Below are 72,089 nucleotides of genomic sequence, written 5' to 3'. Positions count from 1 at the left end.
TAAAGTATCTGTTTGGTCAAAAGCTTCACCCTGGCCAGTAACTAATGGACAACTTTAGCAAATGATGATGTTAAGACATTAAGCCAAAAGCATATACAAACACACAGAAGATAAATAGACAGAATGAAGGAAAAGCCTGTGATGAGTACTGAGATCATACACACATAATGTTCACAGCAAACTCTTATCATGATAGCACTCTAATCTGTTTATCTAGTTCATGTCCTCATCATCAATTCGGTTTCAGTTTTAGTCCCAGACCTTTATCCAGTTCCAATCTGTCTCAGTCCCAGACTTTGATCTAGTTCCAATTTGTATTTCGGTGCCAGAGTTTGATCCTGTTCCAAACTGTTTCAGTCCCAGCCTTTGTCTCAGCATCAGACCCATTCCCAGTCTCAGACCCTTTCAAATCTCTGTTTTAGTCCTAAACCTAGTTCCTGTCTCAATGTCTCTATCTGCCCCAGAACCTCAACCAAGCATATTTCCAATCCAATGTATTAGACCCAAGTACTCACCCTGTCCCAATCCTTGTCTCAGTTCTTGTCCTTGACCCAGTCCCAATCACTGTGCAAGATGAAAAAATCCAGATACAGCCCAGAAACCTGGCTCAGTTCCAAACACAATAAAAAATACTGTGCAAAAGTCTTGACCCCTTTCATTGCTTCATATTAAATAAAATGGTGTAGATTAAATGAAGGAAATGGAAACAAATGTTTCACCGTGACAAGCTGCTGAATGATTCATAGGTCACATTCCACTGAAACTGCTCAGGTACAGGGACTGGACTGAAAATAAGAGACAAATAGTCTTTTAGGAAGCCAGGAGAACTATTCCTCAACACTACAACAAAAATACAAGAACGTCTGGAGCTTTGGAAGAACAATATTAAGAAATAAGGGTAGGGTGCTCGAGACTTTACACAGTACTGTTTATCTTAGTCCCAGGCCCTGATCCAGTCCTAATCCCAAAGCCTGTCCCAGTAGTATGTCCAAATCTGGTCCCTGTTCCGGATTCAGTCTCAGGATCTCACCTACTGAGACACCAGTATAGCACACACTATATCTACAGTCCCTGTGTCAGGCTCGTGTCTTAATCCTTCCACACTGTCTTGTGATTTGTAAAGTTTTGTACATGTGCACAATTCTAAACTGTATTTGGTTCCAGTCCTATATCTTTAGTCCTTGGTTCATGTTAATGTTCCTTCCCTAGTAATCCTGTCAGAAGCAATTTCTGGTGTTTGGTCTGCATGTTTCATTAAAGAATCTTCTGATTCATTCTTTTTGACTCAGTCATCTCTAAAATGCTAGAATTCATTCAGGAGAAATGTCAGCTCCCTGGCTGCATGTGTTACTGACAGCTGTATATAATCACACAGGAACACTCTAATACGCACACGCTTTTTTCCTTCTGCGAAAAAATGACTTTTATTTCTCTAACGTCTCCTCTAATGTTTCCTCCCACCTACACTCCTCCGATCTCGTCATTTTCGGGATTTCGGGATTCCTCAGATTTCGAGTTTCTCAATGGTCATCATTCACATGTTCCTCCAACTCACAATGGTTGATGATGTCATGGGCAAAACTGACCTAAAACAACCCACATGGAACCTTCAGATCCTCTCTGCTTAGCTAATGGGATTAATCGCATTCAGGCTAAAGATGCTGGATTTCAACCTCTGTGGCTGTGCTGGGTTTCATGGGTGTATGACTTCATAAATGTTGTATAACGGGACTCAAGGGTTATAACAAATCAAATTATAAATCAAATTGGACTGGGCAACAGATTTATGGAATATGTTTTAAATCCAGGAAAATAATGTTATGCTCATTACCGTTCCTGGTGCAAACAAAACAGCAAGCAGGAGTGACTCAGTGGGTAAAACTCTGGGTTACTGATCAGGCCCAAGCATTACCATGTTCTCACAGTTGGACCTGTGATCAAGTCCCATAAGACTTTTTACTCCAGAGATACTGTACCATGCCTGACCTCGTGCTCTGTCCCAAACTTCAAAAAATAAACATAAAAAATGGGGGAAAAAAGAAATTAAAAACAGTGGTGACTCAACAGTAAGGGCTCTGGGTTACTGCTCAGAAGGTTGATGGACGAAGCCCCAAGCTGATGCTCTTGGGCCCTTGAGCAAGGGCCTAAAACCTTTAGGAACACCTTTTCATGGGTAACCTGTCATCTTAACTTCCTGAAAAGCTGGAATGTATATCTGGTCCAAAAATGTACATGTGACTAATAAATGTCTTCTTTTAAAAATAAAAAACACAAGAATTCCCCTTTTTGTCATCTAAACCAGGCCTGAACAAAGGCATGCTTTGCAAAATAAATGGAACCCCTGCAGTTGCTAATGAATAGGCAGCTGTAACAAACATTGTTAGATGGAAGGCCAAAGTTGTTTTAGACCAAAACCACCCACATGAATGATAAAGCAATATAGAAAATCACTCCGGAATGCATTGCAATATTTTGGTGGTTGGTAAATAATATAGAGTAGGTTTTAGTGTTGGACCGAGCAGATTGAAAGTAGACACAGTCATTGGAGAGGCCTCGTAAGCAATACTGTGAAGTGTTGCAACGTCCACATCTGGAAATTTGGGGCTGTGAGATGTACACACACCCTGGTGGGCATGTCTGATGCAGCTCCAAAAAGTCACAATGATGCTGCCAGATCTTGAGCAAACAAAACATGTGCAGAAGATCATAGATAAGTAGAAAGCGTAGAGTAAAAAATTTACACATTTATCGATAGTAGTCTATTGTAGAACTAATATGTATTATTATATAATATGTATATTACACCCAGAGCTAGAGTTATAATTAAGTATAAGAGAAAGTATAAGAGTGTCTTGCCATGTAGTGTTTGCTAACAGGATGGGTTCGAATGTGCCTTTAGCAAGATATTAATATTTATTAATTTATAATATTATGACTCTCAGACATTTCTACAGGAACAAAAACAAGTATTGTTGCATATTTGATGGCATTATTATTATTATTAATAGTAGTAATAGTCACTTCATTTTGATTTCTAATATTAAAAAAAAACATTTCTATAAAACAGAAGGTAATCCATCATCAGTTGTAAAACTGTTGATTATGGAACATGTTTTGACCTAAACAGTTGTAATGACTATGACGACACTGCCAATTAAAGCAACATTTTACATTTCGTGACTCATACAATCCTTAGTTTAATCCTAAGCCCGAGGAATGGATTTATGAAAAGCAGACTAAGCCAATAAATCACCTTCTCATAGTTGGACTGCAGATTTAGGACCGGTTTCTGGATTTAATGATGTGATGACTATGATGGCATCTGTGAATAAGAAGTGATTTGACTTTGAGTGAGGTGCAGAGGTTTTGGTATGATCATGAGAAGGACAGGAAAGAGATTATAAAAAACAGACCTGGTCGTATTTGTGTTGTTGCTGATTTGGTGAATATTTTGATGATTGTCTGTGTTTAGATGATGGTACAGTGTGGTGAGTCTCTGTTCAGTGCTGGTGTTTTTCTCCTCAATAAGACTCTTTTATTTTCCACTCTTTTATTACAAAGCAAGACCATCTGTCCTTCCAGAAACCCACTTAAGAAGAAAAAACCTCTATGTCTTGTAAAGGCAGGTCTTTTCAATCGTTTCTCTCGTTCATGGGCTTCTCTCTCTCTCTCTCTCTCTCTCTCTCTCTGAGGAGTGATAGCCCACATTTCTTGATGTTCTTCCAGTCCTCGTTTTGCCTCATGAAAATGGACAAACCAGAGTCTTTCTTCTATTTCACTACCGTGTGCCCTGATCATAAGGACGACCGTAGCAGATATTCTGCTCTAAGAACCTCAGACAATAGATTCATGAAATATTATAATATTTGATGTGAACGTGATATTGATGTTGCATATGTTTTATAAAAAGTGTCTTTTCTTGTCTCTAACAGAATTTGAGACCTGAGATATGGGACAAACTGGAACGGAAGTTCATACCAGTCTCTGAAGGCAGCATCATACCAGTCTTTGTAAAGACTATTGGGATTGCTATCCAATTTCCTATGGGGCTCCTTTTGTTTTTGTCCAGGTTATCTTTTGGATTATGATCAGATTATATGATCACATATAATCGCATTTACATATGGTTCCTACAGAGTGAAATGTCTGTGAGCTTCCTATTATATTTTTATTGAGAACACAATGGAATATAATGAGATTTCTATAGTGTTTGCAAATTAATATATTTATATTTTGTTCCATTTTTTGGTTGAAATCCAATAAAACCTGAATTCTGTAATGCCCATAAAGAATAAGAACTCTATGGGGATCCTAGTGGAATTGGGATTTATGGGTTGCCTTTTGGAACATAATTATGTGCATCTCAATAAATTAGAATATCATTTAAATGTTGTTTTAATTCAGTAATTCAATATGAAAACTAACACTATACTGAATCTATATTATATAAATTCAATACACACAGACTGATATATTAGTATATATTATATAAGTGTTCATTTTTTTTACTTTTATGATTATAGCTTACAGCTAAAAAAACAAATTTCAGTATCTCAGAAAATTTGAATATTACTTAAAACAAATAATAATTATAAAAAAAAAAAAAATTTTTACCACCTAAATGTTAAACTCTTGAAAAGTATGGACATGTACAGCACTCAGTACTTGGTCAGGGCTCCCTTTGCATAAATTTTTTGCAGCAATGTGGCGTGGCATAGAGGCGATCAATCTGTGGCACTGCTAAGGTGTTATGGAAGACCAGGTTGCTCTAATAGTGGCCTTCAGCTCCTCTGTGTTGTTAGGTCTGGTGTCTTCCATCTTCCTCTTCACAATACCACATAGATTTTTAATGGGGTTTAAGGTGGAGAGTTTGCCAGCCAATCAAACCTGGTATTAGTACTTTTGGCATTGTGGGCAGGTGCCAAGTGCTGCTGGAAAATGAAATCATCATCTTCATAAATCTGGCTCCCCAAACCACCACTGATTGTGCAAACTTTACACTGGACCTCAAGCAGCTTGGGTTTTGAGGCTCTTCTTTGCGTCAGGAAGGGCATCCAGATAAAACCTGTGCCAAGTTTTGTGCAGATTGAATGGTCTGCTGTGGCGACCCCTCAACAGGAGCAGCCAAAAGACTAACAACAAATTCATGGTTCTCGTATAATTAGGTTATAATTGAGGTTCCTATATAAAGAGGTTACTTTATGCTTCCCATATAATTAGATTTTATATGGTTATTTTTTTAGTCATCCAGTCATGAGGTTATCTGGAAGTTGAGTTGTGTCAACTGGACTTTCTCGGAAGGTCAAAAAGTTTTAATACTCATGAAAGTAGCTTCGGTCAGAGGAAAGTTGGTAGGATTCCACATATTTGTATCACCCAGGGTCAAGAAACCACCCCTGCCTGTCATGTCAACCCTCATTAGATGAACAATGGTGAGTGTAGGAGGGAGTCTTTAGAGATTGATGGGAGAGTTGTTTAGAAGAACCACTAATAGTTCTGGTTCTAATAGAGATTAGACAGAGTCATTGAGGGCATTTTCAGATTAGACATGATTGATTTGTACCGTGCCATGATTTCTCTCCCCTCCCCACTCCCCTGCTGGCCAGTGTTCACATTGTCTTTTACTGTTTGTTCTTGAATACACTTGCGTATTTACACTCCCCAATGCAGCAGGTAGCAGTTTTAAAAAATTTGGGTTATGAGCCAGCAAGAGAAAAAGTGTGACACCCTTGCATGCCTTCCTACTGTATCAGCTATTACCACGTATGTAGGTCAATTCAATTCAATTTTATTAGTATAGCGCGTTTAACAATTGTCATTGTCGCAAAGCACAATCAAAATAATTATTTAGGTTTGTTTGGAATGTGAATGTGTATGAATCAAAATGGTCAGATAGTCCCTGATGAGCAAGCCGAGGGTGACAGTGGCAAGGAAAAACTCCCTGACATGGTAATGGGAAGAAACCCTGAGAGGAACCAGACTCAACAGGGAACCCATCCTCTTTTGAGTGAAACAGATAAGCAGGAATTGATCTGCATTCATACTGTGTGTTAGGTGGCAGGCAGGTCAGCTATAACACTTGGTGTTAATTGATGTTAATATGAAGTCCAGGTAGTTATTGGAGGCTCAGGTAGACTTGTAGGAAATTCCAGTCCTAAACTATCAATCAACAGCATCCGAAACAGCTGTCAACATACGTCAAGGCCAGAACTGTCTTCACGGTAGAGTGAAACAGTCCCCAGACACTAGACGCATCCCAAAGAGACACATCCATGTGACGAGATCTCCAACCAGACGCGGGGCACCAGGATGGGTCAGACAGGTTCGGAGGGCAGAGGGAGTCTGGATCACTGGCAGCTCAGGAACGAGTTTAGTGTAGAGTGCAACAATAGTGACAATATATTTCTTAACTTGGCAATATTTTTGAGGTGAAAGAATGCTATCTTGGTGATATTGTCTACATGAGCTTCAAATGAAAGGCTGGAATCTATAATCACACCAATGTCTCTTACTGTTGCACTTGATGGAACAGAAAGGCCATTTATAATTATAGTGTGATCTAAAATCTTGCTTCTAGCTGCATGCGGTCCTATGACTAGAACTTCGGTCTTATCATGATTGAGCAGAAGAAAGTTAATTAGCACCCAGTCTCTTACAGTATATCCTTTACGCATTGCTCTACTTTAGCAGTCTGGATTTTCTCATTTGGTTTTGCTGAGACAGATAACTGTGTCCATGCTTATGGATTATGTTATGCCCAGTGGAAGCATGTAAAGAGAAAAAAGCAGTGGGCCTAAAACTGAACCATGTGGAACACCAAACTCCGCTAAAGAACATGCAAAATAATTACCATTTAAATCTACATACTGATAGCAATCAGTCAAATAGGATTTGAGCCAGAAGAGGGCTGTTCCCTTAATTCCTATTACATTTTCTAATCTCTGAAGAAGAATACTATGATCAATGGTGTTAAAAGCTGCACTGAGGTCGAGTAATACAAGCATGGTTACACAACCCTGGTCAGAGGCCAATAGGATGTCATTTACTACATTAACGAGTGCTGTCTCTGTGCTGTGATGAGGCCTAAATCCTGACTGATACAGATCATGTATGCTATTCCTATGTAGATACTATATTTTCCAGAATCTTAGAGATAAAGGAAAGGTTTAATATCAGCCTGTAACTGGACATCTGACAGAGGTCAAGGTCAGGTTTCTTAATTATGGGTATAATAACTGCTAATTTAAAAGTATTTAAAAGTAATTTTAAAAGTATTTAATTGAAGAATTAATTATTCTTAACAGGGTGTTCTGTTATTTCTGGCACTTTCTGTTTGAGAAAATGTGTCGGTACAGGATCTAATATACAGGTTTATGAATTTGCAGAAGAGATGAGTGAAATTAGTTCATTCTCTTTAAGGGGAATAAATTCTTTTTCTAGGTATGTGTATTCTAGGTTCCAATCTGACATGGTTAGTTTAACATCTGCATCAATTACATTGTCCGGTTTCAATGCCTCATAATTTATGCCTAATATTTACAATTTTATTATTTAAAAAGTTCATGAAGTCCTCACTATTGCATGATGTTGTTGTGGAGATTTCTGCAGTGGTGTTATTTCTGGTTAATTTGGCTACAGCATTAAATAAGAATCTAGGATTATTTTTGTTATTTTCTATAAGAGTGGAGAGATATGTTGATCTAGCTACACTAAAAGCTTTTCTATAGTTCAGGATGCTCTTCTTCCATGCTATTTGAAATACTAACAATTTGGCTTGACGCCATCTACATTCTAATTTCCGAGTGGTCTGTTTTAAAGTGCTCATGTGATCGGTATACCAGCGAGCGAGTTTCTTATGTCTAATATTCTCTAAGGTCAGAGGATGAGATTGGTGCAAGCTACACCACATGAAGATTTCAGGGGAAACAGATGGCACTTGTAGATCATTCTTGTAACATGCTCAGTTACAATTAGCTTCCATACCTGAGTATGCTATAATGTGCCAGAGACCACCTCTTAAAGCAGACTCGGGCATGGTTATGGAGCCTGGAATGATTATGTTTTTACTGATCAAAATTAACCAGAATTTGAGGTCAAGTGGTTTCCGAAACCGATCCTGGGCCCTAATGAAAAAAGTTACTTGTGTAAGTGTAGGTCTTAAGATGCAGCTTCAGAAGAGAACTTATCAGGCCTAGGTTGATGCTTCTTCTAGTGTTGAGGCTGCTGTCCTCTTCCAAACCTCTCTAACAGCTGTATGGCATTTCCTCATCTTTGAAAAAAACTTAGAATTTTAGATATGATCAGAGTGTCCTATAGGCTTCCAATACTATTATATTTAATTTGGAATACTATAAACTCAGAAGCCCTAAGTTAATTATTTTATGATTTCTATGGAAACTTTATGTATTGGATTTTATTTTTTAACTATATTATATAATATGCTTTTAATATGGTTCCTTTATAATCAGATGTTGATGATGGGAGAGTTGGCGCACTCCGTAAGACCATTCTATTATAATATCGGGTGGTGTATATTCGATATTGTTTTCATATTATAAATGGATTCTATAGAGTCAGATTTCTACAGGGTTCCCCTATAATAACATTTCTATAGACGGCCAACACATTTAAAGTGATGTGTGTTATCTAGGAGTTTTAAATGTTATGCTTTTCTATAGATACATTATTACCCCTTTTTTAAAAACTTGCTAGAGGAGTGAGTTGCTAAATTGAATGTAGCTTTTAATAGAAGAAGATTTATGCTGTTTTCATGTAGACTGAAAAACCGGTACATTTCGTAACTTAACTGCTACAGCGGTTAGCAACATTACCAAACCAAACACAACAGCAGCCAAAAGAAAACACAGCAGATGGTCGTTGCATTGAAAACGTCCCTGTCGAGTGTTTTGCCCATTTCCTCAGGAAAAGACCAAAGCTGTAAGTGTAGGCATTTATAGAGAGTGTGAGTTACTGACATCCATAACACAAGAGGTGCTCAGGGAACATGATGTAACACACTTTACTATCACTGCTTATACCCTCAGGAATGACGTCATTACATGGACTGCGTCGTGAGGCTTCAGAAACCTGAACACACTTTAATAGGCTTCGGTTTTGGGATATCTAATGTTAATGAGGCTAATAATTGGGCTTATCATGATCCAGAATCCTTTATGATGATATCATTTGGGCTTTAGCTTTTATTGTGTTAGCATGTGTTCAACTGCTTAATTGCTAATGCGTTAAAGCTAGTAAGGGAGCACAAATAGATTTCAATGAGCAAAGCTTAACATAGCATTTTAATACTAAAGACTGGTGGAGTATGGTAATACTTACTTTCAGTATAACGACTTACTGTTTAAATGCAGCTGGTACATGGTGGAGTGAGTGAGTATTGTAAGGGGGTGACATATAGCCACCAGTCACTAGCAATACCGTACTCTTTCTCTCCTAGCCTCCCAACCACAGAAAAACAACAACTTTCATTTTCTTCATCTTTTTTGTCATTTGGTGGAACATTTAGTAGTAAATAATAAAAAATTTAATTATTTGAAGCATAAAAAAAACAAACAGCTGATACATTTAGATGTGAAAAATTAAACCAAGATAAATAATATTTCCAACATTTATTAAGATAATAAACTCTGGATAAAGCAAACAACAACATTCAGGTGAAAAACTTTTCAGGAACATTTCAGGGGATAAAAGAAAAACCTTTCAATCAGGGGAGGGGTATAAAGGAATTTGCCCCAAATAATTAGTACCATGGGGCCATGGACTATGAAGGCCATTATCTAAAATGAAAAAATGTTAAAAAAAGAAAAACAAATCGCAAGCACATGCAATGACATAAACAAAAATAGGATGTCCCTCCAAAACACAACAAAGAACAAGAGAAAAGCTTTCCAGGAACGATTCTAAAGATCTGCAGAAACATCTGGGGTGTTTTCTTTTGAAGTTCCTTACTCATTCAAGTCATCTGGTCTTATGACAAATTGGTAGAGATTTTTGGGCATCATTCTGAAAAACTCCTTTATGACTCATTTATGATGCAAATCATAATGAAGCATGGTGGCGGTAGCATCACACAATGGAGTGATATTTTTGTTCAGTTTATGCTGGAGATCTAATCCTGGAGTAGAGGAAATCACGAGCAGCTTAAGAGAGAGAAAAAATTGGGTCACCTTCCAGCACAGTAACAACCAAAAACACAAATCCAAGTCAACAAAGAAATAACTACCGAAGAAAAAGAAGAAGATGAAGAAATTTTGGAATTGGACCTTAAAATACACTTGCCAAAAAAAAACAAAAAAAAAAAAACCTGTAGGCCAGAGCTATTGAATGACTTGAGGAGAGCTGTGCACAGGAAACAGGTCCATTTTGTGAGACCCCTAAAAACACTGAGTGATATATTACTTAAAAAGGTGCTTATAAAGGGGTGTTCAAGCTTATCCAGGTTGTTGTTGTTGTTGTTTTTTATGAATTTTTAACATGTTTTTCACTTGAATGATTTTCTTTTGTTATCTCACATTAAAAGTTGATAAAGATCTGAAATTATTTATCTTGTTTTTATTTTAAGCACATTGTTTTCATTTTTTATGTAAGATTAATAAGGAATAAAAAGGTCAATAAAGGCCGGTCTATATTTTTTTTTGTTTCAATTTTTATGAAAACTTTTCAAGCTTGATCAAGTGCAGTTAAAATTATATTATAGCAATATAAATTGCACAACACACACACACATACACACACACACAGTGACCAAAATTCTCCTCTTCCCCATAAACAGCATGAAGTCACTCTGTGGGGGTTTAACTGGGGAAATGCCACAAACACACACTGCTGAGCTCCAACACTGCACACTCTGATAACTGTGTGTATAGAGAATACCAAAAGTATATATCATGATCTATAGGATTAAACAGGAATCCATAGACAGACAAGTTTTCTTCTGCATAAACACCAACAGCGTTTATTTATTTATTTATTTATTTATTTATTTAATGATGTAAATACAAAATCGGCCAAAAAAAAATGCATATAAAAATTAACACACACTTCAGGAAAAGAAAAACTAAATAACGCATAAATATTTTAATATTAAATGTACTGCCATATGTTTTATATTGATATATGAGATGATATTATTAATATAATATACATCATACTATTTGTCTTTTTCTGATGTGTGTATAAACTTTTTGGCTGACTCTATATATATCCTACCACTCGAAAGTTTGTACACCCTTTCTAACTCCATGGTCGTTCCTGATGCTTAATTCTTTCTACACTATAAAACAATACTGAAGGCGTTTATTATCCAAAACACACAATAATCTCCTCTGAACAGTTGATATTGAGATGTTTATCTGCTCCTTCTGCTCTGTAAAGCTTCATAACGGCTCTAATCTGAGCTGCTGGTTGTTAAGTGGTGATTTCTGAGGCTGGTGACTCTAAATGAACTTCTCCTCTGCAGCAGAGCTCAGTTTTGGTCTTCATGAGAGACAGTTTCATCATCATGGAGCTTGATGGGTTTTACAAACACACTCGACACGATACTGTTCTTATAGGAACTGATCCAGATCAGACGACCTTCATGTCTTAAACTGACTGCTGCTGTTGTTACATACAGTAATTACCTCGTTCCCTAGGTGTTATTTTATGGTTTTGAAATCCCCAGTACATATGTATACACACATTTTGTAGCTAGCTTGCATGGATATTACACTATCCTGATGACATCACCAGGCAAAGAAATGAAATGCGTCTCCAGTCAGAAAAGTTAGATCTTTATTTTATCATACAGTACAATACCGCACACACACTCATTATCTATACTGCTTTATCCTGTATACAGGGTCACAGGGGCTGGCCTTGGACCTGGAGGCACCCCCCCTTACACACTACCAGCAATATGGAATATCTGCTTATCTTTGGACTGTGGGAGGAAACACACAGTACCCAGAGTCAAATTCAAATTCAAATTCTAATTTTATTTGTCACATACACAAACATACACAGTACGAAATGTAGTGAAATGCATTATACGACTGCCATTGACCCTAAAAGAGAATTAAAGTTTACAAAACCCACCAAGCACAGAGAGGAGATGCACTCAGATCCCGAGATGGGAATCAAACCCAGACCCTGAAGGTGCAAGGTGACAGTGCTAACCTCCGCGCCACTAAGTCCTTCTTATCACTGCACAGCAAAAATTTTTATTCTCCACATATCCCAGTGTATTAGTAGGCTAGGATCAGAACGCAGGGTCAGCCATGTTACAGCGCCCCCTGTTTTAATATATTTAGTGTAACTAGAAATAAATAATAAATTGTGAAAATTAGCTGTAACACCATCAAAATAACACCATCCTGCCCTCCCCCAATAATAAAAGAAACCTGTGCAGTCTGAAGTTTCAGTTTATTTCTTTTGAGCAAACTCCCAGTCTGGAGTTTTGTACACTTTATATTCATTACACTTAACAGTAAAATCTCTCAGACCTTCCAAGGAAAGCAGCCGGCTTTAATTACGTCACATTTCTAGATCAAAATCCATCAGAAACCTATTAAAAAAAAAATAATAATCTAAACATGGTGATACCTGGACCCCACAGACTCTGATATGCTGTAGCACACACCCACACACACACACACACACACACACACACACACAGCCGGACTCTGGCCCTTGACAGCTTGTAGACTAGCACACTCGGCGTCCTGTTTGGCTGGAGGTCATGTGGAAGGATGTTGGATGTTAAAGATGATTGACAGCTCCTCGTGTGAGAGAGAAACTAAACACCTGCACAGGTTTAAGAAATCAGGAATAAATCCATGACACAGCTGGATTACCATGACAACCAGAAAATCAATAGGAATTATGGGATATGTTTTGTATTATGTTCTGCTAAACAATCAGATGATGCTTAATGATCTTGCATATTTATTCACTAAGTTAAACCTGCAGCTTTGGACAGCTTTGGATTCGCTCAGGAGAGAATACTGACTTGCTGCTTAACACATCTGGTGTTACAAAAACACAGTGTGAACGCAGTTATGCATATATAGTACTTTTTATTACTACTTATCAGGACTAGACTGTGTCTGGCTCTAAAGTTATACAAACAGTGAACATGTGTGACTGGAGTAGGCATCCATGGTGGACTAATGTTTGTAGTCCATACTGCATTCTGGGTAAAAGAATACCCTGGGTAATTCAATCGCACAATTATTTAAATGTACATTTGCAACTCCTTATACATCTGAGCAGTTGGGGGTTAAGGGCCTTGCTCAAGGGCCCAAAATAGGGAACTTGGAGGTGGGGTTTGAACCTGGTACCTTCTGATCAGTTGCCAACCACTAAGCTATCTCCTCCGCTGTGTTCCTGTTATACATTCAGTATAATTACGCAGTCTAAAAGAGCTAGACATTCTCTAGACATTGCAAACGTCAAAAAACAGATAGGTGACCTACGCCACAACTACTCGTTATGAAAATCTGAAGCTCATCCAGAAATAATTTGAGCATGTTAAAAAAAAAAACACAGTATTTAAGGCTGTTAGATGGGGCGCCATTCCAGGGGGCACAGAGTGACAAGGGGACCTTAAAAGTGCTGTGGCATTGTATTGGGGCAGTGATGGCTCAAACAGTTAAGGATCTAAGTTTCTAATCAGAAGGTTGGGGGTTCAAGAGCCTTGAGCATGGCTGTTAACCCTATCTGCTCCACAGGTTGCTGTAACAAAAAAAAGTGTTTAGCACTGTAGTGTTAGGGCAATTGGAAAGGTTTATTATTGTAGATGAATGTGGGGTATAGTACAATATCAGACTTTCAATTGGTCCAGTGGATGCTTTTGGACCATAGCATGCTTGGCTCAGTGGTGAGTATCATAGTATAGCAGCCTTGGGCCAGTGGTAAGTATAGTAATTCAATTCGAATAAAATTTTATTTGTATAGCGCTTTTAATAATTGACATTGCCGCAAAGCAGCTTAACACAATCAAACGAACTATTTAAGTTTGTATGAAATATAAATGGGTATGAAATAAAATGATGTGCTCATACCTTCTGGTTCAATGAGTTGTATAGTATGCTTGGTGACTATATACAGTGGTGAGTATAGTAGTATAGAGTATCAGGGTTGGTTCAGTGGTGAGTATAGTAGTATAGCAGGCTTGGTCCAGTGTTGAGTATAGTAGTATACAGTAGCAGGCTTGGCCCAGTGGTGAGTATAGTAGTATAGCAGGCTTGGCCCAGTGGTGAGTATAGTAGTATACAGTATCAGGGTTGGTCCAGTGGTGAGTAAAGTAGTATAGCAGGCTTGGCCCAGTGGTGAGTATAGTAGTATACAGTAGCAGGCTTGGTCCAGTGGTGAGTATAGAAGAATAGCAGGCTTGGTCTAGTGGTGAGTATAGAAGTATAGCAGGCTTGGCCCAGTGGTGAGTATAGTAGTATAGCAGGCTTAGCCCAGTGGTGAGTATAGTAGTATAGCAGGCTTGGTCCAGTGTTGAGTATAGTAGTATACAGTAGCAGGCTTGGCCGAGTGGTGAGTATAGTAGTATAGCAGGCTTGGCCCAGTGGTGAGTATAGTAGTATACAGTAGCAGGCTTGGTCCAGTGGTGAGTAAAGTAGTTTAGCAGGCTTGGCCCAGTGGTGAGTATAGTAGTATACAGTAGCAGGCTTGGTCCAGTGGTGAGTATAGAAATATAGCAGGCTTGGCCCAGTGGTGAGTATAGTAGTATAGCAGGCTTAGCCCAGTGGTGAGTATAGTAGTATACAGTAGCAGGCTTGGTCCAGTGGTGAGTATAGTAGTATAACAAGCTAGGTCCAGTGGTATGTATAGTACTATACAGTAGTAGGCTTTGTCCAGTTGCGAGTATAGTAGTATAACAAGCTAGGTCCAGTGGTATGTATAGTACTATACAGTAGTAGGCTTTGTCCAGTTGCGAGTATAGTAGTATAACAGGCTAGGTCCAGTGGTGAGTATAGTAGTATAACAGGCTAGGTCCAGTGGTGAGTCTAGTGGTATAGCAGGCTTGGCCCAGTGGTGAGTATAGTATATCAGATTTGATCAGTGGTGAGTATACTAGTAGGGTAGCGTTTAAATTGATTTAATTTAAACCACTGCAGTTATACTTCTGTATATTTTCACCATCACATCTCTCTCACTGGTCATCCTGTACTGGGACTTTGTTGGATTGTGGGAATTCCTCAGGTTACTGACTGTGCATTTTGCAGTAAGTAATAGGCTGAGTATGAATTTGGACCTCTAATGACAGTGTGTTATAATTATCATCCCATCACAGAAAGAGTGTAAAAGAGAGGGTTCATGTAGATGACAATGATGAGCAGAAAAGATTTATTTTACTCAGTCACTCAAATGCTTTGAGTCAGAATCAAACGCCCAATGGGGACCTGCGAAACCTCACAGAGTTACATCACAGAGAGAGAGAGAGAAAGAGAGAGAGAGAGAGAGAAGGAAGCTGTAAAGTTTTCTCATACTTGAAGAATTTGTCCTCCCCCTGTCTCTCTCTCCCTCTCTCCCTCTCTCTTTGTCCCTTCTTCCCTCCTCTCAATCTTCTCAGTCAGTCCATCAGTACTCTCTGAGATTGGACAGAGGAAAAGAGAGAGAAAGTGAGAAAGAGAGAGAAGACCGAGTGAAAGACTGAGAGCATCCCTCTCTTTTCAGGTAAGTCTGAGAATCTCAGAATAATCAAAAAGCTGTATGTTGTTACCATAGTGACCTGCATGCTGTGATATATGAATGAATAAAGGAGTGATGTAAAGACAGGACAGAGAGAGAGAGAGAGAGAGAGAGAGAGAGGTTTTGGTGTGTCCTGCACCTGAAAACTTGATCAGGATCTTTACTCTCACTGCTTCAGGGTTCCTTCATTCCTTTATTCATTTATTATTTTTTTTTTCATAACTGAATTCTCTACGCTAAATGAAAGCACAGCTCCTGCAGCACTGTGATCTCCACATGGAGCTGATCACTGAACTTATGTCTGTTGATCTTCACTTCATCACTCACTCGGCTCAGCACTGAGACTAACAGCCTCATACACACTACAGGTCATTAATACAAACCGGAAAAATAAAAAGACGAAATAAATACATGAGAATTTTAGGCAATAAATGAAATCAATAAATGCCCCAAAAATCCCTGAAATAATTAGATTATATAAGATAATTGTGCAGATTTCATATATGTACATATGAACATGTATACGGTATGTTTATACATCATAACAGTCTAATGATCCATTTACGTAATTAATAGGGAAATTTTATAATATCCATTTATTTATTTACCTATTTGTTGTTTATTTGTTTGTTTAGTTAGGTATATAGTTATGTGTGTAGGTAGTGAATTCAGTTAATAAAGTTATATTGATGTGTGCCGAATATAATATAATATATATATATATATATATATATATATATATATATATATATATATATATATATATATATATATATATATAAATTGTAAAAAAAAAAAAAAAAATCCTGAAAAAAAATAAATTAAATCTTGTGAAGATTCTATATGTTAAATGTTTATAAATCATCACAGCCAATTATCTATTTATGTAGTTAGTTGATTCATTAACTAAATTTTATTTATTTATTTATTTATTTATTTATTTATTTATTTGTCTGTTTACATTATCATTTTATCCTAACAATCTATTCATGTAAGTTATTAATTCATTCAACATCCCCTATTTATTCTTTTAACTATTTGTTTGTTTTCTTTATTTAGTTAGTTGATTGCTTAGCTATTTAGCTAGATAGTTAGTATCAGTTCTACCACTTTAATAATGTTTAAAAATTGTTTTTAAATTGTATTTTTAAACATTCTGTTACATACAAAAACAAATAAGTGAACAAATAAATTAATAAATAATATGTTTACACAAACTTCCTGAGCATCAGGGAGCAATTAACAATTGTCCTTTTTTAATAAAAAATAAAAAATATAAACTGAATTTGATGTTTTGATGTTTAAAATATTTGCTTTTCATATAGTTACTCAATATCTTTAAAAAAAAGTATTATAAAAAATTAAGTTAAATCTTACTTATTAATTTATTTTTTATTTGTTTGTTTGTTTGTTTTGCTGTACATAGCTGAATGCTTTTTAAACAATGTTTCAATATTTTTAGAAATATTAAGAAAAGTAATTATTTAGAAAAATATTAATTGGTGATGCATCATGGTAATACCCTAAAATAAATTAAAAAATAAATAAAAATAAATAAAAATAAATAAATGTATTTAAATTATAATTTAAATAACTTATTTAAATTAAAATAAATAAGTTTTATATGTCACATATGTAGACATATTTATTGTATGCTATGTGTATTGTTACTACTTTTATTTATTTACATAGAATGCAAAATTAATTAATGAATTAATGAATTATCTGTTATTTTTGCATACTCATGGTTTAATAGTGAAGTCTGAAAAAAAGAGAACTAAACCACCGTGTATGCCTGAGACCAGACACAAACAAACAAACAAATACATAAATAAATAAATTGATGGCCCAGACCCTGAGAATTAGTCATATGGTGTCCTGAAGGAGGCGCTACAACACTATTACGGCTTTGTATTAACATCAACATGTTCCACAGTGTGAAAGACCTTATTAATCACACGCGCGCCCACACACACACACACACACACATGCACACACACCTGTACACACCTATACACACACACACACACGCATACACACATATACACACACACATACACACACACACACACACACCTGTATAGAGTCTGGAATTGATCATGTGACCAATGTGTGTGTGTCACTGTGTGAGTGCATGATATGATCGTGTGAGTTTGATTGTACAATTCATTGTGTGTGTGTGTGTGTGTGTGTACAGCTGTGTGGTTTTTGTAAGGTTTGTTTTTTAACCAGGGTTCCAGTATTGTAACCAAATATACACATACCAGTGGTCTCTTCCTCTATCCATCTATCTATCTATCTATCTATCTATCTATCTATCTATCTATCTATCTATCTATCTATCTATCTATCTATCTATCTATCTGTCTGTCTGTCTGTCTGTCTGTCTCTCTGTCTGTCTGTCTGTCTCTATGCCCATCAGTCTCTCTCCATCTGTCTTTTTTCCTCTGTACATTTCCCTCTTTATTTATCTAACTTTAACTATCACTTTCATCACAATCAATTTTTTTATCCATTCTAGCTGTCTTCATCTCCATCTGTGTGTACCAATGTGTGTGCACGTGTGTTTGCATACGTGTGTGTGTACAGTATGTGTTTGAGCACTACGACTCTTTTTGACCCTGCAGAGAACACAGCTCCTTTCAGAGTGCCAAAATTTAAGAAGCAGTTTCTGAAATTGAATTCCCTTGAATCGTTCCACTCCTCCTCTCTCTCTCTCTCTCTCTCTCTCTCTCTCTGTCTGTCTCTCTCCCCTCCCTCTCTCTTTACTCTTTCATTAACAGTGAATGAGTTGGCTGTAGAACTTCCTCTCCCTGATGGACTGATTAATAGAGGAGCACGCACAGGGTTTATTCTGATTGGTCGGCTGTTGAGATGTTTCTCTGATAGTTCTGAGGTTGATGTTTGTTGAATGAGAAAGTTACACCGACTGTAAGTGAAAGTGTAGAATGAGGCTGCGTCCACAGTCGTGCCCTGGTCCTGGTGGTGCAGTGTGAACCCACTCAGTGCAGAGCCCTGAAAGCCAACCGTACCATAAACACAGACCTGGACTACAAACCAACCGGGTGCCACCTGCCGTATCGGAGACTGTAGATACATAAGTGTACTCAGGTACAGAACAATAGTACTCATGTGAATCCTGGCCGGAGGGGAAGAGCGGAGGTGGAGGCTTTCATAAAACCCACTGGTGTACAATATAAGGGAACTTTTGTCTCGTGGACCTCGGCCCAGATCTGAGTACACTGAACCCCAAAGTCCAGCTCATTACATTAAGGGGGGATTTTTAAGAAGGTTAGGTTCAGTTCACTCGCACTCAGGTGTCCTTTAAATAACTCACTGAATTAGAATGTGACATCACTGATGAAGCAATTGTGCCTAATGGGAAAAAAGCGTAATACTGGAATAGAGGGAGTGAGAGTGAGAGAGAGAGAGAGAGAGAGAGAGAGAGAGAGAGAGACAGTAATGATGTCCTCAGAGAGCCTTTAAAGGACCACAGAGACATTTTTACTGTGTTTAAAAAGTCTGCTATTTAGGAATAACTGTAATCTGTCCAAAGTCTTTTGCGTGGGAAAACAAAAAGATTTAGAGAATTAGAAAAAGTGAAAGAAGTGGAAGGAGAAGCAGAAGAAGGAGTGCGGGGAGAACCAGTGCTGCACTCAGTCACACTAACGACGACGCTTCATATTACAGTTTTGAAGAGCAGTAGCAGAAAGTAAAAGTGTGTGTTTGTGTTGCTGAATGAGTCGACTGTTAGCAAAGAACGCGTTTAATCGAGAAGTAATCCAGGCTGTATATCGACTCCGAGTTCAGAGCCAGGATGCAATAAAATCTCTACAAAATACATTAACTTGTGTAAATACTAAATATTTATCCATCAGGGTTCAGTGAGTTAAAGTCATGAAAGCAGCTGTGTGAAATCTGTGTGTGTGTGTGTGTGTGTGATGTGGCTAATGAAAAGCGCTTTATGTCACACTATAATGGCTGTCTATGTGTCTCTGCTTTTCGTCTCTCCACACAGACTCGATGACAGTAAATAATCCAGAGGTGAGTGTTATCACAAAAATGTACCATAAATTCAAAAGGATTTCGCAATACACACTTTTTTTCATTTCCTTTCATCATTTCAGGTTCTGCAGTGGAGTTAAGAAATGAAAATCAATCTCTTTTAGAAATCTCTTTAAGCAGAACCCCTACGCGAAATAAAAACTTTCTAGGATTTGGAGAAAAAAAGCGAACAGGACAGACCCGGGCGTAAAGTTCACCCGCCTGGCGCTTTATGTGTTAAAGCAACCATGCCCTTCCTCCTGCGCCTCATCCTCTTCCTCATTCCAAGCCCTGCCCTGCTTTCCCGTAGTGCATCTCTTCCCTCTGAACCACAGCCAGTCAAGATGGTGATATCAGAGAGGTGTGTTTCTGACCCCAACACAGTGGAGGGTCAGGAGGTTGACCTGACGCCCGGTTCTCCTTTAGTTCTCACCCACCGGATCCGCCTGGTTCCCAGCGCTGCGTCCGGTCCGTGCTGCAAGGCTGAATATGCAGCTCTTCATGAGCGAATCGAGGCATTGGAGAGGGAGGTTTCAGAGCTCAGGGAGAAATGTGGAGGTCCGGACGGCGGCTGCTGTACATCCCAGCAAAGTAGAGGTAAAGTGGATCCACTCAGGGTTGTCAGAGCATCATATAATTAATGCTTTTAGAAGAAAAAGTCTACTTCTTTTCTAACTACCTCTTTGCTTTGCCGTTCCCATGGCAACAACATGGTCTGATTTGGTTTCCGTCCAGCTGTTCTGTTTTGTTCCTTGCCCCTTTATACACCACTGTCTTGTCAGAGAATGCTTCGTCTACCTTGAGCATGTGCCTTGTCTCTGTGTTCGGTCCTGCTGTGAATCTCTGAAGTCCTTCCAGCTCTGATAATGAACTACACTTGTTTTATGTTGGCTGCCTGTTCCGTGACCCTTGCAAGGGACTTTGATAATAATCAATAGTCTTGATTTACTATATCTAATTCGGAATTTAAGGACTTGCATGCTTTCTCGACTCACTGAACATTACACAATATCCTAATTCCAAAAAAATGAAGTAATAAAACAGCCCATAAGATAGCCACATGGCCTTCATGAAAATGAAACTGAGAGGGAACTACGTAGCCCGGCCAAAAAATTTCACGGTTTCGGATTGGTAAAAGTACTGGCCTGCGTTAAGCAAAGAAAACATTTAAATGACCGGAATTGGGTTAAGATCTCTCCAAGACATCATTCACCCTGGAAGGATAGAGCTGAACGCTCAACTTCACAGACAATGTGGTCAGAAAAACATCCTGAATCAGTGTAAATGGACGTCACTTGAAAGCCTGTTTGCATGGTAAAAAAAAATCAACAGTGTTTGTTTGGCTATTAAGCCCATGTTTAAAAGTGAAAGTGCATTTCCGAATGCACGCACCCAGACAGAACTCACAGGATTGAGACTAAACAGCTGTGTGTTCATAAGAAAACCACTTGTTAGTGAAACTGATCTTTAAAAAGCCTCAGTTTGTTAGGGATCATAAAGACTGGACTTTAGAGCCATGGAAAAAGGTCATGTGACCTGACCAGTCCAGACTGAGCCTATTCCAGAGTGATGGGTGGTCAGGGTGAGAAGGGAAGGACATGACGCGATGCTCCCATCATGCATAGTGTCCACTGTACAAGCCTCTGGAGACAGTGTTATGATCTGGGGTTGATCAGTTACTCAGGTCGAGACTCAGTAACGTTATGGGGCAATAAAATGAAGTCAGCTGACCACCTGAATGTACTGAATCACCAGGTTATGACATGTATCGCATTGAGTTTTTCTTCCCTGATGGCACGCGCCATATTCCAGAACTCATTTTCACACATGAACTGGACACCAGACTGTCCTCCACAATCAAAGCTCAAGGCTGAGATATTGGAGAGGCAGGCAGTGTGATATTTGGCCAGGCAGTGTTAACAACATGAACATGTGGCCATTTGTTTCAAATTATAAGTGATAAATAGCATGAGAGTTTCTTCAGAGTTTTAAACTGTGTCCAGTATGACTAGGACAAAGCAAGTGGACATTAGAGGAGTTATCAAACAGATGTGCAGAGGTATTAAACTGCACAAGACAGACTACACAGATATATTGCTCAATCCCTTAGAGTCGCTCTTTATCACAAAGCTATATGAGCAGATGTTTTGCCTCATAATACCGTAGGCATTTAAAAAAAAATCATTTTTTTTATTTCTTTTTATTTTAGGAGCGGGCTGCACCACTGATCAGTGTTTGAATGACTGCAATGACCAGGGTCGCTGTGTCGACGGGAAGTGTGTGTGTTTCTCCGGATTCAGCGGACCTGACTGTAGTCTGCCCGACTGCCCAGGAGGCTGCAACAACAAGGGGAAGTGTGTGAATGGCACATGCGTGTGTGATCCCGGGTTTACAGGACCAGACTGCACAATTAAAACATGTCCCAAAAATTGCAGTAGCCATGGCCGGTGTGTGAAGGGAAGGTGTGTGTGTGATACAGGATTCATCGGACCAGACTGCTCAAATGCACAGTGTCCTGGAAATTGCAATAAGAAAGGCAGGTGTGTAAATGGGAAATGCGAATGCAATCCTGGATTCACTGGACCAGAGTGCTCGGAAAGGTCCTGTCCCGGAAATTGCAACAACCAAGGCAGGTGCGTGAATGGAAAGTGTGTGTGTGATGAAGGATTCACAGGTTCAGATTGTTCTGAAAGGTCCTGCCCTGGAAATTGCAATAAAAAAGGCAGGTGTGTGAATGGAAAGTGTGTGTGCAATCCTGGATACACAAGTCCAGACTGCTCTGAAAGGTCCTGCCCCAGAAACTGCAACAACAATGGAAAATGTGTGAAAGGGAAGTGTGTGTGTGATGCTGGATTCACAGGACCAGACTGTTCAGAACTGTCGTGCCCTGGAAATTGCAACAAAAAAGGCAGGTGTGTGAATGGACAGTGTGTGTGTAATACTGGATTCACAGGTGCAGACTGCTCGGAAAGGTCCTGCCCTGGAAATTGCAATGACAGAGGACAATGTGTGAATGGTAAGTGTGTGTGCGATGCTGAATTCACAGGTCCAGACTGTGCAGAACAATCCTGCCCCGGAAATTGTAACGATAAAGGCAGGTGTGTGAACGGGAAATGTGTGTGCGATACCGGGTTCACAGGTCCAGACTGTTTAGAACAGTCCTGCCCCGGAAATTGCAACGATAAAGGGAGGTGTGTGAATGGGGAATGTGTGTGCGATACCGGGTTCACAGGAGCAGATTGTTCTGAAAGGTCCTGCCCTGGAAATTGCAACGACAACGGCAGGTGTGTGAACGGAGAGTGTGTGTGTGATACCGGGTTCACAGGAGCAGATTGTTCTGACAGGTCCTGCCCTGGAAATTGCAACGACAACGGCAGGTGTGTGAACGGAGAGTGTGTGTGCGATACCGGGTTCACAGGAGCAGATTGTTCTGAAAGGTCTTGCCCTGGAAATTGCAACGACAAAGGCAGGTGTGTGGATGGGGAGTGTGTGTGCCATACCGGATTCACAGGAGCAGATTGTTCTGAAAGGTCTTGCCCTGGAAACTGCAACGACAAAGGCAGGTGTGTGAACGGGAAGTGTGTGTGCGATGATGGATTCACAGGTCCAGAATGCTCTGAAAAGTCCTGCCTCAACAACTGCAACAACAAAGGCAGGTGTGTGGACGGGAAGTGTGTGTGCAATACTGGATTCACGGGACAAGATTGTTCTGAGAGGTCTTGTCCTGGAAATTGCAACAACAAAGGCAAATGTGTAAATGGAAGATGTGTGTGTGAAGTTGGCTTTACTGGACAAGACTGCTCCACCAAGACCTGCCCAAAGAACTGCAGCAATAAAGGAAGATGTGTGAATGGAAAGTGCATGTGTAATCCCGGTTTTGCTGAGCCGGATTGCAGCGAGTGTAAGGTTGGATTTACAGGCTCTGACTGTGCAACAGGTAAGCTGATTCATCCACCACCTTTATATTTTACTTTTGTTGAATTGACTGCTTTTTAAACATGTAACACATGTAATAAATCATGAGATTTATAAGGGAACTAGGAGACCAGGAAAAGCGAAAACTACTGCTGGCACTGTGGAGACACTGTGCTAATATTGGAAGCTTATGGTTCAAGAATAGGATTGGTTCAGAGGGCAGAAACTGATACAAGAGATGCTTTAGGGCCTGGGAACAATAAGGGAGGTGTAATCTCAATGCAAGGAATTGGTAAGAACTTGGCAGAACATGACGAGAAAACAACATAATTCAAGACTGGTGCAGAACTGTTGTCTACGGCCTATTTCTGATGCTCAAAAGGAGATCCTCATATTGCAGAAGAAGCAGAGTCCTGAGAGTGATACAAGGGAAGGAGTAAAGTGAAGTTTATGCTGGGGAAAGGCTAAGGTCTGGAATAGATGCAGGAGAAAAAGCTGAACTTGGTGGGGAAAGTTGGAAAACGTTGGAGAAAGTGAAGTGTCTAGGTTTGATACAAGAGGAGAAGTAAAAGTAGGGCTGGATGTATAGCATGGAGTGAAGTCTAAACTTTATGTGGAAGTACAAAGTCGTTGGTCAACTTAATGGTGGTGGAATCAGATTAAGGTCTCACAGTGGGTTAGCAGTTATTATTGTTGCATGTTCTACCCATGCTTGCTAAATTTCCTTTGGGTAATCTCAAACTTAAAACAGACTTGAAAGTCAAATATGTGCAGAAAGCATCTAAGTTTAATGACATCCTAGAGAAGAAGAAGCACATGATTCTATAAAAATGAAAGAAGCAAAGTGTTGTGCTGGAGAAGAAATAATGGATGAGGTTTTCCCTGAGGAAGGTGCAAGATCTGAGAGTAATGTTGGAAGCCAGGGGTAGCTCAGTGGTTAAGGCATTGGACTACGGTTTGGAAGATCCCAGGTTCAAACCCCACAACCACCAAGTTGCCACTGTTGGGCCCTTGAGCGTGGCCCTTAACCCTCAACTGCTCAGATGTGTAATGAGATAAAAATGTAAGTCGCTCTGGATAAGAGCGTCTGCCAAATGCCTAAATGTAAATGTTGGAGAAGGCTCGATCACAAGAAGTAAGGGTAAATCTGGACCAAAATCTGGACCAAAGTCCAAGATAGGGGAAATGATAGGAAAGGATTGGTAATTGTGGCTCAAGAAGATAGATTAAAACACAAAATGGATCCAAAGACATAAGCAGAGACAGGACCAAAAGCAGAATCCAAACCTGAGATAGTGACAGAGACAAACATGGAGATTGTTGCTGCAGAAACGATAAAGTCCAAGGCCAGGGTCAGGGTCATCGTTAGTATATACCAGGTGTGTACCCTAAAGATCACCATAAAGAAAGGCGTAAAAATAAATAACAAAGTTCTTACTATGGGCTAGAAAAAGATCTTGTCTAAAGTATGTGGTGTGTTAGCTACAGATTCACACCATTGATGTACTAATCAATCTCTTATCATGCTTTTCTCTCAGAACTGGTTGCTGTGTCTCACTTCAGTGCCAGAAACATCACAGAATCTTCAGTTACACTCGTCTGGACTGCATCGACTTTGGTGCAGTACAGCACTTACCATATCACCTTCACCAGTGAGGTAATTAACAAACTGATATACACTTTAAACCTCATCATCTGAATGCAAAACTCACGTTTCAAAACTCATGTTTCCTTTTGCTGTTCCTGTCAATGATAATACAATGATAATAATATATGCAAATACTAAGTGCAAAAGCAAAGCGATATTTTAAAATTATAGAGTAATTCCGTCACAGTTGTGTTGCAAATGTGTGAAACCAATTGTCTCTCTTACTCTGTCTTCTCTGCATTGACTTGCACATTTCTGGTTTACCACAAACCACTTCCTATCGCACGACCTTTCGTCCAGGAAACCACTGATGTGTGCAGCATGCAGCGCACTGCACCTGTCTGTCTGACTTACAGTACATGTGCTACTTGATGCAATAAGAACTCTAAGCCCCAATGTTTTATTTATCAATTAGAAAAGGATCCTCAGTTGATCAATCTTATTCAAGAACCCATTATTTGAAGAGTGACACACATTCAGGTGTGCCAGGTCTGGTTCACTTCAGCCTTTCTTTGTCACATATACATTCCTGGACAGTAAAATTATTTATTCTTTGCGTATCCCAGCTTTTTGTTGGAATGCAGGGGTTGGAACACTGTAAAAATGGTCAGCAATTTTCCCAGCAACCCTGGAGTAGACAGAGTTAAGGGCCTTGCTCGAGGGCCCCACAGTGGCAACGTTCCAATCAGTAACAGCATTAACACGCTGAGCCACCACCGCCCCTTAGGGCATCACAAAAGGTATACAAAAAGGCTTAAATATAGCAGAAAAGATGATGCATAAAGGCCTAAGGTCGCATTGCTGTGCTCCATCAACTTCTGACGCTTCATCAACTATCTGTGATACACCTTTTTTCATAACCTGGTACAGAAACGATTTGCTCTGTAAGGCTCTTTTTCCTGTTCCAGTCTTTTCAGTATTCTTGTATATTTTTAGCATTTACAGTACCTGACATTAAGCCTATGACTACTGGCACAGTGGTGTATTGGTTAGCGTCCTTGAATCTCCAGGGTCTAAGGTTTGAGTCCTGCCTTGGGCACTTGAACCATCTATATGTGCGGAGTTCTATTAATCCGCTTGTTTGGTGGGTTTCCTCCGGGTACTCCATTTTCCTCAGACAGATCAAAGACTAGGCTTCTGGATCATTGGAGCAGATTGATTTACATTTCCAAATTTCTTTTAGTGTGCTTGTGCATTGCGATGAATTGGCACCCCCATACAGGGTGTACCCTGCCCCATGCCCCGAGCCCCCCTGGGATAGGCTCCATGCCTCCTGCCACCCTGTACCGGATAAGCGCTATAGAGAATAAGTGAGAGTGAGTGAGTGATTGATAGGCTACTTACTCAGAAAGCATGCTATGTAACCACTGAGCTTATGCCTTAACCACTGAGCTACCCCAGTCAGGGGTAGCTCAGTGGTTAAGGCATTGGACTACGGTTCAGAAAATCCCAGCTTCAAACTCCACAACCACCAAGTTGCCATCGTTGGGCCCTTGAGCGCGGCCCTTAACCCTCAACTGCTCAGATGTGTAATGAGATAAAAATGTAAGTCGCTCTGGATAAAAGCGTCTGCCAAAATGACTAAATGGAATTGATTAGACTTTGTCTTTGTTTGATTAGGCAAACGCCCCTTATCCATGGCTACTCAAGCGGATCTGAATTTTAATTTTAATTTTGAAGGCTTAAGGGCCCAGCTGCTGGGTCGTGCATTAGTAGGTGCAATATCTTATCCACTAAGCTACCCCTGCACTTAGATATAATTAGGTATTCGTGAAGAATATTTTAATAAGAACTTAACAACATACAATGTCTTATCATCTAAAACAACCCAGCAGAAACCCTAACGTTGGATTAGCATAGTAATATAGTTGTGTAAGGATATTGTGATGATGTCAGTGCCATCGTTCTTTCTGTGTCTTGATTTGATCACGTCCTCACCAGGCTTTTTATTAAGAAAAAGCATGCCAGCTCCATGTCAAGGATGTGTCTATGTCCATACTGGTTTCTATTGTGTTCCTGCCAAGTTGTACAAGTTATTACTTCACACATTTTTTGTGGACGCGGCTCAGTGTGATGGGGGCCTGAGAAAAATAACTGAGCAAAGTCAACATAGCTAAAACTGAAAAAAACTACTAATAATAACAACACTGGAGCACAGCCCTGTGCAAACACACACACATGGGAGTTCCTCTCTTGTTGTCGAGTTGATGCACCACGCTCATTAGGGTGTGAATTTTGTGACCTTTTCCTTCAGAATTTTTCACTTCACGCCCCCGTTCCCTTTTCTCTGAGCCTATAAAGTGCTGCTGCGCAGATGGTCCTGCAGCAGGGGGCGAGGCTGGGTTACGGCACCAGTTTTACAACATGCCTTTGAGTTGGCACGAATGGAAATGAAAGAAAACATTCCCATGGGGCTCACGTGCAAATTTATGAGCAGAACAGTCTCGGACTCAGACTCACATGCATTTGGTCTTTTTTTGTTGTTTCATTGAAAAACGTGAGATTGAGAACAGCTGGATTCCAGTTTTTTTTACTGGATTTTACAGCAGAACCACAACACACACAAAAAAAAAAACACAACAGTTAAAATGGTTATATTTATATTGGACTATTCTCACAAACAAGATACTATCTACAGTACATTAAATCAATACGTACTGAAAAAAAAAAATCCTACTAACAATAACTACAAGAACAAGAGGTAACATTACACTCAGGCCAGTGTCCAGTTTAATCTGGCAATCAATTAATCAATTTATCTATCTGTCAATCAATCAATTAAAATCAGTAACCACTAACAATTTAAGAATTCCTCCTCAATCTGCTTATTTATCAAACTTTGACATGGAAAAGTTTATTAGTATCATGAATGCAGAACTAAACAAAGCTGCAATTCATTACCAAAACCACAGATTTTCCAAATGACGGTGTTACCACACAATGTCTTGCATAAGTATTCACCCCACCCTGTTCTCTTCTACCTTTCATAGCTTTCCATCCTGGAACTGAAATGGATTTAACTGGGATGATAGGGGGAAAGTTATAAAGATTGATAACAAGTGTTGGGCATAATGTACATAAACCAATTCCTCCATGTACGTACATGTGTACTCGAGCAGAATTACAGAAGTGCCCACCATTAATTTAATGTAAGTATCACAAAACACATGGCTTGTATTAGAAAGGTGAGTCACGCAATTATGCATAATAGTCAGAAGGTGGCTCTTCAACCACGCACAACAACACACCAACGTTGTTAGGTAACACTCCAGCGTGCAGAAATCCGCCAGAAATCTGACGAAAACTACTCAAGTAAAGATATGTTTAATATGAACTTAAACACAAGTGCATGTACATAGTTACCTCCCTCTTCTACCTTTATCAGGGTGGTCCTACTAGAGTTACCGCCATCTCTTATAATGCAGGACCATCCTGTACAGAATAATATGATTTTTTTTTAAGTAGTTTGTATGGGGTGTAGGTTTTAGTGTTTTATCCAAGGACCCAACAGGCACGACCAAGCAGTGGGTGTGCTCGAACCCATGACCCTCCGATCGGCAACCCAAATCTCTTAAACAATATCATATTGAAAAGCAAATTAACAAGACGTAACCATGAAAAAAAGTCAAACCAAATTCGATGCTCAATGAGACACAAGGAGACACAGGTAGAGTTTGTTAGGATCATGTGATATGCGGGGGGTTTTTTTTCCTGGTGCTATTATAAAGCTCCTTGCTTAAGATGTTTAAAGACAACAAAAATGTTAGAGCTTTACCTCTGACCATTACAAAACACTGACACTGGAGACTCCTTCCACTAATGCTATGTTTTATAAACACCTTCTCCGTACAGGAAAACGCATTTCTGTTGTGCATCATTGCTAAAGAAATGCACGACATATTAGAAACCTTCTAACCTTCTGACCAATCAGAGTTCAGAAATTCCGAACACTCAGAAGTATGGGAAAAAAAAAAACTTATGCAAACTTATAAGCATTCATTAAATATAGAAAAAAAACAGCAGGAAGAAAACACAGAATTCTAGAGCTCGAGGCTGGGCCTGCAGTGAAAAAAAAATCACACTTTTATTTGCCCATTAAGGAAGAATGTAGCAGTGGAAAAAGCCCGTCATCTCCTTTATTCATATCAGAGCGAGTAGGAGAGTTGATTTAGTGCTTCCAGACCATCAGTGCCAGTCTGTTAAGTGAAGTGTGTAACCACAGCGGCGCTCATTCCACCCTTGAGCCGATCCTCATTTGGTTTGGAGCTGACACAGTTTAGTTTTTCACTTTTTATTTACCTGAGCGGTAGGCTATAACTCACGGGGCTGAAAAGTATAATAAAAAAAGTACTAATAATAGGTATGATATTCAATTATAAATTTAATAATAATATTAACTATAATGTTAATGATGATTTTAATAACAATGCAAAAGATGAGTCTAATAAAAATATCCATGATAATATTAATTATAATCATAACATTCATGATCGTGTTATTTATAATATTAACTTAAACATTAATGCTTATTTTAACATAACTTATAACACTAATATTAATGCTAATGACAATATTAATTATAAAATTACAAATAAAGTTAACTCGTTTCAAGCAGATTTACATTAAATGTATGATCATACACTGTATGATCTCAAACGCAAAATCAATATTAAATCTATTATTAATATAAGGTCAAAGCTTCCAAGCATCATGCTTAAATTCAGTCATCATATCATTTTATTTAATAAAAAACAGAATAGGTGCAATCTGGCGTATGTCACGCATTATAAGGAGCTTACAGTCCTGATTAATAAATCACACAAAGACAGAAAGTCCGATCTTAAGCATGATGTCTGATTACATCTGACAGGCTGGTGATCTATGATCCAGACAGATGTCTTTAACTAAGACTTCATGTAATGAGGCAGATTCAGTGGATCCGTCATTGCAGCAGCATGTGTTCTCCATCCTCACCCCGCGTTATGTGTGAATCAGACGAGCCGACCCGGGGCAGGGAGAGCACTGCCACGCCACATGGTGAAGCTGCTAAGGCTCAAGCCTGCACCATGCCTTCTCCCAACGATCCGTCAGTACACGGCCTCCTCTACAGAACTGCAGAGTGCTGAGAGGGCGGAGACGTGAGTGGAAGGGGGACAATAAGGCTCGAGTCCAAACCTTATGTCAGGATTTACACTCAGAATTTCTGGGTACTGTGTTATTAAAATCATTTTGATGGAATTCACACCTCCAACAGCATCTCGACCTACAACCTCCAACAGCATCTCAACCTACAACCTCCAACAGCATCTCAACCTAGTCTTAAAAAACAGACTCCCACCTTTACTGTATAATCACCAAACAACAAGGGATAGAAAATAAGGACTGAAAACGGAGAGTTGTGTTTTCGTGCTGCTAAATAATATAAAAATATAGAGACTACAAGTAATAGTAAAAGATGAATAATGACAAAAATCAATGGCTTATTAAAAAAGAAAGTGGTTTCTACCTAACAGTATCTCATTATTCAGTATAGAATAGCACCTGATCCAACACCGAGATTCATTTACTTTTTTTAATATATTTATATTAAGCTCTGATGAGGTGTGTATGTGTGTGTGTTAGAGAGAGAGAGAGATGTATGAGAAATGATATCGTGCTTTAATTCACAAGTTCTGTAGAACAAATTAAACCCAAATAGCTGTAAAGGAATTGCGCCCCCATGTGGAGGGTGATCGATAAAGGATGGTAAGCGATATCTTCGAATCAGACGCGTCTCGTTAAGGGTTTACTATGAAAAACCCTACTATAAGCTGACTTAAGCCCTGTCCTGTACTGTACATGAATAAGTAAATTTGAGGGCAGCTCCTTTTTTTTCTTTTCCTCAGGTGTACATGAGTACTTTTACTAGAGTAATAGTTGCCCTACAGGATTTGTGTAATTTTCCCACCTCTGAAATTGAGGTAAATTTAAAGAAAGCTCCGTCCCCACGTGTGTAACTCTTATTAATACTGATATGTGTATGATGTGTTCAGTTTTAAAATTGAGAAAAAACTGAGAGATGAACTCTATTCGAAATACGACCCAAATTGCATCACGGCCCTAGTAATAAAAGATACTTATAGCAACACAAATTTAATGCAAAGTGTGTGTGTGTGTGTGTGTGTGTGTGTGTGTTACTGTACTGACATTTAATTGCTGGGAAAATGAATAATGGTGTGCGAGTCTGAATCAATGCAGCGATATTGTAATAAAATGCCGTGGGTGAGGAGTATCAGGCCTGGACAAGACTTCAGTGCAGCTGAGGAATAAATTAAGGATGATGGAAGCACAAAGTGAAAGAAAGAAAGAGTTTACTGCTCTGTTGGGGAAGTTTGGGAACCGCATCGGCAAAGAAATTCACAACAAGAGACACATTGAGAGAGAGAGAGGCCAGAGTCACCGAGGCACATTGTTCCCTCCACCCAAAACGTGACAAGGGAGGGTGTGTGAGAAAGAGTTTAGAAGCAAACAAGGCAGACGAGTAAAAGACTGAAAGAGAGAGAGAGAGAGAGAGATGAAGAAAAGTGTTTGGTGCAAAGACGAAGAGATACAGATGTAGGACGCTTGTTGCTAAGGGAGGAGTAAACATCGTTAGAAACATTAGCTTGCCCAGAGAAATGACATCATAGACCAACAGCTGGGACATCCGGATGGACGAGAGACTAAGAGAAAAAGTAAGAGAGAAATAGAGAGAGGGAGACAGGCAGACAGACTCAAAGAGAGCAGAAAGAGATTGATTGAAAGATCCTCCCGTTATATTTGCTGATAAGCAGTAAGGAAGTGCACGCTCCCAGGCCTGTTGAGGGATTTTCTGCAGACGGAGTGCCTCAAGGTCAACAGCTGGGTCCGTCCACTTGCATTTATCTCAAAACCAGAACCAGCGCTCAAGAACGATGCCAGATTGCAGAAGAAAATTTAGAGTTTTTTTAAAGTGCCATGGAGCAAGCTTTCCGATGCATAAACGTCTTAAATCCAGACGGATATCTTTCCTTATCCTGCAGAAAGAGATGTTTTTGAGATCAGTACAGAGAGCTTGTGTTTCACCGATTGACGAAAATGTAACATGGCATCGTTCCTTTCGCTGCCAGAAATCCGGTTTTCCTAATAGATTTGCTGTGGTGTGTCTCGTGCACTCGCTGAATCCTTTTAGACAGCTAATTAGGGAAACACTTGACGTCCAAATAACCACGTCCCTCCATCCCTCCCGGTCCTTCAGGCGCAAACCGCTTCCATGTGTGCGAGTCTGGAGGTGCATAGTTGAGAGATGTGATAGCAGGAACCCCTCATGTGGTCCAGAAATCATGTTTGTGATCCCAAACAAACACACGGATGATACATACAGAGTATCATTAAAATGAAGACACCACCTGGTGGCGAGATTGTCTTATTACATGTTGAGTTACGTGCTGTTGTAATGCACATCATTAAATAGGTTTAGATGAAAGTAGTTGAGTTTACACAGTTTTATTAAGATCTATGTTCAGATTTTTGGAAAGTTTTTTTTTTTCAAGTGGAATAATTTGCGTTTTAAAGCATTTAAAATGAATTGAAGAGTTAATATTTTGCAAACCTAAACACTCATAATGATAATAATAATTTTTAGGATATCGTTACTAACGTTAGCTTAGTGCCAAAGTTAGATTCTTGATAGATTTTAATTTCTAAAAAAACTTAAACACCTTATGTGTACTTACTGCATATTATTACAGTTCATATCGAACATTGTATCTCTTCTTCCATCTCTAGGTGAAAGAATAAACCCTTACATCCTAGTCATATTTAAACCATTTACCACCCAGACTGAGTCATATTTTGGACTGGCCCTTTCGACCCTATATGACGATTTTGGACTTATTTAGGTCAAATAATGCCGGTGGAGATGCCTTCACTGCTCTTAAACAGTTAAACATTTTGAGCTGATGATTAAAAGGCAAAAATTAAATAAATGAAAACAAATTGGCCGAACCAAATCATGAAATAATTCATTTTGTGTGCAAATAATTTAACAGGTGATTTGCTAGTGATAGTTTGGAAAGAGTCCTTCTCTACATTACTCATGGACTAAACACAGGCCTAGCCAAGACTCTGAGCAAAATGGATTGCTGGCTAATAAATCACATCATACTGCAGCAGATTCAGGATTACGGTAGTGTTGAAGATCGACTCACTGCTTTATGAATCAAAACCGCATTATATCATGTTGAAGTCTGAAGCTTACATGTACATCTTCACTGAGTGGGAGTGTGAGAAGGGACTGTGATTGGCTATATATAAAGGTTTGACTTCCCAGAAAACCACTATTTTTTATTTATTTTACTTTTTTACTCATACAGTACAGTATATCTTTGTTCATGACTTTATCCTGGTCAGGGATGCACTAGATCTGGAGTCTTTCATGGGAGTAGTGGGAGTGGGATGGGAACACTGGAAGAGACACCACTGCATGGATGGATGCAATATAAATTCACGTGAATATTAAATAATTCATTAGTATCTATTCAGTACTAAAGTAGATGGTACATTACTACTGTAAATATAACACAGTACATTATAAATTATGTGAACTGTAATAAGACAATCTCGCCACCAGGCGGCATCTTCATTCATAGAGCCTCTTGGCATCACAAACATGATTTCTGGAAAACATGCGGGGTTCACACTTTCACATCTCACAACTACGCAAACTGCTAATTAGGGATCAGGGGCGGGTTGGTGGTTATGGTGTTGGACTGCTGAGCAGGAGGTCCTTGGTTCGATCCCCAATGTTGCCTTTTTGTCACTGTTGGATCCTTGAGCATCCGGTTGTCCAGCTGGCAACCTGACCCTGTAAATAACAGCTAATATACAGTATATCCATCAACTGTCGTGCTGGGTGGCACCAGAGATGTTAATTAATGAAATAATTGTAAACAGCCTAATCATTTTCGTTTGATTGAACTGTTTTCATGCTTTGATTACGGCCGTGGCACAGTTTCAATAAGCTTCTATAATGCCACATCATTTATTTCTGTCCAGAGTTGCATTTATTTCTTCCCAGGATCTTCACCCAAAATTTTCCAATCTATGCCTTGCAGAAAGAAAGTGATCAGACGATCACAGCCACGGTGAACGGGGCAATGAACAGCTACACTCAGGTGGGCCTGGCTCCTGGGCAGCGCTACACTGTGACCATTGTTGGAGAGAAAGATGGCAAGATGGGCGCCGTGAGCACAACAACCTTCCAAACCTGTAAGTCTGAACAGATAATTTGGGTCCTATAGAAATAATATATATTAAAAAAGTACATCTGTGTCTATCATGGGTGAACGTAGGCTGGTTCTGCTTCTGTTGTTAGCAGAAGACCACATTGAGTTCCACTTCTTTTAGCCGAAAATAGATTATGACTGGAAAAACATCTCATTTTTTAGCAAATAGAGCATTGTGATAAGATATTAGCTAATTGTACAGCCGTTCGGTTGAGTCTAATGTGGCCGTATCATACATAACCCCAAAAACTGCACTTCTTCTTTTATTACTCAACTCTAATCTTAAATCTCCAGGGTTCTCCATCCAGACTGCTCTATAATAAGTATCTCATGCTCCCCTTGCTATTTCATCACCCCTTCAACAAACATCTGCATCTTTTCCAGTGATCTCGGGCCCCAAACATCTTCAAGTCGTCAAGACGAGCACAACATCCGTGATCGTCCAGTGGGAGGAAGCGCAGGGAGAAATCGACAGATACATACTCTACGTTTCACCCAACCAGACAGACGGCTCTGGAAAGGGAAGTCAAGAGATACGGCTGCCACCTGGGCGGGACTCTGCCCAGATCGATGGCCTGGAGCCTGGTCGCTTGTACGACATTTCCGTGGTTGCAGAAAAAGATGGCACTCGGAGTCTGCCAGCTGCAGTGCAAGCGATTCCTGGTGGGTCATGAGTAAAAGTGAATAAAACACACAACTCTAACTCGATATATTTGTTATAGGTTTGCGCTATACGATAGCGGGCTCATACGTTTTTCTCCCAAACAGCTTCCCGGTCGACCATCATGGAAGTTCAAACTAATCCTTAACAATACTTTTTTTTTTCCCACAGTATGTAAGGTAAAATAGCAGAAAGACATAATGGTTACTCATCTTGTGCAAATCATATTAATTGATATTATTAATACTATTTAGCAAAGGATAAGCCATGGGTTGTTAAAATGCTGAGATTTGTGCTTAAGGAATACTGGGAAATTGATTCTTTTTAGAGGTTTAGCAGGAAAACTCATCATTTAGATCAATAATCTTCTAGAAGCAGAGTTTCTCAGTTAGCTTCTAAACCTCATCCAAATATTAAGTCACGATCTGCCAGTTGTACAGTCTCTCTCTCTCTCTCTCTCTCTCTCTCTCTCTCTCTCTCTCTCGCTCGCTTTCACTCCATCACACACACAAACACAAACTTTGGCTTAAGTAGATGACTGAGAAATCCTGCTTCTCAAAAATCTTCTCCAGGGAAAGCTAGGTCATTCCTAATGTCTGCAATTCTCATTTGAAAAGAGAGCCGGGCTAGAAGTCCAGTAAGTCAAGTGTTTCTGCAAAGCCGAGTAACTCCATTAGGAGCAGGCCTGGTCAGGACCAAATGAGAATATTTTCCTTCTTTCTGTTGTGGTAATGATGAGTCATTTTATTTCCATCTCACCAGATGGTCTACCCTTAGGACAAAATCTTTTTTTCCTGTTTTAAAGTGTTCGCAGGAAGGTGCTGGTGTGTGTGAAGGCAGCCATCGCAGAAAATAATGTACATAAATGAGTCTCAAGGGTCTGTGTATGTTATGTTCATTGGTTTTTTTTTTGTTTTTTGTTTTTTACAATAATAACCTGTTTAATGTTCAGAAAAAAAAATCTCAATGTCAGAAAAATTCATGATTTTTGTAGAACTAGAAGTTACGTACTCTTGAATTCTGTTTTCATTAAATATAAAATAAAATGTGGCTAAATAAAATTTAGGTTTTCAAAAGGTGTTATACAAGCAGTGTTCAAGTCAAACTGAGACTTTTGATTGTGCAGAATAACAGAATAGGAAAAACTCCCTTTATTTCTCTATACAATCCCCCGCTACACCCAACATTTCACTAGTGCTTCTGTACTATCAAGGTAGAAAGTTTTTAAAGTACCCCAGAGAAATGATCAGACTGCCTCCTTCACATCAAAAATGCTGGCCTCCCAGGAACTCCTTTAATGGTCCAAACATGTTGAAATGTCTTGGAGCAAGATCAGGAATTGTATGGGGGATGTGGCAATAAATCCTGGCCGAGTTCCTGTAATGTGCAAGTGTTGTTGGTGACAGGTTATCTGTCAATTTTCAAGGATCCGATGTTCCACTTGCTGAGTGTTCTCAGGAACGACTGCAGTGGGCTCAGAGCCACCTCGGCCGGGATCGCCATTCACGGATGAACAGTCTTCTTTAAAATGTTTATGCAATTCCAATGTTTTACTGTCACTAAGAGTCTCATCACCGTACTATGTGGAAGTCTTTTGTAAATGTCAATCGCTTTTATAAATTCATTCATCAAAAGTTTTATCATAAGTCCCGGTATGACTTGAATATCTTCATACTGTATTTTTAAAATGCAGAACCTGGAAACTCCTCTTTCATTTTCATAGCACCTTGTCATCCATCTTTATTATCACATTACAAATTGTTTGCAAGTTTTAGAATGTCAAACGATGAACAAAAGCCTGATTTGCGAATCTCATCGGCATATATTTTATTTTCATTCCTTAGCTGAAAAAGCAATTGAATGCAATATACACAGCCCCTAAATGTATTTTTTAACATTCATTCATTAATCTTACAAATCCTACAGGAAACCTAATTCCAATGGTGACTGACTAAAGGCTGTTTAACTTGATTTTACTTGCAAACTTCATTCAAGCTTTTAGGCACTACAGTATGGTACAGTACAAAACAGTACAGTGTTATGGAAACTATGACGATGTGTACTGTGAACAGGTATAAATGCTGGACTGCAAGATTCTGCTTCCAGAACCACTAGAGGATCAGGTGAAAAAGTCTCTCATCTGAGACTTAAGAACACCACTAAAGATTCCTCCTCACAGTACCAGTCCATCATAGATTCATCAAAGGGACAAGACCCAGTGTTTTCAAAAAATTTTGTGGGGCCAACAGTTACGACTGAGAGAAACCTCACAGCCTATGGTGTAAATAATACAAAATATATTCGAACAGTCTTGATAAGACATAGGAAGGTTCACTTAAATAGGGCAACAAATGGAAAACCATTGTCAAGAAACATGACCCTCGTGGTTGGTCATGTCAGTAGGAATGACATCTTAACAAATATCCCAGACAGGATGCCGGGCCCTTCTGCTGATGTCAGGACATTAGATGGAAAAGGACCAAAGTTACAGAATGGAAGATTTGAAGAAAAGTCAATTAAGGAAGAAACAACCCCATCACCTTCTCTTTCTCCAAAAACAACTAAAATCCAACATTCTCTGGTGCCACCTGAAACACAGAACCAACCTATTAAAACTTCTCTTCACTTGCCTCTATCACCCAAATATAGAAATTCAGGTAGGCCAAAATTATCTGGTTCATCAACATCGCCAATAAACCGACGGCCTAAAATGCCAGGATACACACGTCCAGCTGGAAACGTAGCCTCTGTTGAACTCCCTGCAGTGAAAAAAGAAACCTTAAAAGGAAAAACAGCCTCCCAAGAATACCAACCTGATGATCAAGACTCACTGATTGAACCCAAACAAGGGCTCACAAGGGACACATCAGTAAGAAACTTACCAGAGATCACCAATGGACCCAAGTTTCCAAAACACCAAGAGACAGCAAATAAGACTATACCAACAGGCCATCACATGCTACATAGAGGTACTTTTCCTCGCCGACCTAATATCGGATCTAATATTGGACCATTCCAACACCGGACCAGCAGCCCTCATCACTCCAGGATTCCCCTACGCAGACCAATCATGCCCAGATTCAACAGTACTGTCAAGAACAAAGTAAAACCTTTTATCATTAACACCAGCCAAAGCAATGTAAATCCCAACGATATATCAATATTTACCCCGCCAGGGAGAAACAGAACAGTCATCAGTCTTGCACCAAAAAAAAATAACTTGAAAGCTGATGTTGCAGTAGACAAAATCATAAGCAAAGAATCAAGTACTGTATTTCCAGCAGATAATGATTCAAACCCTAAAGCTAATCTATCGTTGACAATAGATCTCCCCAAACGCAATGATAGAGTACAGCCTCTAACTGTGAGTACTGAAAACAAAATTGACCCCATCTCGCCCAAGGTTACAACCAGAGATAAGAGCACTGCTAGGCAAACCATTTCCCTTAACCAAAGGGTGTCTGAATTCATCAGTGGTAAGCACAATGGTTCAAATTGGAAGATAAGACCACCCTTTGTACAGAAAAGGAGGAATAATACAGTCATCGGACTTCCATCAAAACTTCATACTCGAGTCAATGTCAACTCAACCACCATTCATAGTTTGCTTAAAGATAGTAGGTATGAAACAAGGTACAAAGATGCTAAGGAGCCAAGCAAGGAATTTCAAATTGTCTTGCCGACAAGTACTGACATGAACAACTTTGCTAACCTGGCTTTCTCAACAGAAAGTCCAGTGGGAGCTAATGAGACATTTCACACCATTAGTGAAGTCTTAGAAAATGTTATAGATCAGACAAGCAAAGAATCCAACCTGGACGGAGTCACAATCAGAGACTACAATGTATCCAAAGACATAAACAGTGACTACAGAGTCACTCCCAAAGAGCATGAATTACCAAAGACTCCAACCAGAGATGGTGACCTCCTTAGGGTCACAAACAAAGACAGTAACAGTAGTATGCAAATGCTTACCAATCAAAAACTTAAATCTAACATCAAAGGTCATCAAGAAAATGGGCCCAACTTGAATGTTAGACCAACATTGATAAATAGAAGAAAAGATGTCAAATTTGTCAGACTACCAAAACCTCATACCCAAATAAGACCAAATGCCACCAGAACACACAGTGGGCCGAAAGATGCAGACACCAAAACAGGCAGCGACCGGGAATTGTCCAGAATCACAGACAAGGACAAAGACTTGAAGACTCTTCAAGAAGAAAAAAACGTCACCACCGTTCAGGCTGCTATAAAAGATACAGACCCCAGAGTTGAAAAAGATTCCAGAAAATCTATCGCATTTACTGTTCAACATGGGGATGTTACGGCAATATTACCAAAGAAAACAAAAAACGTGACAGTCTATGGACCCACGCTGAAGTCTAAAATAAAGCCAAACCTTCATGGTGACACTAAAGGAAGTAAAGAAATCAGCACCTCGAGGCATACCACTCCTCATCGTCACCAAAGACCAAACATTCCACAGCAAAGGAAAAACGGCACAATCATTCGACCCCCACCAAAAGTTCCTCAACTAAGGCCAAACTCCATTGCAATTCATGATGGCACAAAAGAAAGTCACAAGTCCACAGTTGGTCGTAACCTTGGTTGGTCCACAGGAGTTCCTTTCTCAACAAAGCAAAGAAACACCACACATCCAATCACAGAGGTTTCAAAACACAACATCAACCAAGTTGAAGTTCAGAATGTGACATCAAATGGATTTATCATTATTTGGGTGGCACCAGAGGGAAGCTTTAAAAACTTTGTGGTCAAGATAGCAGAGGAGAATATTGGTTTAACCAGTAATCATGTTGATCTTGTGAGGAGCAACAGCACCAACGATGGAATTAGAAAGAAATTCTTCAAGTTCCTTCCTGGTTCTGCTCGCTCATACCCTGTCATCAATCTCACCGCTCAAACCGGCTACTCTGTGACCTTTTATGGAACAGGTCCTGGATTCCGTTCCAATGTTCACACCATCAACATTACAACAGGTACTCAGAATCTAAAGGTACAAACCATTGCCAATTTCATATTCAGAATGGACCGACTATACATGTGATGCAACATATTTTTGGGATCTTGTCTTTCATGTGTCAGCGTTCCGTTTTGTAAACATGCTTTCCTTGTCCCCTTGATCAACAAGGGTTTTTAATCAAAGCTGCCACATGTACTCTTTAAGAAGCTTTGATTAAAGTATACATCGTGAGATTTAAATGTTGTTCCTACATGTAACATTTCTGTTTTATGTTAACCCTGTGGTTTTGTTGTGGTGTTGTTTTATGTTGTTTAGGCAGCACAGCAAAACACCTCACTTTTAAATTAAATCCTATAGGATTCCTAAAGTCTTAAATGACATCTTACAGTGTGTGTTGGCTGACCCTATAGACACTGATTTAACACTGGGGCTGAGTTTTGCTGTGTATGCATAGGGTGTTCAAAGTTTTGGAAAAACAGGCATGATTAAAGAACCGAAAGAAAACTTAAAACTGATTTTATAGAATGACTTAATGTACTTTATAATGTTCTAGATTACAGTTTTATTTGTACCTAAACAACTAGAAGAAAAAAAACCTTTATCATAAAAAAGGTTTTCAATAAATATCAGGTTTAGACAGCAGTCTAACAGCCAACTGTTGTCTCAGGAACTCCTTTAATGGCTCAATTATGTGGAAATGGCTTGGAGCGAGCCAGGACTGTACAGGGGATGTGACAATAACTCCCAGCCAAGTTTCTGTAATGTGCAAGTGGTGTTGGTGGATGTAAAGCCTTCTTTAAAACAGTCGCACCGTTCAAATGTTTTCTACGGCTCATCACCGTACTGTGCTTGAAGTCTTCTGTAAATGTCAATTGCTTTTTTCATTAACCCAAAAGTTTGATCACATATCCTGCTTTGACTTTAACAGTTCTTGTATACACTGTAAACCCTAACGCTTACAGTAATTAAACATATTGAGTACTGTTAACTTAAACAATTACAATTAGTTCAGATTAATAGACCTTGATGAGTATTACACTTTTTAAGTTAGCTGAACAAATTTGATATTTTAAGTATCTGCAAGTAGAGGGACAACCCATGTTAGATGTTTTGGAGATAAAGTCAGAGAGGCCAGATTGAGGTGGTTTGGACATGTTCAGAGGAGAGATTGTGAATATATCGGTAAAAGGATGCTGAGGTTGGAACTGCCAGGCAGGAGGTCTAGAGGAAGACCAGAGAGGAGATTTATGGATGCAGTGAGAGAGGACATGAAGTTAGTTGGTGTGAGAGAAGAGGATGCAGAGGATAGGGTTAGATGGAGGCAGATGATTCGCTGTGGATTCGCAAGTGTGTGTGGCGGACTGGATGGTCCACTGCGGCGACCCATTGCCGAGAGCAGGTGAAAGAACAACAACTTGTATAGAGCTCGCTTAAGAATTAGCAACCATAATCCCATTCAAATAGTAACTAAGCTTACAAGTGTTTAAGAACAGAATTTAGTACATGCCTATACACAGGGCACTTGATCGCGTTTTGCCTGTTTTTTTTTTAACTTTGCACACCAGAATGTCGACTCAATCCAGTCATGTTTGCGTGTTATGCGCAGATGTGTCATGAATATCAAGCTCTCCAAAATGTTTACATGGTTTCTTAAATGATAACCCTGTGTCCAGTGAGTTTTAACAGCTTTACCAGAAAGTGGGTCTGGTCCAACCATAGATTAACTGGGTCGTGTTCAAAACAGGCTCTCTAGGATTTGAGCTGAAAGTCTTTAATGATATTCATGACGCAGTCTACCATAAAGCTGATTACATTTCAGTAACCATAATTCTCATGATCATTTATTGCTCATTTGATCTTCTTTCACCCAGGATAAACTTACAGTCAGCCATCCTCAGTCAGCTTACTCTCAACATTCACCCAAATCGCAGGGTAAGAGCACGACCGGCCCGAAACCTTAATCCTCAGAGTATCCGGGTACTGGTTTAAGAGACAAACTTGCTAAAGACAGTCTGGGTGGCATGATGTGTTTGACGAGACTACTGTAGATCTGTGTTCCAACACTGAGTTAATCCTGCCTTGTTCACTCCCCCTTGCTGCAGTCAGTCACCACATTCAGGCCTGGATAATGCCTTATTACTCCCAGTCAAGTTTGGTTAATGACTCTTTTTTTTTAATTCTTTTTTTTACTCAAAAGATCACAATAAAAGATGGCCGGAAATCTATAACGTTATCTTCATTACATCTTTCTTTTTTCTTTCTTTCCTTCTTTCTTTCTTTCTTTCTTTCTTGCTGTCTTTCTTTCTTTTATTTATTTATTTTTTCTTTCTTAATGTTAATTCCTTTATTCTTTCTTAATTTCCCTCATTGTTTTTCTTTCTTGTTTTTTCCTTAAGTTCTCTTTAAAATTTAGTTTTTATTCTTACTTCATTTTCTTTCTTGTTTTACTTTTTCTTTCATAATGATTTTCTTTCATTCTATCCTAGTTTTTTATTACTTTTTATTATTTTTAATCATTTGTCAATTAGCTAATTAATTAATTTTGTTATTATGTTCTTTTTTAATTACTTAAATGATTAATTCCAGAAAAAAAAAAGATTCTATTAGGGTTAAGGTATCTCCAGCAAGGCATTCTGGGTAAGCGGCGTTAGAAAACTCACTCCAGCTGATGTGGTAATGAAGTAGCGCCCGCATGGCTTTAAGGGGAAGTGAACATGGACAGGTTAATAACAGTATTGGGATGCCCCCCTACTTTCCTACCTTTATCCTTTTCCATCTCTCTAGCATATAATCAGGAACAATTTGATGAAGAACTAAGTGCTGACCAGGAAAAAAATGTTTTTCCCCTAATTACCCAATGAGAAGTTATTGTAAACTCGCGCTCACGACGCTTCCTCCTCAGATTCTTCACTTTCTCTTTGTCTTCTTCCTCCTCCAGGATCGCACATCCAGCATCATCATCATCATCATCTTCATCTTCATCTCTGTAATGTCCTGTTTGTGCTGTGTCCAGGATCAGATTGTGTGTGTATATGTGTGTGTGTGTGTGTGTGTGTGATTAACCCTGGTGTTTATGTGGGGGTCAGTAGTGTATATATGCTGTGATGTATATACTGTATATATGTTGAGTATGTACATATATACACCGGTACATAAACCCAGTGAGCACTCACTTACTGTAACTCACTCGAACAAATTACAGCACATTGAAGCGCATTAAAGCACATTACAGCACATTACAGCACATTATAGCACATTACAGCGCATTACGGCACATTATAGCACATTACAGCACATTAAAGCACATTACAGCACATTACAGGACATTACAGCACATTACAGCACATTACAGCACATTACAGCAAATTAAAGCACATTACAGCGCATTACAGAGCATTAAAGCACATTACAGCACATTATAGCACATTATAGCACATTACAGGACATTATAGCACATTAAAGCACATTACAGCACATTATAGCACATTATAGCACATTGAAGCACATTACAGCACATTACAGTACATTATAGCGCAATAAAGCACATTACAGCACATTACAGCGCATTACAGCGCATTACAGCACATTAAAGCACTTTCCAGCACATTACGGCACATTACGGCACATTATAGCACATTACAGCACATTAAAGCACATTACAGCACATTACAGGACATTATAGCACATTACAGCACATTACAGCACATTAAAGCGCATTACAGCGCATTAAAGCACATTACAGCACATTATAGCACATTATAGCACATTACAGGACATTATAGCACATTAAAGCACATTACAGCACATTATAGCACATTATAGCACATTGAAGCACATTACAGCACATTACAGCGCATTACAGCGCATTACAGCGCATTAAAGCACATTACAGCGCATTACAGCACATTAAAGCACTTTCCAGCACATTACAGCACATTAAGCGCATTACAGCGCATTACAGCACATTACAGCACATTAAAGCACATTACAGCACATTAAAGCACATTACAGCGCATTAAAGCGCATTAAAGCACATTAAAGCTCATTACAGCGCATTATAGCGCATTAAAGCACATTACAGCGCATTACAGCGCATTAAAGCGCATTAAAGCGCATTAAAGCACATTTCAGCACATTAAAGCGCATTACAGCGCATTACAGCGCATTACAGCGCATTAAAGCGCATTAAAGCACATTACAGCACATTACAGCACATTGAAGTATTAAAGCACATTATAGCACATTATAGCACATTACAGCACATTATAGCACATTAAAGCACATTACAGCACATTGAAGTATTAAAGCACATTATAGCACATTAAAGCACATTACAGCACATTACAGCACATTAAAGCACATTAAAGCACATTACAGCGCATTACAGCGCATTACAGCACATTATAGCACATTATAGCGCATTAAAGCACATTACAGCACATTACAGTACATTACAGGACATTATAGCACATTATAGCACATTGAAGCACATTACAGCGCATTACAGCGCATTACAGCACATTATAGCACATTATAGCACATTACAGGACATTATAGCACATTATAGCACATTACAGCACATTATAGCACATTACAGCACATTACAGCGCATTAAAGCGCATTAAAGCACATTAAAGCTCATTACAGCACATTATAGCGCATTAAAGCACATTACAGCGCATTACAGCGCATTAAAGCACATTAAAGCGCATTAAAGCACATTTCAGCACATTAAAGCGCATTACAGCGCATTACAGCGCATTAAAGCGCATTAAAGCACATTACAGCACATTACAGCACATTGAAGTATTAAAGCACATTATAGCACATTATAGCACATTACAGCACATTATAGCACATTAAAGCACATTACAGCACATTGAAGTATTAAAGCACATTATAGCACATTAAAGCACATTACAGCACATTAAAGCACATTAAAGCACATTACAGCGCATTACAGCGCATTACAGCACATTATAGCGCATTAAAGCACATTACAGCACATTACAGTACATTACAGGACATTATAGCACATTATAGCACATTGAAGCACATTACAGCGCATTACAGCGCATTACAGCACATTATAGCACATTACAGGACATTATAGCACATTAAAGCACATTACAGCACATTGAAGTATTAAAGCACATTATAGCGCATTAAAGCACATTACAGCACATTACAGTACATTACAGGACATTATAGCACATTATAGCACATTGAAGCACATTACAGCGCATTACAGCGCATTAAAGCACATTATAGCACATTATAGCACATTACAGGACATTATAGCACATTATAGCACATTACAGCACATTATAGCACATTACAGCACATTAAAGCACATTATAGCACATTTTGGTGCATCATAATGCATTACAGTAGATTATAGTGCTTTACATTACATTACAGTGCATTTCCCTTGTTTAATTTTTATTATTCTTTTTTATTGCTTGCTTCCCTCCTTTCCTCTTTCTTCTTTCCTAAGCAGTGTGTGTGTGTGTGTGTGTGTGTGTGTGTGTGTGTGTGGTGTGTCCTCAGGTCCTGAGCCTCCCTCAAACCTCTCCTTTGGTGACATAACCGACTCCTCGCTCACGGTCTCATGGAGACGACCAAAGAGTAAAGTGTCCGGGTTTAAGGTCACATACATACACACTAAAGAAGGTAAGATCACACACACACACACACACACACACACACACACACACACACACACACACACACACACACACTCAGCCACTCAGCATAGTAATAATCCACGTTTACATTAACATTAATATTAGCATAATATATATGCTGCCATCTTGCACACACACACACACACACACACACACACCCTGAGTCTTTGTTACAGTTGACGTGTTTGTGTGTGATGACAGAAGAGCCGATCTCGGTGACCGTGGACTCGTCCAGCTCTTCTGTCTCTCTGACCAAGCTCTCGCCCGGGTCCATGTACGAGGTCAGCGTCATCTCTTTGCTCAAATTGGACGAAAGCGATCCAGTAAAGGACATCATCATGACACGTACGTCTGAGCCCCAACATCTGACCGTAAACACACAATACAATTATTACACTGTTAGAGCTTTAGTAACTGTATTGTTTTTGTTTATTTTAATATGGTTTTGTTGTTTTTCTTCCTTTTCTTTTTTTTTTTATATAATTTTTACATTATTTATGTAATACTATTTGTGCTCTTTATACACACTGTTCTCTTTATTTTGCATTTATTTTGTTTATTCTTTCTTTATTCTCTTTTTTCTTTCTTTCATTCTTTCTTCCATATTAAATGTAATGTATTTTTACTCTACATATTGTTTTTTTTCTTTTCCTCGCTTTCATTCTTTCCTTGTTTCATTCAGTCTAATTTTGTTTTCTTTATTTAATGATTACTCTTGTATCTGATCATTGGAATATTTTATTGGGTGTTATGAGATACACCAGTGATCAGATACACCAGTGATCAGACACATCAATTGTTATATACACCCGTGATCAGATACATCAGTGATCAGATACACCAGTGACCAGATACACCCGTAATCGGATACACCCGTGATCGGATACACCCATGATCAGATACACCAGTGATCGGATACACCCATGACCAGATACACCCGTGATCAGATACACCAGTGATCAGACACACCCGTTGTTAAAAACACCCGTGATCAGATACATCAGTGATCGGATACACCAGTGATCAGATACACCAGTAATAACATACACCAGTGATCGGATACACCAGTGATCAGATACACTAGTAATAACATACACCAGTGATCGGATACACCCATGACCAGATACACCACTGATCAGATACACCAGTGATCGGATACACCCATGACCAGATACACCACTGATCAGATACACCAGTGATCGGATACACCCATGACCAGATACACCACTGATCAGATACACCAGTGATCGGATACACCAGTAATAACATACACCAGTGATCGGATACACCAGTGATCAGATACACTAGTAATAACATACACCAGTGATCGGATACACCCATGACCAGATACACCACTGATCAGATACACCAGTGATCGGATACACCCATGACCAGATACACCCGTGATCAGATACACCAGTGATCAGACACACCCGTTGTTAAAAACACCCGTGATCAGATACATCAGTGATCGGATACACCAGTGATCAGATACACCAGTAATAACATACACCAGTGATCGGATACACCAGTGATCAGATACACTAGTAATAACATACACCAGTGATCGGATACACCCATGACCAGATACACCACTGATCAGATACACCAGTGATCGGATACACCCATGACCAGATACACCACTGATCAGATACACCAGTGATCGGATACACCCATGACCAGATACACCACTGATCAGATACACCAGTGATCGGATACACCCATGATCAGATATACCAGTGATCAGACACACCAGTTGTTAGAAACACCCGTGATCAGATACATCAGTGATCAGATACATCAGTGATCAGATACACCCATGACCAAATACACCCATGATCAGATACACCAGTAATAAGATACATCAGTGATCAGATACACCAGTGATCAGATACACCAGTAATAAGATACAGTGATCGGATACACCCATGACCAGGTACACCCGTGATCAGATACACCAGTCATCAGACACACCAGTTGTAAGAAACACCCGTGATCAGATACATCAGTGATCAAATACACCAGTGATCAGATACACCAGTGATCGGATACACCAGTGATTGGATACACCAGTGATTGGATACACCCATGACCAGATACACCCGTGATCAGATACACCCGTGATCAGACACACCAGTGATCAGATAAACCAGTAATAAGAAACACCAGTAATCGGATACACCCATGATCGGATACACCTGTGATCAGATACACAAATAATCAGATAAAAAAATGGTCGGATACACCCGTGACTTCCTGTCCTGACATCTGTTTTTTTTCCTTTGGGTCTCAGTTCCCGACCCACCCAAGGACCTCAGAGCCATAAACATCACAGATACCAAGGCACTGTTGCTATGGAGACCTGCCTTGGCAAACGTCGACCAGTACAATATCACATACCACCCTGAGGAAGGTCAGTGCCCATATTCCCTGGCTCTCGTACCATTGTTCTTTCTCTAAAACAAACATAATCTTTATTATCGACACAGAATGAACGACATGGAGACCAACAGAATTGTAGTATATAAACTTTTATAATATGAATGTGTTTATGTTCAGTGATGAAGTGATGTGTGTGTGTGTGTGTGTGTTTTAGCTCCTGGCTCTGAGTTGAACATCAAAGTCTCAGGTAACGCAGTAGAACAGCAGCTTCATGGTCTAAAGTCCTCCACTAAGTACATCGTCACTATCATCAGCCAACTCGGAGAGCATAAAAGCTCCACCACACACGCCAGCTTCACCACTTCCAGTGGTAAGTGTGTGTAAGTGTGTGTTAAAGTGTTAACCTATGTTAGAGTGTGTACTTCAAGCCAAAAATATGTTGTTGGGGTTTTTTTGTGCAAAACATCACTAACCCCGTCTCTGTGATCCCTTCTGATAGGTTCTCCTGGGAAAGGGGAGGCACCTCGGGACCTGAGAGCCAAACAGGTGACGGCACGGACGGCTGTGTTGTCATGGAAACCACCAGCTACAGCCGTGACGAGTTACAAGCTAACGTACTTCATCAAGGGCGGAGAGCGCAAGGTGGGGAGAGGGATAAGTCGCTAAAACGTATGTTAATCGGGCAGGGGCAGCTCAGTGGTTAAGATGTTGGACTATGGCCTAGAAGGTCGCAGGTTCAAGGCCTTTGAACCTGGGACCTTGGGCCCTTAACCCTCAACTGCTCAGATGTACAGTATAATGAGATATAACGTAAGTCACTCTGGATAAGCGTCTGACAAACGCTGAAATGTAAATGTATAACACTCAGTGTAACTTCATGGTTTAATGACTTGGTTGATCACTGACACGCCACGAGTCGAGAATCTGTCCGTGACCATTTTTACACATTTGCATGATGCATATAAATGATGAAAATTGTTGAGCGTGCTTTTCAGACCTTTGGGTGCATTTTTATACATTTTACTGATACAATTAAAACATTAACGCCACTTTTATTATTATTAATATTATTATTATTATTATTATTATTCATTCGTTTTATATTTGCTCACACCTTACTCCAAACAGGAAGTGACCCTAAATCCTGGAGTTAGTGAACATATGCTGAATGGTCTGCATCCCTCATCTACATATACGGCACTACTGCAGGCCGAGAGGGGCGGAGTCTACACCGCCGCCATTTCCACGGAGTTCACTACAGGTGCGTAGCAGTCGCGACCCCGTTCACCGCTGATGTTTATCAGTTGATCTCGATGATGCTGCAGACAGATACTACAGCAATCAATCATAAGTCGATGGTACTGTAGATTTAATTAAATTTAGGGACAGTGTGATGTTCAGTTGGATTCAGTAGCACTAAAGTTTACTGTATGATTTGTCTTAAACAGCTGTATTTCTTACAGGTTTTAAACCAATGCACCTCTTTTCTGTTCTCTCTCACTCTTTCAGGAACGTTGCGCTACCCGTACCCCTCAGACTGCTCTCAGGAGCTGCTGAACGGAGAGCTGCGCTCAGGTTTGGTGGAGATCTTCCCCGGAGGACAACAGGGACAAACTGTCAAGGTGTACTGTGACATGGAGACTGACGGAGGGGGGTGGACGGTAAGAGGCGGAGCCACTAACAACACAGGACACTTCCACTCATAAACCAGACCACTCACAACACAGGTCACACCCATTTACAACACCAGGCCACTCCCACTCACAACACAGGACACACCTACTCATAGCACTGGCCACTCCCACTCACAACACCAGGCCACTCCTATTCACAACACAAGACACAACCACCCATAACCCACTCACAACACTGTCTATTCCCACTTACAGCACTTACCACTCCCACTCACAACACAGGACACACCTACTCATAGCACTGGCCACTCCCACTCACAACACCAGGCCACTCCTATTCACAACACAAGACACAACCACCCATAACCCACTCACAACACTGTCTATTCCCACTTACAGCACTTACCACTCCCACTCACAACACAGGACACACCCACTTATAGCACTGGCCACTCCCACTCACAACACCAGGCCACTCCTATTCACAACACAAGACACAACCACCCATAACCCACTTACAACACTGTCTATTCCCACTTACAGCACTTACCACTCCCACTCACAACACAGGACACACCCACTTATAGCACTGGCCACTCCCACTCACAACACCAGGCCACTCCTATTTACAACACAAGACACACCCACTCATAGCACTGGCCACTTCCACTCATAACCCGGACCACCCATAACACAGGCCACTCCCACTCAACACCAGGTCGCTCCTATTCACAACACAGGCCACTCCCACTCAACACCAGGTCGCTCCTATTCACAACACAGGCCACTCCCACTCAACACCAGGTCGCTCCTATTCACAACACAGGCCACTCCCACTCAACACCAGGTCGCTCCTATTCACAACACAGGCCACTCCCACTCAACACCAGGTCGCTCCTATTCACAACACAGGCCACTCCCACTCAACACCAGGTCGCTCCTATTCACAACACAGGCCACTCCCACGTATAGCACTGGCCACTTCCACGCACAACACCAGGCCACTCCTATTCACAACACAGGACACAACCACTCATAGCACTGGCCACTCCCACTTACTACCAGGTTACTCCCACTCACAACACCAGGCCACCCTCATTCACGACACAGCACGCACCCATTCACAACACAGGCCACTCCCACTCACAACACTAGGTCACTTCTATACACAACACGGGACACACCCACTCATAGCACTGGCCACTCCCACTCACTACCAGATCACTCCCACTCACAACACCAGGCCACTCCTATTCACAACACAGGGGGGCACACCCACTTATAATAAAGGCCACCCCCTTTCACAACACTGACCACACCGCCTCGTAACACTTGGCACTCCCACTCACAACATTGTCTATTCCCACTTACAGCACTCGCCACTCCCACTTACAGCACTGGCCACTCCCACTCACAGCACTGGCCACCCCCACTCACAGCACTGGTCACTCCCACTTACAGCACTGGTCACTCCCACTCACAGCACTGGCCACTCCCACTCACAGCACTGGTCACTCCCACTTACAGCACTGGCCACTCCCACTCACAACACCAGACGACTCCTACTTACAACTTTGACCTCCACTCCTACTCATAACACTGACCACTCCCACTCCCACACTGGCCACTCCCACTCCCAGCTAGCAGAACTAATAGCAGAATACCGTTAATGAGGTGTAGGCACTGTAGTAACAAACAAATCCATCCCTCCATCAATCCTGCCCTTATGCCAGAGGTTCTGTTATAGAGAATTCATCAACACCTTTTGACCATCAGAATTATATTAATATAGAAATGTTAAATTGTGTGTGTGTGTGTGTGTGTGTGTGTGTGTGTGTGTGTGTGTGTGTTGTAGGTCTTCCAAAGACGAAAGGATGGGAAAACCAACTTCTTCCGGAGCTGGAAGGACTATAAGAACGGCTTCGGAGATCTGGAGGGAGAGTTCTGGATCGGTGAGAAAAAACATGGTTACACATGATGCTAACATGATTAAGCACAAACCGACCTGTTTATTTCAGAGCTAGCGCTAAATAAACACAAATGAATCACCAAGACAAGTGAGACACAACAATAACACACGAAAAACAAAACAACAGTTTTGGTTTCCTATTATGGTGTCTGTTAGCAGACATTCAGGAACGTTCGCAGAGTAAAAGTTGGCCGCGAGTCTCCAGGCAGTGCTAGACCATTACACCACCAAAATCACATCTGAAACTTGTTTGTTTGTACTATTCTTAGTTTTTGCTTATCTTAGAGGAGTCACAATGTTTTATTTACAAATCCCACCTTCTGCATTATGATTGGTTGTTAGAATTCAGTCTCATCTATGATTGGTTAGATCTTAGCATGAGTTGCCGATCCCTGACTCTAAAGGCGGGGCTTAAACATAGTGTTTCTTATGCTCAACCCCATGTCATAAATATGTATTAATTATGTATTAATAATAACCTGTCAATGTCAGTCTAAAACAATGTATCTGAATTTATCGTTTAGTGTTTTAACTCCCCTTATGTCCCTTTAGAGCCTCTGTACCTTATGTATTGTAATGGTATTCTAATGATACTTACTGTAAATCGGTACCATGATTACAGGTATGATTAGAGGTTGCCAGCCAATCAGTAATCACATGCTCTCTGGTGCCCCCTGGTGGACACACATAACCCACATCCCTAAATCTGTCTGTCTTTAGGAAACGACATCCTTCACAACCTCACCACGATGACTCCCATGAGCATGAGAGTGGACCTGAGAGCGGGAGATGAGTCCGTCTACGCGCACTACTCCACGTTCTCCGTCGGCACCTCGAGGAAACACTACATGGTGCGAGTGTCTGGATATTCGGGCACGGCCGGTGAGTAGCACTGTGCGGTGAGGTGATGGGTTTATGGTCTTGAAAATAAAGCTAAACTCCATCCTGAACTTCTTGTATAATAATCTCTATCATGGACAACGTCATCTTCAGCTACATCCATCACTTATTTTACAATGGAGTTCTGTTTAGGATAGTAGTTGATGATGTAGTTAGCTTATCGCTCAGTGTAACATGTCGCTAAGGTATTGATATGGTGATGTTGTTGTCCAGGCGACTCTATGACATACCACGACAGTCTTCCGTTCTCCACGTTTGACCGTGACCCTCAGCCCTTCATCACACGCTGTGCCATGTCATACAGAGGGGGCTGGTGGTACAGGAACTGCCACGAGGCTAATCTCAACGGCCTGTACGACACTCATACCCACCATCAGGTACACACACACACACACTCAAGCATACACACCACACCGCACCACCTGCCAGATACACAGTGATGAGTTATACAGTATAATACATATAATTGATCAAAATAAATATCTGGGTTCTGGGTTCTATTCTCGCCTTGTGTTTGCATGTTCTCACCATGCCCGGTGGGTTTCCTCTGGTTTCCTCCTAAAATCCAAGTACATGCAGATAAGATCATTTGGTGTTCCCATAATTGCCTGTAGTGTATGGATATTAATCGGAGGTCCTACCACGGTCGTACACATGGGAATAAATACAGTGGTAACCACCACTGGCCTCCACAGCCGATAGTTGGATTATAGACGTTCTTAGATGTATGGATGGAATTAATAAAATGCAAGCAAGTATAAACTAAGATCAATTTCTGGATGTGGCCGTGATACACAAACAGATTCACACATTATCCACTTACAACAAAGCACACTGTGCTGTACAACTTGTTTCCTTCAAGGTCGCATGGCTGAGTGCTGCCACCTAGCATGAGAAGACTGTATTGCATCCCATAATGGTAGATTGGGAAAACTTAAAGTGTAGTTTCTGGTAAACGTGTGTGGCCTTTACACCACAAGGTTAAAATACTGACTGTGTATAATTAATGCAGAGATGCACTACAGTTGCCGTGCCCACGGTTTATTCTCTCATACTCCGATGTAGAGACAGTCTGGGAGTCAGGAATGTCACATGACTCAGCTTTACTAATAAAAATACTGCAACTGTTTTTTCCCCAGTGGTGTGAAATAAGACCAGTGTGTTTTTCCCATTCACACTGTTTTCTTTTTTTTCTTTTTCTCACAACAAAATAAAAACTGAAGAAACGTCTGTAATGCATGACACACGCCCCCTGGTGGCAGGGCATATACACCTACCGTATACATTTAAGAGAGCCTTTGAACTTTACTGCATTTGTCACATACACAGTCATACACACACAAGAGGAGCCCTGTGTTAACTTAAAACTTACTTAAAAAAGTTAAATATGGGACCTTTAAATCTCATTAGTAACCACTCCTATGACATAAGACCAGGCGTATCTCAAAAAAAAAATTGTAACATTGTATTTTTTTTTTTTTTTTTTGTGTGTTTGTGTGTGTGTGTGTGTGTGTGTGTGTGTGTGTGTCTGTCTGTCAGGGTGTGATCTGGACCGCCTGGAAAGGAAAGAAGTTCTCCATCCCCTTCACCGAGATGAAACTCCGCCCAGCCTCCTTTAAACCTCAGAGACAGGGATGAACAGAACAAAAGAAAGAGAGGAACAACACACACACACACACACACACACACACACATACGTGTACAGACACAACTCACTTACTGACATGAAAATGATGTAACCATATTTTAAACATTTTCTATGTGAAGCTATCCACACACACACACACACACACACACACACACACACACACAGGATGTTTTATTCAGTATATGATCTTGTACAGTTTGTGGATTGTCTGTTTATTATTTCCTGCCTGCATCCTGTGTATTTGTGGTATGTATGAATATTACGTGCTGTAGCTCTCACCGAGACGGAGCGAGTGTGTCGGAGAGACGCGTCTGTCTGTCTGTCTGTCTGTCTGTCTGTCCTGTATTTATCTATTCAGATGTGTCTCCCGTGTTTGAGTTAATGCTCAGAAGATCAAATGCTGAACAGACGTAAAAAGAAATAAAATGATAAAAGTTAACCTCAGTCTCCAGTTTTCTACTCTGTGTGTGTGTGTGTGTGTGTGTGTGTGTGTGTGTCATCAAACTAATTTAAATATTACAGAAAGATACCTTAAGTAAATATAAAATGCAATTTGTCGATGATGATTTTATGTATTAAGGGAAAGAACCCTGTATGAACCTCCAGGATCTGGACGACTTGCCATAATTAATGGAATCATGAATTCTGACCAGAAAATCCTGAAGGAGAACATCCGGGGATCATGTCGTGACCTTAAGCTCAAGTGCACTTGGGTTATGCAGCAGGGCGGTGATCCGAAAGCCACACAAGTCCACTAAGTCCGCTAAATCTGATTGATATCTTTAAACAGGTCATTTATCTTTAAAAACCCTCCAGTGTAGCTGAATTAAAACGACCGGGCCAAAAGTCCTTATCCAAGGTGTCTTACATTTTAGGGCCGGCCATTTTTTACCCGGTCTTGGGTCCGGCACTGCATACAGTGTCTGGGGTTTGGGCACTGGCTGGGAATCGAACCTGGGCCTTTCGCATGGCGGGCGAAACACTGACCACTGAGCCGCTACTGCCCCTAGGATTTAGAATTGGTTTTAAATGATGTGTGTGATTTAAAAAAAAAAAATTACACATTTGCAGATAATGTAAAATATATGTACAGTGAAAAAAAAAACACTAACACAAAGCAGTATGGCGAATAATGAAACTGCTTTTAAATGGAAATTAGGAAAAGAAGAAATTATCTTATGATCGTACATGAACAAAATTAATACTTATTACACACACGGGTTTATAAACAGCCAATGTGAATATATAATAATAATAATAATAATAATAATAATAATAATAATGTTTATCTTTTCATCTCCACTGAATCCAAAATCAATCCAATGTGGAAGTGCCAAAGCTGCAGTTCCTCAAATGTCCACTAGGTTACAAGAGAGACATAAAGCCCTACAGTATGTTAAAATGTCCATTAAACCATTCTATAAACTATATGTTTACAGAATGGTTTATAAAAAAAACAGTTTTGGTCTCTATGGCTATATTTCCTCTTCATAATAACTGTACACGAGGATGATTTCTTTATGCAACACCAGTTAAAATGATATTATATTATTATATGAATTATATTAAATTATGCATAATTAGGGGTGTGGATGATTTGAGTGACAGCTGCCTTGCAGGTGTTGTAGTTTAACTCATCATGAAAAATGTAGAAGTTGTTGAATGTTATATATTAAAATTAGCCACCCTAGCATTTTTGCTAAGCTAAAACTAAGCTAGCTAGCTTGTGGTAATTGAGGCAAGTAGGTGTGTTTCAACAACGAAATAAAAATGTTTAAAAATTATTAAAAACTCTTAATAATCGCCTGTAAATAGTCATTTATCAGGTAAGAACAAAAGTGAGAGGGTTCAAATCAAGAAAGATTTGAAAAAAATCCAATTAGAGCTCACCCTTAAATCACATGCTTTTTTTGAAATGTACGTACCTACAGCCCCGCGTACACAAACACAAATTAAAGTAATACAGTTTAGATTTTTTTTTAAATTGTAAATAAAGATAATTAGGAAATACAGTATATATGTTAAATAATTCCATGTCTAAGTAGCATTCTTCTCTGCCTAACTTTAAGGGGCGGTGCCACAGCATATATATACTGTATATGAGTAACAGTTATCAGATATATACAGTAGACAGATTATTATTATTATTAATAATAATAATAAAAGTGAAGTGAATCAGGGGTAGTGCAGTAGTGTGTGAGTGAGAACTGAAATGAAACACATCCCTCTTAGTGTCACAGATGAAAGTGAAAGTAAGAGACACTACCGCATTTAGGGAAGAAAAGCGCTGACACACCGTCACACACACTCACACACACTCCATTTGATTTCCAGTTCGAGTCAGAGTTCCTCTCTATAACTGATCTGATTATATTATTATTATTATTATTTATTACCCAGCTGTGTGAACAATGCTGAGCTCGAGCTCGAAGTTTGAGGCTCCCACTGGAGGGTTCTGCTTCGATAACGCACGCAGGTGAGTGTGTGTGTGAGTGTGTGTGTGTTGGTATCTATCGCTACTTTGTGTCCTTCCTGTCCACCCTCTGGTCCTAGAGAGCCCGATGTCCCCTGTGTAGTACTTTAGTGTTAGTGTAACCAGAGAGAACCAGAAGGTTACACACACACACACACACCAGCTGAGTGTAAAGGTTTAATGGGACAGAAGCTAAACCAAGCTCAGTAGAAGTGACCAGGTGACGTCACTAACTGACTGGGGATTGTGTATTATAATAGAGACAGCGTCAGCTCAGTGCACTACTAATCAGAAGGTCATGAGTTCAAGCCCCTGCCCTGCCCCTGTGCCACTGGAGGGTGCTCGGGCAGGGTGCTCCACTGGAGGGTGCCCTCCACCCTGTAACGGCTCAGGTACAGTATAATCTCCTCTGCGTCAGGACGTCTGCTGTGACACCATGGAGGCTTTAAATGGAGTCTTTAAATGAGACGTAACTGATATCACACCACTACACACACCTGGGGTTTTCCTCTCAACTGTGATTGATTAATAAACGCGGAGCTGCGTGATGGACGGCTCCTGTTGCAAGCCGGCGCAAAACATGCCACATCTCGCCACACTGCGCGTTCTGCACATCATGTTGAACTTATACATTTAATTAATACATTTTATGTTCTTTCATTTTTATTATTATTTCTTTTGCAACTTTGTAAATTGTGCTTTTGTACACTTTTTGTACAATTTACATTTGTCTCATTTCTCATTTCCTTGTCGTAAGATCCTTAAATCTTTCTGTCTCTCCACACTGGGGGCAGGGGTAGCTCAGTGGTTAAGGACTACGGTTCGGAAGATCCCAGGTTCAAACCCCACAACCACCAAGTTGCCACTGTTGGGCCCTTGAGCAAGGCCCTTAACCCTCAACTGCTCAGATGTATAATGAGATAAAAATGTAAGTCGCTCTGGATAAGAGCGTCTGCCGAATGCCTAAATGTAAATGTCTCCACTCTATCGTCATCTTCTATTGTATTAAGGGTCACAGGGGCCTGGAGCCTATCCCAGGAGGCTTAGGGCACGAGGCGGGGTACAATTCATCACAGGGCACACACATTCATTTACCAATTCTGGAACACCAATTAGCCTAATCTCTATGACTTTAGACTGTGTGGAGAAACCAGAACCTACAAAGCACGAGGAGAACATGCAAACTCGCGGGAATCGAACCCGAAATCGAGTGCTAACCCTCTATTTGTTGGGTCATTAACAGTCGTATAAGCGTATACTCTGAATATCATACTGTGTACGGTCGTATATGCGTCACATTCGAAAATGCTGTATAGTGATGGGAAAGGTGTGTATGCAAACACTTTCTTTACTCATCATCAGAGACATTGACTCTTTTCGACCTCTCCTGACTTCTCAGGATTAAAGGTCACTTTAATCCCGAAGGTCACTTTAAAGGTCATGTGTAGAAAGAAAAAAAAAATGCTCCTTGCTTTTTGCCCTTTAGTCCATGTTTACAGTGAGTCGACGCAAGCTGATTAGATTTACACCCTAATATGTAAAATATGGGACCTTTAAAAATTAAAACCGTTCCCATACTAGGAAATAAACATTCACCACTGCAGGTAGACTTTGTACATGTTCCCTAATTTTTTACTTATAATATCATCTAAATAATGTTATAACTGGTGTTTGTTAAGTTTCTCAGCAATGTGCCATTCCACTGTTCATGAAACTCACACACTCTTTCTGTTTTTTATCGTACTCTTATTCTTCTTCTCCTGCTGTCAGAAATGCGGTGCTGGAGGGGGGGCTGTCGGAGAAGGGCTACAGCGCTCCAAAAGCCAGGAAGACTGGCACCACCATCGGGGGCATCTTATTCAAGGTCCGAGCGTCTCGTAAACACAGCACAGAGTCACGTTAGTGTATTATTAACAGTGTCTTAAATAAATAAATAAATGAATGTGTTGAATTTGCAGGACGGCGTGATCCTGGGCGCTGACACGCGGGCGACAGACGACATGGTGGTGGCCGATAAGAACTGCATGAAGATCCACTACATCGCGCCAAACATCTAGTGAGTGTGTGTGGATGCTGTAATCTGGCTCAGTGTAGGACCTGGTGTGACTGAGTGTGGATCTAATCTCACGTCTGATATCACGTTTCAGTATAACGCTGAGTGAGGAGGGGGCGGGGTTTCACTTTCCTTTACAAGCTGAAGGTTCAGCTTTTGTTTAGAGTCTGAAAGAACCAACCTGAGCCTGTTAAATCTTATCTCTCCATCTAACACCTCCCTTAGAACCAGCAGTTCTAATCCCACTCTGATTAGATAGATGTAGTGTTCTAATCTCACCGTGATTCGAAAGCTGTATCAGTCTAATCTCACAGGTATTGGACACTGTTAGTGTTCTGATCTCACTCTGATTGGACAGCTGTAGTGTTCTAGTCTCTCTGTGATTTTATAGCTGTAGTGTTCTAATCCCATGCTAAGTGGATCACTATAGCGTTTTAGTCTTACTCTGATTGGACAGCCATAGTGTTCTAATCTCTCTATCTGAGTGGATTGCTGTAGCGTTCTTATTCTCACACTGATTGGATAGGTGTAGTGTTCTAAACTTACTGTGATTGGACAGCTGTAGCATTCTAGTCTATAGTGTTCTAATCTCACCACAATTGGACGGTTGTATTATTCTCATCTCACTGTGATTGGAATGTGGTAGTGTTCTTATTCTTACTCCGATTGGACAGCTAAAGTGTTCTAATCTCATTGCGATTAAATAACTGTAGTGTTCTAACCTCACTCTGATTGGCCAGCTGTTGTGGAGCAGGCGTGGCAGCGGATGCTGACATCACCACCCAGATGATGTCATCCAACATCGAGCTGCACTCTCTGAGCACGGGACGTCCTCCTCTCGTCTGCACGGTGACACGGCAGCTCAAGCAGTTGCTGTTCAGGTGAGAGAGATGTTTATGTGACGAGCTCCTGCACCAGTGGAGCCTGGCAAAGTCACATCTGATTTTTCTTTTTTGCTGCCTGTTAAATTAAAAACCGTGGCTGATTGGTGGGATAAGTTTGTTTATGTGTGTGTGTGACAGGTATCAGGGACACATCGGCTCATCCCTCATCGTCGGGGGAGTGGACGTTGACGGCTCCCACCTCTTCAGCATCTACCCTCATGGCTCCTACGATAGACTGCCCTTTACCGCCATGGGTACGAGTCCTGAGCGTGTGCACTGCTGATGGAAAAAATACGTTTTAGATTATTATAGTATCATATCATCATCTGATTAATAACCACGTCTGGTGTCTTTCGCTTATACTCGTAACAGCAACACCAGGTAACCCTATGTGGTGTAATCCTAGTGCACTGCCACACTCCCTACATGATGACATTGAGGAGTGACAGTGAGCTAGACTCAGGTCAGACTAAAGTCACGTCTCAAAGGGGATTCCTAAATATGGTCTCACGTATTGAGATTTATAATTTTCTAAGAAACAGAAAAAAAATGAATCAGGCCAAATAGCTGAAGCACAGTCTGGACCTTTAAAATGATGCAGTGGTTTTATTTCTTAATCTTCACTCTGACTTCTGTTTAGACTCGACACTTGGTTTTGGACTCTATTTGAATCTGTGAGATTTATTCAGTTATGCAGTTTATTTGCTATTTTGTTAGTCAGTACAATTAAGCGAATCGGTGAGTCAGAATCGATTATCACATTTAAAATTATTTCAGTAACTTAAACATCCAATGATGTAAATTTGATGAATTGTTTATAAATACACCGCGGCTTTTTTTTTTTTTAGAAAATACAAACCGTTTCTATCTTGTTATGCGAGAGTATCACTTCTTCTTTTTGAGTTTATATGCAGTTGATGCAAAAGTGCCACCTACTGGACAAAACCTACTTATTAAACATCTTTATGATGTCAAACGATGAGTAGAGAGAGCGTGAGGACGGGCGAGTTGGGTATCGGTGATCACACACATTAATAATGAACGCTCGGTGATGTGGGTATAAAGTCTGACTTCACACTGTATATTTGATGTATATTATTAACACGATGAATATTTTGCAGGGTCCGGAGCCGCTGCAGCCATCTCTGTGTTTGAGGACCGGTACAAACCCAACATGGAGGTGAAAGAGATTTGATTAGATTTGTAGCCGAGTCTTTTAGATGACGTCCTGTATAGTCATTTATACACATCTCTCTCTCTCTCTCTCTCTCTCTCTCTCTCTCTTTTCTCAGCTGGAGGAAGGGAAGAAGCTGGTGCGTGACGCCATCGCCGCTGGGATTTTCTGTGACCTGGGCTCGGGTAGCAACGTGGATCTGTGTGTGATCACGGAGAAGGGAGTGGATTATCTGCGGGGCTACGACCAGCCTGTAAAGAAGGGACAGAAGTAAGAATGTCATGCTGTTAACACGGCGACAGGATGTACTCTGATCTGATTGGCCAGATGTTAATAATCACAGGTGTTATAATAATGCATATGTTCTAACAGGTTATCGTTTCTATAGCAACGTGTTATTCATAGGGAGGGCTCGAACGTGTGATTACTGATTCCTGTAAAGAACTGATGGAAGGAGTCTCCAGTGTCGGTGCTGTGTCACTGTGGTTCGGAGCTGAAGAGGCAGGACGCATTGATCTTATCTTCACTGTGTTTCATTTCCTCTCCTCCAGGGAAGGCAAGTACGTCTACAAGCAGGGGACAACCCCAGTGCTGACCAAGACCGTCACGCCACTCACCCTGGACCTGGTGGAGGAAACTGTGCAGATGATGGACAGCCAGTGAAGCTCCAAAACATCTCGCTTTTTGTTTTTTTGTATTTTTGAATAAGGAATTAAGTCATGTTCATTAAAGTAAGAAAGGAAAAAGTGTGTGTGTGTGTGAGTGTGTCATTTCTCTGACCAATAGTGTGACTTTAACTCAACGCCAGTATCTCAGGGTGCACATACTTTTGCTCATATAGTATGTGTGTGTATCTTTTTTTTTTTACTTTATTCAACAATTGCACAATTTACAAGAATATTAATCTCCATTATAAAAATAATAAATTGCACATTTTCCAACATTTCAAGTTTTTTAACATAAACAAAACAGACTCATATATATGTGTGTGTGTGTGTGTGTGTGTGTATCTAGTAGTAAATATAATAGTGGGGCTCGTCTTGTGTCACGTGATTAATGGTGTTTTTAAATAAACTAAAAAGCTCAGACGCGTAACGTTAGGTCACGTGATTTAAAGCGCCCCAACGGTTTGTCCTAGCGCGCTCTCCGTAGTAACGGTCTGCTTTGGTGACGTCACGGGCCAGCTCGCTCCTGATTGGTCGGTGGGGAGTTCCGGCGCTGTTGCGGCATTGTTTAAACTGAGTGCAGGAACAGCGGAGAGAAACAGCCGAGCGTTCGGGGAGTGTGTGTGTGTGTAAAAGTGTGTGTGAAAGTGTGTGTGCTGAGTGACCGCGTACAGGTGAGAGACCCGAGGTTATTATTATTATTATTATTATTATTAATTTAATTATTATTACTGAGTAAATGCGTACCGCTTTGTTATTAAAGCACAGAGCCGCTGAAACGGTGTGTGTGTGTGTGTGTGTGTGTGTGTGTGTGTGTGAGAGAGTGAGTGAGTGAGTGAGTGAGAGTGTGTGTGTGAGAGTGTGTGTGTGAGATAAATAATGCAGTTATGTCGTTGTTAGAATGAGGTGGTGTTATTGTTTTCTGTATACATGGAGTGTGTTGCGTGTTTATATAAACATTTATACACCACATTATACACACTGTATACACACTACACATACACTATACACATTATACACACTACACATACACTCTATACGTACACTATACACATTATACACACGACACACACACACTCTATACGTACACTATACACATTATACACACGACACACACTCTATACGTACACTATACACATTATACACACGACACACACTCTATACGTACACTATACACATTATACACACGACACACACTCTATACGTACACTATACACATTATACACACTACACACACACACTCTATACGTACACTATACACATTATACACACTACACACACACACTCTATACGTACACTATACACATTATACACACTACACACACACACTCTATACGTACACTATACACATTATACACACGACACACACACACTCTATACGTACACTATACACATTATACACACTACACACACACACTCTATACGTACACCATACAGATTATACGCACTACACATGCGCTCTATACGTACACCATACAGATTATACGCACACTACACATACACTATACAGACTATACACTATACACATTATACTCACTGTATACATACTACACATACACACTCTATACGTACACTATACACATTATACACACTGTATACACACTACACACACTATACCTACACTATACAGATTATACACACTACACATACACTCTATACGTACACTATACACATTATACACACGACACACACACACTCTATACGTACACTATACACATTATACACACTACACACACACACTCTATACGTACACCATACAGATTATACACACTACACATACACACTCTATACGTACACTATACACATTATACACACTGTATACACACTACACACACTATACCTACACTATACAGATTATACACACTACACATACACTCTATACGTACACTATACACATTATACACACGACACACACACACTCTATACGTACACTATACACATTATACACACTACACACACACACTCTATACGTACACCATACAGATTATACACACTACACATACACACTCTATACGTACACTATACACATTATACACACTGTATACACACTACACACACTATACCTACACTATACAGATTATACACACTACACATACACTCTATACGTACACTATACACATTATACACACGACACACACACACTCTATACGTACACTATACACATTATACACACTACACACACACACTCTATACGTACACCATACAGATTATACACACTACACATGCGCTCTATACGTACACCATACAGAGTATACGCACTACACATGCGCTCTATACGTACACCATACAGATTATACGCACTACACATGCGCTCTATACGTACACCATACAGATTATACACACTACACATGCGCTCTATACGTACACCATACAGAGTATACGCACTACACATGCGCTCTATACGTACACCATACAGATTATACGCACACTACACATGCACACTATACAGATTATACACTATACACATTATACACACTGTATACACACTACACATACACTATACAGACTATACACTATACACATTATACTCACTGTATACATACTACACATACACACTCTATACGTACACTATACACATTATACACACTGTATACACACTACACACACACTCTATACGTACACTATACACATTATACACACTGTATACACACTACACACACACTCTATACGTACACTATACACATTATACACACTACACATACACTCTATACGTACACTATACAGATTATACACACTACACACACACACTCTATACGTACACCATACAGATTATACACACTACACATACATTCTATTTGTGCACCATACAGATTATACACACTACACATGCGCTCTATACGTACACCATACAGATTATACGCACTACACATGCGCTCTATACGTACACCATACAGATTATACGCACTACACATGCGCTCTATACGTACACCATACAGATTATACGCACTACACATGCGCTCTATACGTACACCATACAGAGTATACGCACTACACATGCGCTCTATACGTACACCATACAGAGTATGCGCTCTATACGTACACCATACAGATTATACGCACACTACACATGCGCTCTATACGTACACCGTACAGATTATACGCACACTACACATGCACTCTATACGGACACCATACAGATTATACGCACACTACACATGCACACTATACAGATTATACACTATACACATTATACACACTGTATACACACTACAAATACACTATACAGACTATACACTATACACATTATACTCACTGTATACACACTACACATACACTCTATACGTACACTATACACATTATACACACTACACATACACTCTATACGTACACTATACACATTATACACACTACACATACACTATACAGATTATAAACTATACACATTATACACACTGTATACACGCTACACATACACTCTATACGGACACCATACAGATTGTACATACACTACACATGCACTCTATACGGACACCATACAGATTATACATACACTACACATGCACTCTATACGGACACCATACAGATTATACATACACTACACATGCACTCTATACGGACACCATACAGATTATACATACACTACACATGCACTCTATACGGACACCATACAGATTACATACATACACGTTACGCATTAAATACACAGTATATGTCCCATTCATACACTACACACAGTCTACACACTGTATACACGCTATACATACACATTAAACACAGTATGCATGTTCATATACATATGCAGTACACTACACACATCATGCATACACTACACACAGTATACACACTATACATATTATACATACACCACACACAGTATACACAAAATATACACACTTTGTCTTATGCAAAAGTTTAGGCACCATTGATAAAGATCAGATTTTTGTGATTTGAAAAGATGTTCATGGTCTCTTGGAAACAGAAAAAAATGCACAATGTTTTCGGGAAACATGGATGCATAGTTTCCATAACTAGTTGCAAGCCATAAAAAAAAATATATATATATATATATCGCAGTGTGCAAAAGTTTGGGCACCTTAAGCTTACCAAAGTATACACATTTTTACAAGGTTTCAGACTTTAATCAGCTCGTCAGATCTGATGTATGGCAACAGCTTTAATTAATAAATGCCAGTTTCAAAGCTTTATAAATCCTTTGACCATTCAAACCTTGTGGACACACATGTGGACACTTAACAACCATGGGTTCCTCTTAGCAGCTGTGTAAGACTCTGAAAATGAAAGTTATTGATGCCCAAAATGCAGGAGAAGGCTACAAGAAGATAGCAAAGCGTTGTCAGCTTGCAGTTTCCACAGTGAGAAATGTAATTAAGAGACGTCAGCTCAGGGATGTGGAGGTCAAGAAAACTCGCGGAGAGAACTGCTCGTATGCTGGTCAGAAAGGCGAGTCAAAACCACCATTTGACTGCAATAAAACCTGCAGGAAGATTTAGCATACTCAGGAGTGTTGGTGCACCGTTCCACATGACCTTTATGGAAGAGTCAGCAGAAGAAAACCTTACCTGCGTCCCCATCATAAAATCGGAAGTATGCAACAGAACATCTCCAGAAGCCTGATGCGTTTTGGAAACAAGTGCTGTGGACTGATGAAGTTAAAATAGAACTCTTTGGCCGCAATCAGCAAAGGCATGTTTGGAGAAAAAAAAGAGCAGCATTTGATGAAAAGAACACCTTGCCAACTATTAAGCATGGGGGTGGATCTACCATGCTTTGGGGTTGTGTTGCAGCCGGCGGCACAGGAAACATTGCTCGGGTGGAGGGAAGAATGAATTCCACTGAATACCAGCAAATTCTGAAAGCAAACACCACACCATGTGTAAAAAAAAAAAAAGCTGAAAAAAGGATGTCTTCTACAACAGGAAAATGATCCTAAACATACCTCGAAATCCACTATGTAATACCTCAAGAGACGCAAGCTGAAGGTTTTGGAACAGCCATCACAGACCCCTGATTTAAACATCATTAAAATTTGTGGGTAGATCTTAGAAGAGCTGTGCATGCAAGACGACCAAAGAATATTACAGAACTAGAAGCCTTTTGGAAAGAAGAATGGCAGAAAATCCCAAGTACATGAACTGTAATTCAATTCAATTCAATTTTATTTGTATAGCGCTTTTAGCAATTTTCATTGCCGCAAAGCAGCTTTACACAGTCAAAAGAATTATTTAAGTTTGTATGAAATGTGAGTTTGTATGAATCAAAATGGTCAGTTTGTCCCTGGTGAGCAAGCCGAGGGCGACAGTGGCAAGGAAAAACTCCCTGAGATGGTAATAGGAAGAAACCTTGAGAGGAACCAGACTCAACAGGGAACCCATCCTCATCTGGGTGAAACAGAAAGCAGTAAATGATCTGCATTTATACAGTGTGTAGGGTGGGAGGCAGTTCAGCTATAATAGCTGATGTTAACTGTAAGACTTTACCTGGTTATAAAAAGCGTTTGCAAGCTGTGATATCTGCCAGAGGAGGTGTTACTAAGTACTGATTATGTAGGGTGCCCAAACTTTTGCACAGTGCCATGATAATGGTTTTATTTTTCTTTGTTTAATTTATAAGGTAACTATGAATTAATGTTTTCTGAAAATATTTTGCATTTTGTTCCCATTTTCAAGAGAGACTGTGTTAACATCTTTTCAATAAAAAAAAAAATTATTATTTATCAAGGGGTGTATAAACTTTTGCATAAGACACATGCACTACACTTATACACACAGTATATGAACTAGACATACACATTACACATGATACATACACACCACATCTATACCTTACACATTGTACACGTAGTATATACACCACTACATATTATACATGCACAATACACATGATACATACACTATACATTTTACAAGCTGCACACTGACGAATCACATTATAATTAAATTAAATTGTATTTATATAGCGCTTTTAACAATGGTCCTTGTCTCAAAGCAGCTTCACAAAATGAAAAGAAAATGTATGGAAGTGTCTTATGATTCGTCTACTTCGATCAAAAGGTGCAGTTTATTTGTTGGTACCAAGTATAATGAAAACTACCAGCGGGGCAGAACTTTCCCCACACTATATATACACTATACATATTATACACACAGAATGCACACTCCACACAGTATATAAATTATACGTACAGTATATATACACTACACACACACACATTCTGTTCTAGCCCCACTGACACATGGCAGTCCTGTGTGCAGTACATCTCTGAGGGGGTGTTTAGGGTCGCTGCCTCACTCCAGTGTGTAACGTGTTCTCGTGCACTGGATCTGTAACTGGGACGTGATCCACATCACCAGTGTATAAGATAAACACTACGTCCTGCCCTATGGAGGTGTATCTGTATCTAAACAGAGATTGCGCTGTGACATACTGGATGCTTTACTGTGGAACAATGGATTTTATTGTGTGTGTGTGTGTTAGCTTCAGTATCAGAGTGTCCTTCCTGCTGTGTCGGGTCGAGTGTAAGCGTGATGAGGCGTGACTCGTCCTCACACCGGCGCAAGCAGGGGACTCCAAAGCGCAGGACCCCCGCACGCACACGCAGAGACAGCGGACCCTCAGGTATATCACGTGTTTAATAACGGATATTAGTTTAAATGTGTGTGTGTGGTGCTCAAACGAGGTTTGTGTGTGTGTGTGTGTTCAGAGGCGACTCCGAGGAAGAAGCGGAGGTTTCGTCCGGGCATGAGAGCGCTGATGGAGATCCGGAAGTTTCAGAAATCTACAAACCTGCTGCTGCGTAAAGCACCGTTTTCACGCCTGGTACGCACAAACTTATTATATATACACACACACACACACACACACACACACACACACACACACACACACTATACTCACTATACACACTATACACACACACTCGGACAAACTCACTATACACACTCGCACGCACTCGCTAAATGCACGCACGCACTAAACGCTCGCATTTGCTAAACACTTGCACGCACTCTCTATATGCACACTTGCACGCACTCGCACACTCACTATATACACACTTGCACGCACTCACACACTCACTATATACACACTTGCACGCACTCGCACACTCACTATACACACACTCGCACACTCACTATATACACACACACACTCGCACACTCACTATACACACACACACACTCGCACACTCACTATACACACACACACACTCGCACACTCACTATACACACACACACACTCGCACACTCACTATACACACACACACACTCGCACACTCACTATACACACACACACACTCGCACACTCACTATACACACACACACACTCGCACACTCACTATACACACACACACACTCGCACACTCACTATACACACACACACACTCGCACACTCACTATACACACACACACACACTCGCACACTCACTATATACACACACACACACACTCGCACACTCACTATATACACACACACACACACTCGCACACTCACTATATACACACACACACACACTCGCACACTCACTATATACACACACACACACACTCGCACACTCACTATATACACACACACACACACTCGACACTCACTATATACACACACACTCGCACTCACTATATACACACACACACACACTCGCACACACACTATATAACACACACACACACTCGCACACTCACTATATACACACACACACACACACGCACACTCACTATATACACACACACACACACTCGCACACTCACTATATACACACACACACACACTCGCACACTCACTATATACACACACACACACACTCGCACACTCACTATATACACACACACACACACTCGCACACTCACTATATACACACACACACACACTCGCACACTCACTATATACACACACACACACACTCGCACACTCACTATATACACACACACACTCTCTATAAACATGTTTTAATTCTTATATTATATATTGTTATATTAGACATTATATTTAATTTTTTATTATACTTTATATTGTTATTATATTATATTTCTCCCTCTGTGTGTGTGTGTGTGTGTGTGTGTGTGTGTGTGTGTGTGTAGGTGAGGGAGGTGTGTCAGTTGTTCTGCAGGGAGAATATAAAGTGGCAAGGCTATGCTATCTTAGCCCTACAGGAGGTACTCTACACACACACACACACACACTATACGATGTTCACATCACGTTTAGTAATTATCCACTGTATCCAGACTTTATATATACACACACACACTCACACATATAAAAACGGTCTTGACTCCCTGTGTGTCCCTCAGGCTGCCGAGGCGTTCCTGGTGCGTCTCTTCTCCGATGCTAACCTGTGTGCGATTCACGCCAAGCGAGTGACTCTGTTCCCCAAAGACATCCAGCTGGCTCGGCGAATCAGAGGCGTGGAGAACATATGACCTGCTCTAATCTTTCAGCCGTGTGTGTGTGTGTGAGTTATTTGTTTAATTCAAAGGTTCTACACGTTCTTGACGTGTTCCCCATGTTAGCCGAGTTGCTCCAGCGCAGCATTAACTGGACAAAAAAAAAGGGGTTAGGGTAACGTATATACACACACACACACACACACTGTTCCTCCTAATGCCTAATTTCGAAATATGCTAAATATAACTAATTATAAAATTATAATGTTTTATATTTATAATACTCACTTTTGAATTGTACTCAGATTTCAGTGATTTGTTATAACGCGGAAACAATATTTTTATGTGCGGGATAAACAGATCAGATTGTAAAACATTTTATAATTAAAATGTTTATTAAACATTTTAGTTAATTAAACTGTTTAAAGTGTAGAATGTTCAGCTGTAGGTGTGTGACGGTGTGCGTTTTTCTGTATGACGTTCAGGCAGCCAACTACTGAGCTGACCACCAGGGGGCGGTGGAGGTCTTCCTACTTGTCCTGAGTGACAGTAGTGTGTGTGTGTAGTACATTGTAATTCTCTCATGAATTTGTGAGTGTGTGTTTCATACTCAGAGCCGTGTGGTACTCACATTAAGAAGAAAATTGTATAAATGTTTATTTCATGATTTATTCGTTATTCTTTGTATACTTTGTTTAAGAGTTTTTTTATTTTTATTCCTTAATGTAATTTTAATCGGATGTGTACATAATGTTTGATGTTTTTACAGTTAATAAAACGTTTTGTAATAGTGCTGAGTCCTCTGTTTCTCTCTTTAAAGCGCTATGTGTCTGTGCGCGCACGTGTATATGTCAGACTTTTTGTAGCCACGTTATAGCAGCTATTAACACTCGTCCCCTCAACAACTTTTCTTTATTCTCTCTTTTTTCAAGTTAAAAAAGAATGAAAACTCAGAAACTGCAGGTACATGTAAACTCCCTCCGCCTGAAGATATCTGAAAGCTGCACCGTCACTTCTGAATGTTACTAAGTACTGACACTGGAGACTCCTTCCACTAATGTTACAAAAACATGCATAAACTTCTCCTTGCATAAAAAACACATTTTGAAATCTGTTTATTACGTCCAATCGGGGATCAAAACTCCCTACAGTTAAATTTACGGAGTTATGTCGGTGTTTTAACATTTTATCATACTCAACAGAAAATTTGTCCAGTAGCAAAAAATTATAGGTACTGTATATCCATTTGTGCTACTTTCTCACTATCTTATGGCTATAGGTTTGAGTTGTAGTCACAGCGCTGCAAATAAAACAACAAAAAAAACAGGTACACTACCATTTACACTTGCAAATGTATTTTTTGTTTGGTGATTTTTTTTTTCTACATTATTTCTACAACAATACTTGAAATTTCCAAAATATGAAATAATGCATATGTATTATGTAACAACAGCAGCAGTCAGTTGTTATTTTAAGACATGAAGGTCAGCTGTTCTGGAGCAGTTCTCACAAAAACAGTATTATAATCGAGTGTGTTTGTAAAACCCATCAAGCTCCATGATGATGAAACTGTCTCTCATGAAGACCTTCCCAGGAAATCAAGACCAAAGCTGAGCTCTGCTGCAGAGGAGAAGTTCATTTAGAGTCACCAGCCTCAGAAATCACCAATTAACAACCAGCAGCTCAGATTAGAGCCGTTATGAAGCTTTACAGAGCAGAAGGAGCAGATAAACATCTCAATATCAACTGTTCAGAGGAGATTATTCTGTGTTTGGGATAATAAACGCCTTCAGTATTGTTTTATAGTGTAGAGAGAAATAAACATCAAGAACGACCATGGAGTTAGAAGGGGTGTACAAACTTTTGAGCGGTAGTGTATACATCAGAGGTAGCATTTTCTGACTTTGTGACTTGTTTGAATAATTTCAGAAAATAACTCTGATCCTTTCTGATAAGTTAATTGAATCATAACTGTAACAATATCAATATCTCGAAATTATTAACCATGTGAGTAAAATAAAACACAGCTTTTAATACTAAACATGG

At 40.0% G+C, this 72,089-nt stretch overlaps 3 protein-coding genes across 5 annotated transcripts; all 3 read left to right on the top strand.

Moving 5' to 3' along the window:
• The first annotated feature begins 15,568 nt into the window (after window positions 1-15,568).
• LOC128542172 (tenascin-X) lies at window positions 15,569-54,477 on the top strand. 2 transcript variants are annotated; one of them, XM_053512383.1, is made up of 19 exons: window positions 15,569-15,684; window positions 19,718-19,743; window positions 19,827-20,340; window positions 21,953-23,680; window positions 25,197-25,315; window positions 34,420-34,573; window positions 34,975-35,253; window positions 37,681-40,251; window positions 45,786-45,908; window positions 46,124-46,267; window positions 48,216-48,335; window positions 48,519-48,674; window positions 48,804-48,946; window positions 49,433-49,565; window positions 49,814-49,965; window positions 51,794-51,890; window positions 52,628-52,789; window positions 53,021-53,184; window positions 54,347-54,477. In XM_053512383.1, exons 3-19 carry the CDS (start codon window positions 19,992-19,994, stop codon window positions 54,443-54,445), a joined length of 6,693 nt encoding a protein of 2,230 aa, XP_053368358.1. In that variant the 5' UTR covers window positions 15,569-15,684; window positions 19,718-19,743; window positions 19,827-19,991; the 3' UTR covers window positions 54,446-54,477. The 2 variants fall into 2 exon arrangements, with proteins under 2 accessions (XP_053368358.1, XP_053368359.1); XM_053512384.1 differs by lacking the exon at window positions 37,681-40,251.
• A 2,239-nt stretch (window positions 54,478-56,716) lies between these two features.
• Window positions 56,717-61,788, top strand: psmb10 (proteasome 20S subunit beta 10). Its single transcript, XM_053510662.1, has 8 exons — window positions 56,717-56,931; window positions 58,699-58,792; window positions 58,887-58,984; window positions 59,722-59,862; window positions 60,004-60,119; window positions 60,987-61,045; window positions 61,158-61,309; window positions 61,591-61,788. The coding sequence occupies exons 1-8, from the start codon at window positions 56,867-56,869 to the stop codon at window positions 61,700-61,702; spliced, it is 837 nt and encodes a 278-aa protein (XP_053366637.1). The 5' UTR covers window positions 56,717-56,866; the 3' UTR covers window positions 61,703-61,788.
• Window positions 61,789-62,293: 505 nt separating this feature from the next.
• On the top strand, window positions 62,294-70,833 carry LOC128512470 (histone H3-like centromeric protein A). Of its 2 annotated transcripts, none has more exons than XM_053485769.1 (5): window positions 62,294-62,378; window positions 68,140-68,280; window positions 68,366-68,481; window positions 69,738-69,812; window positions 69,951-70,833. In XM_053485769.1, exons 2-5 carry the CDS (start codon window positions 68,190-68,192, stop codon window positions 70,077-70,079), a joined length of 411 nt encoding a protein of 136 aa, XP_053341744.1. In that variant the 5' UTR covers window positions 62,294-62,378; window positions 68,140-68,189; the 3' UTR covers window positions 70,080-70,833. The 2 variants fall into 2 exon arrangements, with proteins under 2 accessions (XP_053341744.1, XP_053341752.1); XM_053485777.1 differs by having other exon boundaries at window positions 62,302-62,392.
• Window positions 70,834-72,089: the final 1,256 nt, after the last annotated feature.

Source organism: Clarias gariepinus, chromosome 2 (genome assembly GCF_024256425.1).
Source record: "Clarias gariepinus isolate MV-2021 ecotype Netherlands chromosome 2, CGAR_prim_01v2, whole genome shotgun sequence".
Lineage (NCBI taxonomy): Eukaryota > Metazoa > Chordata > Actinopteri > Siluriformes > Clariidae > Clarias > Clarias gariepinus.
The sequence above is the reverse complement of the archived record's forward strand: the minus strand, read 5'-3'. Positions and strand labels throughout refer to the sequence as shown.

Bases quoted from the DNA above. Each gene is read 5' to 3' on its own strand.
- LOC128542172 (XM_053512383.1), top strand. From the start codon at position 19,992: ATGCCCTTCCTCCTGCGCCTCATCCTCTTCCTCATTCCAAGCCCTGCC. The intron at 23,681-25,196 runs GTAAGCTGATTC...CTTTTCTCTCAG, and splicing joins AGGCTCTGACTGTGCAACAG to AACTGGTTGCTGTGTCTCAC. The intron at 48,947-49,432 runs GTGGGGAGAGGG...TACTCCAAACAG, and splicing joins TCAAGGGCGGAGAGCGCAAG to GAAGTGACCCTAAATCCTGG.
- psmb10 (XM_053510662.1), top strand. From the start codon at position 56,867: ATGCTGAGCTCGAGCTCGAAGTTTGAGGCTCCCACTGGAGGGTTCTGC. The intron at 58,985-59,721 runs GTGAGTGTGTGT...CTGATTGGCCAG, and splicing joins TACATCGCGCCAAACATCTA to CTGTTGTGGAGCAGGCGTGG. The intron at 60,120-60,986 runs GTACGAGTCCTG...AATATTTTGCAG, and splicing joins ACTGCCCTTTACCGCCATGG to GGTCCGGAGCCGCTGCAGCC.
- LOC128512470 (XM_053485769.1), top strand. From the start codon at position 68,190: ATGAGGCGTGACTCGTCCTCACACCGGCGCAAGCAGGGGACTCCAAAG. The intron at 68,281-68,365 runs GTATATCACGTG...GTGTGTGTTCAG, and splicing joins CAGAGACAGCGGACCCTCAG to AGGCGACTCCGAGGAAGAAG. The intron at 69,813-69,950 runs GTACTCTACACA...TGTGTCCCTCAG, and splicing joins CTATCTTAGCCCTACAGGAG to GCTGCCGAGGCGTTCCTGGT.